Source organism: Sapajus apella, unplaced genomic scaffold (assembly GCF_009761245.1).
Source record: "Sapajus apella isolate SASKATOON/1434 unplaced genomic scaffold, GSC_monkey_1.0 scaffold113, whole genome shotgun sequence".
NCBI lineage: Eukaryota > Metazoa > Chordata > Mammalia > Primates > Cebidae > Sapajus > Sapajus apella.
The window spans coordinates 2,266,409-2,338,497 of NW_022437053.1; the positions used below are offsets into that span (position 1 = coordinate 2,266,409).

Genomic DNA, 72,089 nt, shown 5'->3' on the forward strand with positions numbered 1-72,089 from the left:
GGAAAATGAAAAAAAATCATGACTCAGAAATTTAAAAGAATTTTAAATTTGTATCCACATAATTACATAGCCTTAGAATATAAAAGAAAAAAATGACAAAACGGCCAGGTGTGGTAGCTCACACCTGTAATCCCAGAATTTTGGGAAGCCAAGACAGGTGGATCAACTGAGGTCAGGAGCTCAAGACCAGCCTGACCAACATAATGCAACATCTCTACTAAATATGAAAAATTAGCTGGGCATGGTGGCACATGCCTGTAATCCCAGCTACTTGGGAGGCTGAGGCAGGAGAATCACTTGAACCCTGGAGGTGGAGGTGGCAGTGAGCTGAGACTGTGTCATTGCACTTCTGCCTGGGCAACAAGAGCAAAACTCCTTCTCAAAAAAAAAAACAACTACAAAACAATTGGGGAAATCCATGAACTTACAAACTTAGCAGATATTTTTAACATATGCAGTTGTCACTTATTTTAAAATACTGTTATATTTGGAAGACACAATGAACACAGTGGACCTAATTGTCATGCTTAGACCGCTATACTCATTGACTGGAGAAAAGTCACTTCTCATGGTATGACAGCAGACAAAAAAAGGAAGATGACTTGGCCAAAAGCTCTAAATTCCAGATGACCTCTAAATTACTACACAGTAAATTCCAGTTTGCTGTGTAGTAGGCAATGTGCAGATGAGCTGATGAGGATAATCTAATTCTCATAACATCACTCAGAACAATATGCTAGTTAAGAAACTCTTAACTTTCCAATGCTCAAGGTCAAGCCCACATTGAGAAAGTTGTGGAGCCAGGATTTGAACTTGGGTTATCTAATTTCAGAATACTTAAGTTGACTTCTTCCTTCCTTCCTGCTACCCTTTTGATCTGGAGGGTGTTGTGGGGAAGATCTGCCTACAAAAAGCTGCTTGGAGGAAAGCACATTTTGTTCACTGTAGGTGGGCCAGACACAAGAAGAAGCCCTGAGTTGCTGGGAATAGAAGACTTCCAGATTCACCCAGTCTTATTTATTCATCTTATTTTCCTCTAAACAAGGGATGACTTGTTCTACTGCCAGCACTATGCCTAGTTCCTCAAATTCATACAACAGCATTCTCCTTGCTCTGCTTCCTTGTTGGGCTGGTGGTTCAGTCTCTTTAACTGTGGCTTTGCTTGTTTCTTTGAATATTGTCTCTTTCAACATATTGCCCAAATTCATAACTAGGGATAATAATTTGGGTATTCTGAGAAGCAGATACCAAGACAGGATTAAATGAACAAGGATTTTACTTGAGGGCATTCCCATGAGAGAAAATGGGGAGAGCACCAGAAAGGCTTTGATATACTTCAGATCACACTGTATGTCTGCTTCTGTGTGAAGAAGAGATAGAAGGAAGGCAGGATGGAAGCACTGCTATGTAGTCTAGTACAGGCTCAGCAAGGACATCCCTAAGCCATAGTCTGCCATCACTGGAGTATTATCTCTTTCAGAAATAGGCCTAGTCACATTTAGTTAGTAGCTGGCAACAGCCCATAGAAGTATGGCTTTGACATAAATGTGGTAATGGATTTCAAAGAATACTAACAGGGCCTGCTGGGTCAATTAAAACTGCCTGTAGCTGAATAATCCAGAAGGTATTAAATATTCCAGCTATGCTGCTAGGCATGGTGATTGTATTAGGATTCTCTAGATAACCAGAATCAGAACATATATTATCAGGATTCTTCAGAGAAACAGAACTGTTACCAAAATACTAGGGTTCAGTCTAGGTACTGCTGTTTACCACACAGAATGCCAATTGCTGAGACAAGAAGATTGCCAGGGAAGAAGGCTTTAATCAAGGGATGCACTCGAGGAGAATGGGAGACAAAGTCAAATGTGTCTCTCCAGCCAAGTAAAACTGAGGAGTTTATAGAATGAGAAAACTGGAAAAATAGGAATTTGAGAGGAGCAAGGAAACAATCATGGTGAATGAAGGGTCTGGTGTCTCACCGGATGTGGTGGTCTGATGAGTTTCAGTTTCTTGCAAGAGAGTTTCCTAAGGAAGGAAGTCAGTAAGACAAATGTAACTTTCAAATTTTAAGTCTAGAGAAAGTCAATTTCTATGTTTATTAAAAAAACCCATAAACATCAGTTCTATGGGATAACAGGGCTGGTTATAGTCCCCCCACCTTTCTATTTATCAGTCCCTCAACATGGGGAACCCCATTGTCAATCCCTCTCCCTGCCTCATGCTGAGAAAGGGCATCATGGGATAGTGATAAGGAACGAAAATGTAGTACCTGGATAGCATCCAGCTTGCTGGAGAACCATAATTAAACACACACACAACACACACAAACACATAACACACACATACACACACACATACACACGCACACACGGGAAATCCAAGAGAACAAACCTAAGCCTCCCAAAAAGTATTCCCAATTTACTACATCCACTTTTAAAAAGCTATCTTTTATTCTTTAGAGGAGAACAATAATGACCTGAAAAGTATGTGGTCCCTGACTGTTTCCTCTGAAGGGACCCCAGAGGGACTAGTTTTACTTAAGTATGGTGAATCCCTGGCTTAACGCTAGCTAACTTGAACTAGAACCTGTTGGAGGCAAACTCAGACTGGTTAATTTATTTCCAAAACATAAGGTTAATATTCCTGTCATTATAAAGCCAGTCCCAAGGACTTGCATATGAGGAGTATCAGCTGCTTCATCTGGGCTGCTCCACTTGGCTTTGATAGGTTGCCTCCTCTCAGGGTAAACAGATCTTGCAGTGGCTTTTATCCAGTCCACCAGGCTGGGTGTTCTCTCAGGAATAACCTCCTGTGTGTCTGGATTGTTTATACCCATCTGCAATTGTTCAATAGTGAGCCGTGGGTCCTGCATGAACCAATTCTGCAGCATTTAAAACCAAAGATATTGCTCCTAGATTAGTTACTTTCACAATCCTCTTTCGTAAAGGCTCTTCAGGAATCTGATGATACTAATCTATGAAATGGAACAATCCATTCACTTTTACCCTCTGGTTTCAAAAGTAAAATGGTTCTGCCCTTTCTCCACGTTGGAAACCATAGGTCTCAGAGATACTTCTTGAAAACCACAGGTCTTAGAGATACTTTTTGGTTGCCTGGCATAATTTTCTTTTTTTAGCTGGTAGCCTTGAAGCTGGTGATCTGAGCTCAGACAGATCCATGTTTGAGCTTGGTCTAGCTTTAAAGTCCAACTCAGCACTCTTTTACCTTTAGTTTAGCTATTATAGATAACAATAACCAAGGGATTGACTATTTCACTTTTTCCTATTAAGTTTGCACTTCATTATGCATCCAGTGAACCAACTCCCCAGGACTTGAATTCATCTCAAAACTCCAACGGTTAATTTTACCTTTAATAACTGAATGCAGCACAGTTATTAATTGGATTAACCTTTGACTCTCGGGTGGCAATGTGGTCACCGCAGCTCCACACCTTGGGTGACCACATTGCCACCCAAGAGTCAAAGGTTAATCCAATAACAGGTGTACTATAGTTTTTTTCTGAAACTTAATTTTTCTTTCCTTAGTCCCCATTTTTAACAATGACAAATCATAGTAGGACCAATTTATTTACAAAGTAAGTTTCAGTCTTATTAATTTGACCTGATTATTTGCACAAAGTGAAGTAAGAATTATTGTAGGCTCTTATAAATTGGCTTTACTGGAAATTTTCATAAGGTAGCTCTGATTTGAATTTTAAAGGGCTTTCAAGCACAGCCAAGAATTTATCTGTACCTGCAGATACCTATATGAATTGGGTGAATTCCTCTCTTCTTGAGGTCTCAAAATAACATGAAGTTTCTGATACTGTCAGAAAGTGGCATTCTTTGTTTTCCACAAGTCAGAAAGCCTATGAAGGAACTGTGTAGAAAAGGTATAAGGCCAGGCAGAAAATATGTTTCTGCTCACATCTGAAACATTTTTTCAGAAATGAGCAGAATGCTTTGAGAAACTGAAGTTGACTTACAGAGCCCATAAAAGCCTTGGTAAAACAATCAGTGTCTCCAATTGTGACCTGTTATAAAATAAAACAGATCCTTAACTTATGTAAATAACGATATTGCCATAAATTGAGGATATTAATAATTTCCAAAATCTAGAGAAATCAGCTAGAGAGAAAAAAATACTTCCAATTTTGTTTACAAGAGTGTACTCTGCTTGGTTGCTAAATGTTATAAATAGCTCAAAAGAAAAAATTTTCTTGATTCTAAAAACAAAAAGAACTGACAATCTTTCAAACAAAAAAGCCATAAAAATTATTCAATCCTCTATTAGTCAGTCCATGCAATTAACTCTTGTTCTGCTTCATACTGGGTTCGCAGTTTTTAAGTACACATCGCCTTTTAATTAGAGTCCTGCATGCTTTCTCTCTAGTCCAGTGGCACAATCTCCAAAGTAAACAGAAGCCTGTATTCAAGAGTCCTTTCCATGAACCGCTCTAAAGCGGTAAGTTTTGGACTGTAGCTGATTATAAGCTGCTTTTTGAGAAGAATCAGAGTAAAACACTAATTGTGGATGACAGATGTCTTAAGACAGTCATAGTTAAAGATAATTTGTCACTGGTGACTTAGTTTCTTTCCCTACTTTGTACCAGTTACAAAGAAAGAACACCCAGTTGGAAACAATGTGAAGTATGTTTTACTCCTGGACAGAGAAGGAGAAGGCAAACTCTTGCTCTGAATGCACCTTCTCCCTGAACAATAGAAGGTATGGGGATTTGAACGACTGCATACAGGGAGGGAGAGGAATGTTAGCATGTGTAGGGTGGGACTCCAGATCCACAGGCTCAATTTATAAACATATATCTTCACACAACCCATGTACATAAAATAGTGGAGATTTTGTGTGTGTGTTGGCAGGGGCAGATTTTGGCATTATAATATTTTAATGATCTGAAGGCAACTAGGATTGTCTGTTGCAGCTTGGGTAGTTTTGGGGGTCTTATCTACCTCTGCTATCTGGTCAGTGGTCATGAAGTTCTGGCATCATCCCAGATTCACTGGGTCCTTAAGCAACTGTGCCTATAAGTAAAAGACTAAAGAAACTCAGTAAGAAAAAGAACTTTCCCAGTTATTTCATCAGGGTTGTCCTACAAACAAAATCCCTCCTCTGCCTGTTTGCTCCTCATTCTTGAGGGCTGCTGAGGGGTGGGGTCCATCTTCTAGAACTACTTTCTGCTGTGTATGGACACTGCCATTTCATAAGTTAGAGAGGTGTCTAAGAGATAAGGATGGTATTAGGCGAAGGGTCACTAGTTTAAGGAAACACCATGGGGCTTTCAGGGAGTGCTTGAAAGAGTGTGGTTGAGGCACATGCAGTATTTTATCAAGATGCCAGAGGGATATCAGTCAGGACTAGTATGGTCAAGATGGTCCAAAACAAAAGGAAACAGAGCCCTAAGCCAGGGATCAGCTGTGAGGACTACAGTACAAGTCCTGATGAAATCAGAAGCAGACAGCACAAAAGGGACACCAAGCACTCTCCTGGAAGGTAGAGACATGTAAGTGTTATTGTAGTGACCTCTTTAGATGGGTCTGTGTATTCTTTACTTATCTTTAGGGAGTCCAGGTTGGGTTTTCAGAACAGTAATTTAAAATCTGAGATGGGTTCAGCCTGGTACTAGGGAGTTTCCTGCACTGGTGCATTCACCCGTTTCACTCAGGTGTGATGAATCTGTGGGGTGACTCCCTGAAGTTTTAAGGCAGAATGTGTGATCACAGTCACTAAGCATGGTCCCATCCATTTGGGACCTAATTGCTTCTCTGGGCTTTGGACCTTTGAGGTTTTCAGATTTACCCAATATCCACGGACATAAGGAGGCAGAACCAGGTTTGTCAGTGACAGAGGAGCCTGGTTTCTATAAGCTTCAAAAATATCAGCCACCTCCCTGATATGTAATGCATATTTTAGTTGTTCCTGTGGACTCAGCCCCTTCCCTGTGGTTGCCTCTGGGATTGGTCTTCCACACATCAGTTCAAATGCACTCAGTTTAAGCTCCCCTTTTGGGGCAGTCCTCATTCTACGAAGGGCCATGGGTAGGAGAGTGTGCCAGTTTTTCTGTTTCTTGGCACAGTCTACAGAGTTATCTTTAAGCTTAAGTTGGCTCTTTCCACTTCTCCTGAGGAGAGGATTACAGTCTCTATGCTATATGAAGTTTCCAGATGATTCCTAGGCCTTGAGCTACCTTGGGCCACAGATACCACTGCAGAGCTTCCCCAAATTTGGCAAGCCTAACTAAGGGGGCCCAGGGTATGCTTGCCAGTTCAGGTGGGAATGTGGGGTATCCCTGCCTCAGACCAGGTGGAGGCATGAGAGAAGCTGCAATGTGGAGGGGATAAGTTGTCCTTGAGGGTGATGAATCAGGAGGATAGGGAAGGAAGAAAAAACTTATTGCTTTTCAGACAGGGTGATGATAGGGCAAAGCAAGTGAAGAGAGGCGAATGGGCAGGGTGGAGAGCATGGCCACGGGCAGGGAAGGGAAGGCAGGCATGGCAAGAGTTGCAGCAGTGGGACACAGGTACCAGGAGGCAGAGGCTGCAGCAGCAGAGAGAGAAAAAGAAAAGAAAGACAATTTAAGCCATGCACAGAACTAATGCCATAAAGCTCAGACATGCCTGGCACTTTCCTGAGGACCAGACATCTCCAGTCTGACCCCAGTTTGTGTCAGATGGTCTCTCCTAGGTGCTTCAATTACACCATGGGTGTTTCAGTCCTCAGAATGTGATCTGTAAACCTCACAATGGAGTACCTTCCAATGCCCTAAAAGTGAGATTTGCCCTTTCCTGATGCCTTTTTCCCGTGTGATAAATACCCATGTTACCAGCTGTCACAGTCCTCTCAGGGTTGTGGCCACTGGCCTGATGAGGAGAGAGAGCTGAGAGAGTGATGGGCTTGGATACAGAGTAGCATGGTCCTGGGCTCAAGCCCCACCCACCGGTCCTCCCAGCAGACGCTCCAAGACATGACTTGGGTGTTGGCCTAAGATAAGCTGCTACTGCCCACTACTCCAGCTGCTGGGAGTCACTGGTTAGAAGATACCACTCATTCCCCAGCTGAGGGAGGCCATGGCCATCCTGGACAAGCATGTAGAAATTGTCACTGCTAACTTGAGTTCTTTCTCTACTTTGTACCAGTCACAAAGAAAGGGCAACAATTAGAAACAAAGGCAAGCGGGTTTCATTTCTGGTCAGGAAGGGAGGAGACTAACTCTCGCTCTACATGCCCCTTCTCCTGAATAATAGAAGACATGGGTTTTTTAAGCACTGGGTATAGAAAGGGAGAGAAATGTAGGCACGTTTGGGGTGGGACTCCAGACCCACAGGCTCCATTTGTAAACATATGTCTTCATACAACGTTTTTTTAGATGGAGTCTCACTCTGTTGCCCAGGCTGGAGTGCAGTGGCGCAATCTCAGCTTACTGCAACCTCCACCTCCTGGGTTCAAGCGATTCTCCTGCCTCAGCCTCCCAAGTAGCTGAGATTACAGGTGCCCACCGCCACACCCGACTAATTTTTGTTTTTAGTAGAGATGGGGTTTCACCATGTTGGCCAGGGTGATCTCGAACTCCTGACCTCAGGTGATCTGCCGGCCTTGCCCTCCCTAAGTGCTGGGATTACAGGTGTTAGCCACCATGCCTGGCCCATAAAACTTATATATACAATGGAGGTTTTTTTTGCAGGGGCAGGAACTTTAGCATTATAATATGTTAATGCTCTAAAAGCAAATAGAGGTTTTCTGTTCCAAACTGGGCAGGTTTGGGGTCTCATTTCTCTCTGGTATCTGGTCAACAGTCATGAAACTCTGGCACCATCTGATTTCTTGAAATAGCTGTGCCTATAAATCAGGCACTAAAGAAAAACAGTAAGAAAAAGAACTTTCCCAGCTACTTCATCAGGGTTGCACTGGTAACATGTCGACAAGGAAATGTGGTTATTTCTGCAGCATACAACAATTTATCATAATCATAATTATTACTGATAACATAAACTATGATGTATCAGAATTTTAGGAATCTCATACAATTTTGGAAAACATTTATATGAATATAACTCGAGGAAAGTTAAATACCATTTCCTACCTGACAATGCTTCCTATATAATTTTAATATACTGCATAAGCCTAATATATCACTCTTGGACTTGAGGTCAAAAAATCTAAAGTTAGAACTTGAAATTTTGCTTTTGAAAGGTTTGTCAAATATGAAAAGGTTTAAAACAGTCGATATCACAAAATAGGATCACAGGTCACTACCAAATAGTCATTAATTTAGACAAAATGACAAAATATTTAAAAACACACTTTTACTCTTGGACAGTTTCCTGAACAGTAAGTCCTAATAAAGACAGCATGAAGCCAACTCAGTCTCTCTTTTTTTCCCTGACATTTACTCAAATGTTAAACAAAAATCTTTTATTATCTCTTATTAATATTACATGAAAAATTTTTTCAAAAGAATAAAACTTTTTTGTTTTGTTTTCTATACATTTTTTGTATAGAATGTATAGAATTCTTTGTATTGTTAATGTTAAAGCTTAATTTTAATAAAAATTTATACATATATTTATCTAATTCTAATCAATTTGACTATAAGGTCAATTTGCCATAAACCGTTTATAACATTTTACAATTTTATATTAAATAGATCAGGTCAGCTGTGGTGGCTCATGCCTTTAATCCTGACATTCTGGGAGGCCAAGGCAGGAGGATTACTTGAGCCCAGGAGTTTGAGACCAGCTTGGACAAAATTAGCTGGGCCTGGTGGTGTATGCCTGTAATCCCAGCCACTCAAGAGGGCGAGGTGGGATGATCGCGTGAGCCTGGGATGTCAAGGCTGCAGTGAGCCATGATTGTGCCACAGCGCTCCAGCCTGGGCAGACAGAATGAGACTTATCTGAAATAAATAAATAAATAATACAAATCAATGCTCCAAGGAAACCCTGTTATTCCAATATAGGGGCCCAGATGCTGGCTTTGCATTATTGTGCTTTTGATATTAATGTTCTATTTATAGAAAAACTCTGAACTATCCCACAAAATTTGCCTTTAAAATCTCATGCACCCACATCTTCCATGACAGTCTCTGGACCTAGAGAGATTGAATAATATTAATTTCTGAATCTGTATCTCACAAAAGCAGTTCATTTATTGTTGCTTTCTCTCTGGTCTGAAGGCAAAGCTTTGAATTGTGTCAATGTTCAAGATTGAGCAGAAGTTGGTGCCTTTTCAGAACCAGGAATCAAAGCCCTGTAATTTAATTGCACAAAGATTATAAAACAATAAAGTCATATGGATGTAAAAACCTTCTTTTAAATCTCAGTTTTTGTGATTAAAAAAACTAATAACAATGACACAGTAATTATCTTGATAAAATGTAAAACCTGTTTCTTAGGCCAGTTATCAGAAGTTAAAGAAAGACCTTCTGCAGTATGATTGCTTCTCTTTATGGGAAGCCTACTTAGACAACCTGAAATTCAAACCTGTTGAACAAATTAAACATAAAGTAAAAGCCTTTTTCGATTCTTGAGTACAGAATCAAGTTACACTGGAGGAAAGCATTGCTTTTCTAGACCTTCAAGATAAAAATTTCAGCATCAGGCCACAACAGCACTTAGAACACAACAGAAAAAAATAATTATAGGAGCTGATGAAAAAGTTGAAGGAGATAATTATCATCTCAGTCCTTTTCAAGTGGAGAATAAAGGCTGAAAGCAGCAAGGCACAACACAATTGAACTTCTGAGATATGAATCTGAGAAGTTTTCAAAAGAAACATTATAGAATCAAAATCAAAACCTCTTGCACAAAACCGTTTCTTATACAAAATCATTCTCTTTTCCTTATAGCCTTTCAAGATAAACATTTCAGCATCAAGCCACAACAGCACTTACTGGTTCCTTTCTTCCTTGTTTCATAAATAACCTTCCCAAGTACATAACTTGAGTCAACCTTTAAACAACTTCTGAATTGTGCAAAATTATTTTTCTCAATGAGAACACACCTTCTTCAGCAAATTTTACATGCAGAATTATGTAATAACTAGAATTCTTGTTCTTAGTAACCTTAAATTTTAGTAAAAACCTAGGAAGCAAGAAATCCTGAACTGTCTATCAGATTTTCTCTGTTGCTCAGGCTAGGTACAGCAGCACAGTCGTGGCTCACTGCAGCCTTGAACTTCTGGGCTCAAGTGATCCTCCAATCTCAGTGTCCCAAGTAGCTAGGACTACAGGTGTGTGCCACCACGCCCAGCCAATTTTTATTTTTATTTTTTGTAGACACAAGTTCCCTCTGTGTTGCAGGCTGGTCTCAAACTCCTAGGGTCAAGCTATCCTTCTGCCTTGATCTCCCAAAGAGCTGGGATTACAGGTGTGAGCTACCATTTCTAGTTCATAATCCTTTTGAACGGAAAATAACACAGACATTCAACAAACATCTAAAATAATTTCCATATTTAAAATTACAGTTTATTCAGATTACTTATGAGAATATAGATATTAGAGCTAGTCGTTATTTCCTTGTTAACCATTTTTATAATATGTGAATATCACACGTTCACCTGAGAAAGAAACTTAAAGTGAAATACATGGATATTTTCACCAACAACTCAGAAGATTCAGCTGTTTTCATTAAATCAACAACATTAAATTTGTCTTACTTTAAAATCACACAGATTATTTTGTTCTTACCTGGGTTTAGTCTTATACATTTTTGTGCCATACTCTGACCCATTAAAATATCTAGCACAGACAAATATAAAATCTGGACATAAATGTGTGCTGACAGTTTCAAATACATTTGTATTTTTTTTTATCAATAATCTTAAAGCCAGCTTATTGATTAAAGATTTACTTAAGTCACATGAATTTGAAAATACCTGGACTCAATTTACTTAATTTATGAGCACTTTTTTACTTATAAGCCATTTTGGTACCCAGTTAAAACAACACATAACAAAATAAATGTTCATACACATAAACTCTTCTAGACATGCACACACTCATAAACAAAGATCCAATAGCTTTTACCTCAGAACACTAGCCATTAGATAAGAATACAAACTCACTAGTTTACATACATATTCATGTTGCAGAACATTCTCCTTAGTTGAGCTAAAATTGGGTTCTTGTCACACGACCAGGAAAGATTAGGCTCGCAGACACATAGAAGGGTTAGGAGCAGAATTTACTGGGTGAAAAGGAAAAAGAAAAAAAAAAACTCTGCATAGTGACATGGAATCCTGCTAAGAGGCTCTGCGCCTCACAGACTGAATCCTAGGTCCCCACACAGGTACTGAAGTGGCCAGGCTCGTCCTACTACAAACAGCACTAACTTCCTGAGGCTCCACCCCATCCTCCCAGTGCACAGGTGGGCATTATTTAGAGAGAATCAGTTGGAAAGGGTGAGCTTCATCTGGAGCCAGCAGTCTGGTGTTTCAGCCTTCAGGCTGTTTTAGCCTTGAAGGCAGGGTTTCACCAAGGACCCTTGGCTGCCCCCTGTCTCTATTATTCACACATGGATAAACTCTGCCCTGATAGGTACACTGATGAAAGCTGTAAAACAACATTTTGAGTAAGGCAGTGGTAGCTTAATTTTAAAGGCCAAGCCATCTCAGACTCCAGAGAACACTGGAACCAAACATACCAGAGAAGAGCATCACATACTAAGCAGGTCCAACTCTGCTTAGAACAGCAGTATAAAATCCAGGATACATGGGACTCTATCCCGCTTTTCTATTCGACAAAACAAAGACAGCATTACAATTCAGACTCTCTGAGATCAGACAAGGTAGCACATATTCAGAGTTAACCATATGTCCTTAGCTATCAGCCCACAACTACCTTCAGATCAACCCCAGTGAGTGCAACCAGAGGGGGATGCACCCTGGGATCGAACCTCAACCTCCCACAACTATGTCAACATCCACACAAACCAAGAAAATACAATCCGACTGCTGCAGCAGTGAACAAGCCCCAAGAGTGTCCAAACTGAAACACTTTTTCTCTCTCCATCAGAGGGACTTGTTCAACCTGCAAACAGAAATTATTTTGCAATTTTCCAAATTGAGAGGAGCCCATCCTGCTCTCTGGTACCCACAAAAGATACTTGCCCTGACACGCAAACAATTACTAACAAGCCCCTAAGGCTGTCCAAACTGAAACAATCAGGTGCTTCCTCTCTCCATCAGTTGGGCTTGTTAAACCTGCAAATGGAAATGCCTTTGGAATTTCCCAACTTGAGCAGGGCAGACCCCACTGTCTAGGTCCACAAAAGATACTCACCTGTCCAGATGCAGATGTCAAATTTCAAAGGCTGTCCTTCCTCGGCAATCAGGAATGTAGTTGAGGCTGGCAATGGTAGTGCCAGAGAGACAGACTGGCACCTATATTTCCAGCCATAAAATGGCATGCAGCTGCTTAGGAGGGCTTCTGAGACTCCAAGCCCTTGGCAGCAGCCAAGCCATGAGCAACAGCAGTGCATTCCACATTAGGGAACAAAAATCTGTTATCAAAATGCTAGAGATTTGGTCTAGGTTCTGCTGCTTGCCATCCAGAAAGCAAATCACTGAGACAAGAGCTGCCAGGGAAGAAGGCTTTAATCAGATAATACAGCCAAGGAGAACTGGAGATGAAGTCTCAAATCCAACTCCTTGACCAAATAAAATTGAGCTTATGTAGCGAGGAAGGTGGGAAAACAGGAATTAAGGAGGGGTGAGGAAACAATCATGATGGATGAGGGGTCTGCCACTGTTGCACTAGTGGGAACCAATCCAAACCCAGATAAGGTCAATTAGAATACCCAAGCGAGGCAGGCAGCTACCTTCAAATAGAATCAAAGAAAACCACAAATTTTCCCAGAGGCCACTGGCAAGGTCAAACATGAGGGTGAACAACAGGACCTAGAAACCAAGACCAGGCATTTTATCCAATTAGACATTCAAATTATTCTTAAAGGTTTTGTACAAAGAGATGGTGAGAATGTTATAGGTGGCAAGTATCCACCTCTCACAGCACCGAATACGTTACTGATGGAAGGTATCCAAGTCACCAGTGGCGAACCCCTACAGGTCTGCAGCAACCTCACTTCTTGCTTCCTCAGAAGAAAGAATTTGACTGAGGGGCATAAGGCTGAAAAAGAGACTGAGGCAAGTTTTAGAACAGGAGAGGAAGTTTATTTTAAAAGGCTTTAGAACAAGAAAGAAAGGAAAGTATGCCTGGAAGAAACCCAGGCGGGCATGCGAAAGAGCGCAGTGTTTAATCTTGATCCTACCACTTTGCAAGCTGGCCCCTTACCAGTGATTCTTCCCTTAGGGTGGGCTGCCCGCATGCGCAGTGCCGTCCTTACGCTTGGGAAGTGAGCATGCGCAGTGTGTTTAAGAAGTTGCGTGGGCCGGGCGCGGTGGCTCAAGCCTGTAATCCCAGCACTTTGGGAGGCCGAGGCGGGTGGATCACGAGGTCAAGAGATCGAGACCATCATGGTCAAAACGGTGAAACCCCGTCTCTACTAAAAAATACAAAAAATCAGCTGGGCATGGTGGCGCGTGCCTGTAATCCCAGCTACTCAGGAGGCTGAGACAGGAGAATTGCCTGAACCCAGGAGGCGGAGGTTGCGGTGAGCCGAGATCGCGCCATTGCACTCCAGCTTGGGTAACAAGAGCGAAACTCCGACTCAAAAAAAAAAAAAAAAAAAAAAAGAAGTTGCATGCATGCCCATCTGAGAATTTCTTGCCTCTTCCAGAGGAGTGCCCCCAGAAGGTCATACTCCTGCCATTCTGTCTCTTCGTGTGCATGCCCAATACCTGAGATTTTATTGGAAGCCTCTTTTGGCTCTCCCTGGCACCTGCATTCAATTAACACTTTAATGCAACAGGTGTGGACCATCAGGATATGGCCTTGCCTTGGTACCCGCTGTCAGCTTATCACTTTTAGAAAGGCAATGTGGTAATTGCCACACCATCACCTGAGGGGGAGAGCCCCATCCTGCCCCACTCATGCCCTTCTGCCTACTGTAACAAGAATGTCGTGCTATTCATATAATTTTATGTTGATTGCCTTAGCACCCATTTTGAATATCTTCAACTTTCTCATACCACTGATTGGGGCTCAGTCGACCTCAACACAGTTTCCAGTTGCCCACGTCTTACCCATTCCTCCTTAGTGTGGTCAATCCAGATATCTGCATTATACAGCCTCCCTACAGGACAGCTAGGTACAACCTATTTGATTGGTCCTGCTGACCTCCACACTCCATGTGGAATGCTTAGATGTGCCACAGTGACTAGCTGTCAGTCATTGCATGACTTCCTGGAACTCGAGCCTACTCGCTCTACACCTACCAATTAAAACGTCCCACAGGAAGCCTACCTGGGTGATCCCAATACGCACTTTGGTTTTCAGGCCCTTTGCTCATTCCCTCTTGCTTCTCACACAAGTGTGCATGTCTCAGATGCCCCACTCTTCCCTCAGACACATGCTGCCCTCTTCTCAATGAGACCTGTAAGGAATTCACTGCTTCTGGTATTTCATGTGTTTTGCTGTGCTGCGTCCCCTGTGTCTTACCTGACTCACACACCCAAACCTGACTCTCCTTCTGGTCAGGGATCTCCTATCTGGTAGGAATAGAGTGGACACAGTCAGATAGGAGCCTCCACAGCATCTGCCAGGACAAACAAGTTTCAAGTGAGAGGGACAGCTGGTCACTTGTCAGATTTTCAGGGATTCGGCCATCCACCAAGATGAAGAAGCATTCCATAAGGGGATATCGTCAACATCCACAACCACCTCCCCTGAAGCCCAATCAGGATATGGCTAAAGTTTATAGCCACTCTCTGGAGAGACAAAATTAGAGAAAAATCACAACACAAGAGGGAACAGATTTGTTTAATATAGGATCAGAGTTACTACTCAGGGACACTGGGGTGAGACAGTTAGGCATAACCAAAGATCTCAAAACCTGTCACTTATTAAAGAGCCCCATACATTATGGGCCAAACTCTGACATGATTATCAGGGTCCCGAGGCACCCCCCCTCCAACGGGTCAAACTAAATCTAGAGAAGCTGAACTCCCAAAATAGAAGGGAGGGTTATAGAATCCACAGATGATGAGTACTGACCTTCAACCCAAAGGGCAGAAGGGGAGGAACGAGCATGGCCCTTGCTCACTTGGGCTTTTACAGCCTGGAGGAGGCTCATCCCCTAATAGCAGACATTGCTGCTGACGCACAGTGGCAACGGGAAACCACCAACGACACTTGCTCCCTTTGATGTAAAATTGGCATGGTTCAGTGTGTAAGTCATTTCTCTGAACACTCCAGATACAAATGATCATGAATATGTTTCTAACTCAGAGGAGGCCTCTTTTGACCCTGAGTCAAGAGAATACATTTTTTCCCCCAAGGGGCATCCTCCAACTACCATGAACAGTCTCAGTTTCGTGAGGGCAGCTCACGCTATCTATGAGGCTTAGATGGAATTAATTTGCTGGCTGGCCATGAGGAAAGCATACATCCTAATTCTCAAATATTAGTACATTCTTAGCTGGATGTGGTGGCTCATACCTGTAATCCTAGCACTTTGGGAGGCCAAGACGGGTGAATCGCCTGAGGTCAGGAGTTCGAGACCAGCCTGGCCAACATGGCGAAGCCCTGTCTCTACTAAAAAAAATAATAATAATAACCGTGGTGGTACCATGTGCCTATAATCCCAGCTACTCAGGAGACTGAGGCAGGAGAATTACTTGAACCCGGGAGGTGGAGGTTGCAGTGAGCCGAGATCGCACGACTGCACTCTAGCCTGGGCAACAGAATGGGACTCCGTCTCAAAAATAAATTATTAATAATAATACATTATTAGTATATTCTCAAATAATAGTATGACAGCAAGGGAGACTTGCCTTTTATAGGGGGCCTGGGCAAACCACACCAGTGCCACTACCACAATTACCTCAACCACCCCACAGCCCATGAGCATTCCCCGAGCTCCTAATCACCCCTTACACTGGCAACTAAGGGAGACAGACTGCCAAGCTAAGTAATTTCAGGACATCTAGCATCCAAACTTCAACAAATAATGGATGCTCTATACAATTACAGCCACAATTTCAACCTAGTCCGTTTGAAAAAATCTGCACAAAAGACCTCTGCTGTACAAGACGATAGCCCCACTCATGCTGTGCCATTCCTGAGCTGCACACGGGTAGATCCCTCTCACCCTGGATCACAGGAGTCTGTCAGCTCTGCAGGTCTTGCCTCACCTCCGGGAGACAGCTGCCCTCTAGTGGTTCACTGGAATAGGAAAAACTCATAGGATTTTTCAGAACTGTGGATTGGGCACCTGTATCTAATTAACTGCTGAAAAATCCTAATAATTATGATTAAGGAACACCCTGTGACTTGCCGGGGATTGCCAGCAAAAGAATCTCTGGTAAACAGGTGACCTTTGATGTAAGCATTGGCTCTATTTTTATTAAACCATTCCCAGTGGCTGTGGTCCCACTGGCTGTCACTTTCTCCATTGTAGGAATGTATACATGTTAGAATGAAATCCTTGGTACTACCGGTGGGAAAGGTCAAATGGGAACCAGTGCACACCCCCATACCAATAGAGATGGCACTAACCCCAATATCAAATAAAACAGGCCACTGAGGGCTACGTGATTACTGTCATTGTTGACCTCCTCAAGGACGGTGACATTGTTCCTGCAAATTTTACCATTTACTTGCCCCATCTGGCCTGTACTCAAGGCCGCTATAAAAGCAGATGGAGATTACCCACAGACTGCCACAATTTAAACACTCGGGTCCCTCCAATAAAGGCTTTAACCTCAAACATTGCAATTGATAATACTGGTGCCTTTTTTCATAGCCAATGACTCGGTCAACATGTTTTACTCAATCCTATTGTAAAGAATCCTCAGCCAGGCATGGTGGCTCATGTCTATAATCCAAGCATTTTGGGAGGCCCAGGCAGGTGGAACCCCATCTCTACTAAAAATAAAAAAAAATTAGCTGGGCCTGGTGGCACAGGCCTGTAGACCCACTTAGTCAGGAGGCTGAGGCAGGAGAATCACTTGAATCTGGAAGCCAGAGGTTGCAGTGAGCCAAGATCGCTCCACTGCACTCCAGCCTAGGAGACAGAGCGAGACTCCATCTCACACACACACACACTAAACAAACAAACAAACAGACAAACAAACTTCTCAGAGCCAGATTGCTTTCAAGTTCAAAGATGCCCAACATACATAAGTTCACCTGGTTACCTCTGGGATACTTAAATAGTCTTGCCTTTGTGTGTAATCTATGCCAACAGGATTTACAGAGATACTTCTTTTCATCACCATTCCTGGCATGGCATAGATGTTATATTACTAATGGGCACCTCCCAGGAGACACTATAAACAGACTTACTACTCTCAGAAGATAGGGGGATGGGCCATCGCTATCCATAAAAGACAAGGGCTTTTCACCATTGCTAAATTCTTGGGGATCATGTGGTCTCCAATGATCAAGGCATTCTCATGACAGTGAAGCACCACATTCTCACATGCTGCATCCCCAGGGCACTCAAAAGAGTTACATCTCCTGGGGCTTTTACTGTCCTAAGGGACATGCCCTCACCTGTCACTTATACTTAAGCCTCCATCTTCTATTTAAGTTTCTTCTACTTAAGCCTATCTATGCCACTACATGAAAGTCCACTTCCTTCCACTGGTGGGGGGGTCCCCAACAAAGAGCTTTACAATGAGCACAATAGGCTTTATCATCTGTTCCCCAGGGTCAGCGTTCCAGATCCAGTCCTTGGGCACCGTAGAATATATATCATAGAGGCTCTACACTAAATATGATTGTAACTGGCTGCTCACGAACTTTTGAACCAAGAAGCTACCATCAGTCACTAACCACTGTACAGCCTTAGAACACCTGATTCTGTGGAGACTGAGGTGTTTTCACACTCACAGCGTGGGATGCTGCAAATGCAAATTCCCTTTCTGTCTTGGGTGCAAATGCTTCCCACCTGTGGCTCAGCACAACCATTGACACCTCCTTGTTAAAAGGAAAATGGTACCTGCAAGAAAGGACAAAACCTGATAATAAAGGAATTTCCAAATTACAGGAGAATGTAGCTTCCCCCACACTCAGGCCTGCATCTACTACAGTTGGGGAATGGGGGACAGCACCTCCCCTGCTTCCTCCTTTTGCCAAGTGGGGTTCCCCTTGGGACCAGTGGTCTGACATGGAAAGGGAGTCAGGGTATGATCATGCACTGCATGACATTTAGGCTAAAAACAGACTGTATATACAAAGGGGGTCCCATAAGACTAATGGATCATATGTAGAAAACTGATACATGACACTTATTATTGGCATTGCAGATCAAGTAAGGGAAATGACTGATATAAATGGTGCTGGGACATTTGGTTTTCCATATAAAAATATGTGTAAATAAAAATAAATATACCATCCAGTTTCTGTCAGCACACTCTAACTTGTTCAAGTAATGATGAAATCACCTAACAACACATTTCTCAGAACATATCCCAGTGGTTAAGTGACATATGCCTGCATGTCAATGGCACTGCCACCATTGTACACAACGCAGCCTGTTAATGGGCAACAGCAAACCACCCACCCGTAAACACCCACTACCAGAGGATGGCACTGGCATCCTTAGGTCCACCCAATTAAAAGAACTTGTTGCAGTTCCTTTGGCTCCAAGAGATGCCCAAAAGTGGGGCCTAGCAGAGTTTTACATTTTTACTGACTCACAAACTGTGGCCAGCTTTCCACCAATGTATGGTATGTATGTATATGTAAATCACACCAGAAAAGTGGGCTAAATTATAAGTCTTATTTTTGGTGGCATCAGAGAGTTTTGGAAGCAACAAAAGCTGTAAGAGTTAAAATTCTGAAAATGAAAAGAATTTGCAAATATGTATTAATGATCTACTGTTGCTCTTTTTTCAGAGGTATTTGTTGAGTGATGTTTCAGGCTGGAAGCGGTGAACCACTGCCAGGGATCAGAGAATTCGCCACAGAATTTGACAGTCACATGCATGGATTTAGAAAGACAAAGTTGGAAATGCATTGTTGCAGATAATTTCTCCCTCAAGACATTGTCTAGATTCTGAAGCTAGATCTGGTGGCAGAGGAAACTAAGGAACTCAGTATTTTCATATAGTAACAACAAACAATCTAAAAAGAAACAAGATAACAATTTTATTTACATAGCTTCAAAAAATAAAATATTTAGAAATAAATTTAACCAAGAAGGTGAAAGACCTGTGCACTGAAAAATGTTAATAATAGAAATTATAGAAGACACAAATAAACTGGAAGATATCCTGTGTTTATGGACTGGAATAATAATATAGTTAAAATGTTCATACTACCCAAAATGACTCATAGACTCAATGCAATTTTTATCAAAATTGTAATATAATTATTCATAGTAACAGAAAAAATATAAAATTAATGTGGAACCACAACAAACACTGAATAGCCAAAGGAATCATGAACAAGAAGATCAAAGCTGGAGGCACCATATGCATGATTTAAAATTATACTACAAAGTAATAGTAATTAAAACAGTGTGACACTGGCATGGAAATAGACTCAACAATCAATAGAACAGAAAATAAAACCTAGAAAAGAATACATGCATGCGTAGTCAATAAATTTTTAACAAAGGAGTGAAGTATACATGTTGGAAAAGGGACAGTTTCCTCAATAAATGGTGATGGGAAAAGTGTATAATCACATGCAGAAGAATGAAATTGGATCCTTATCTCACACCATGTACAAAAATAAACTCAAATTGGAAAAAGTATTTAAGCATAAGACCTGAAACTCTAAAACTACTAAGAGAAAACATGAAGGGAAAACTAGACAGCATTAGTCTGGGCAATGTTTTTTTGGATTTGACCCCAAAATCACAGGCAACAAAAGCAAAAATAGAGAAATGGCATTATATTAAAATAAAAAGATTTTGCACCACAAAGAAAACAATTAATAGAGTGAAAAGACAACCTACTGATTGGGACAAGATACTTGAAGCCATACATCTGATAAGGGATTAATATCCAAAAATATATAAGGAACTCAACTCTACAGAGAAACAAATAATTATATTAAAAAAAGAGAAATTACTTACAGTGACATTTCTCAAGAGAAGACATAAAAATGTTCAACAGATATATGAAAAAGTGTTTTTGACATCACTAATCATCAGAGAAGTTCCAATAAAATCTACAATGAAATATCAGCTCACACCTGTTAAAACCATTACTGTCAAAAAAAAATGAACAATTTGTGTTGGGGAGGGTGTTGAGGAAAGGGAACTTGTATGCACTGCTGGTGGGAATGCAAGTTAGTACAGCCATTATGGAAAAATGTATGGAGGTTCCTCAACCAACTAAAAATAGAATTACCATATAATCCAGCAATCTCACTTCTGGATATTTACCCCTGAAATTTAAAATCAGTATGTTAAAGAGGTATGTGCACTTCCAATTGCAGCACTATTTCCCGAAGCCAAGTTATGAAATCAACCTAAGGGTCCATCACCAGATGAATGAATAAAGAAAACATGGTATATATACCCAATACAACACTATTAAACCTTAAGAAAGAAATTCTGCCATTTGTGACAACATAGACGGAATTGGAGAACATTATGCTAAATGAAATAAGCCAAGAAAAAAGACAAATACTGTGTGACCTCACTTATATGTGGACTATAAAACAATCAAACTCAAAGAAGTAGAGAGTAGAATGGTGGTTACCAGAGGATGAGGAAATAGAGTTAGTGGAGAGATAGTGGTCAGAGGGTATCAAGCCTCATTTAGACAATAGAAATAAGTTGTATTTTCTTTGGAATGTACTGCACGGCATGGTGAATACAGCAAATGAAAATATATTGTACATTTCAAAATCATTGAGAGTAAATTTCAAAAGCTGTCACCACAAAAATGAGTATGTGAGGTGATATACATGTTATTAAGTTTGATTTAATTATTCTACATTGTATTTAAGCATCATAACATTGCTTTGTATTCCATAAATATATACATAATTTGTCAATTTACAGTTGAACAATAAAAGTAAATCTTTACAACAAAAACAATAAAAAGTGAACACAGGGTGACTTATTTTCACCAGATAAGGAAAGCTTCCCTGAGCAGATCATTTCAGATCTCAAGGATATGAAGGCATTTGCCGGGATAAGAGCAGCACATGAAAAGTGTCTGTGACTGAAGGATGCATGGTTGTGGGGGAACCATGATAAGGTGAGAGAGCTGGTGCACTGAGAGAGGGTGGAAGATGATCATGGGGGAAATGATACCATCACAATCTCGAGCGAGGATGATTCTTATAACTGACATCTCATAATGGAATGGAACCTCTGCAGGAAACAGACAGAGGCTGAAAGTAAATGTATGTACATACACACAAATAGACCAAGCAAGAGAACTGCTATGGTTAGAATCTTTGTGCTTTCCCAAAATTGACATGTTGAAATCTAACCCCAAGGCAATGGTACTAGAAGGTGGGGGGCTCTGTGGTGGTGATTAGGTCATGAGGGTGGAGCCTCATGAATGGGATTAGTGCCCTCATAAAAGGAACCTTGGAGAGCCCTTTCACCCTTTCCTCCATGTGAGGACACAGCATAAAAACAGCCATCAGTGAACCAGGAAGCAGGCCCTCAACAGACACCAAGTCCGCCAGCACCTCGACCCTGGATTTCGCAGCCTACAGATCCATGAGAAATAAATGTCTGTTGCTTATAAGCTACCCAGACTATGGTATTCTGTTATAGCAGCCCGAATGGACTAAGACAGGAGCTAAAGGAGACCCCATAGAGCAAAATAAATAACTTTCAGGAACTTTATAAAGTATTAGTTATACCTAAATATCAGCAGATTGATTAGAGGGAAGGGTTCACAAACTTCAGTGTTACCCACACCACAGGTTAAGGACACAGATACACTGTAAAAATTTTTATTTAATGCCATTCCCTGCACTGGTCTATTAGTTGCCAACCCTTCTTGCATATCCAGTGGTATCATTTAGTAATTCTCCCCTCTTTCTAATATTATTAATGTATCACACTTAATTAAAATATTCTCATAAAAATAAAACTGTGCTGGTATTTCTTTTTTTTTTTAATTAATTTTACTTTAAGTTCTGGGATACATATGCAGGATGTGCAGTTCATTACACAGTTATACATGTGCCGTGTGGTTTGCTGCACCTATCAACCCATCATCTAGGTTTTAAGCCCCACATGCATTAGGTATTTGTCCTAATAATGCTCTCCCTTCCTTTGGCCCCCACCCCCCGATAGGCCCTGGTGTGTGATGTCCCCCTCCCTGTGTCCATGTTTTCTCATTGTTCAACTCCCATTTATGAGAACACATGGTGTTTGGTTTTCTGTTCCTGTGTTAGTTTGCTGTGAATGATGGTTTCCAGCTTCATCCATGTCCCTGAAAAGGACATGAACTCATTATGGTTACATAGTATTCAATGGTATATATGTGCCACATTTTCTTTATCCAGTCTATCACTGATGGGCATTTAGGTTGATTCCAAGTCTTTGCTATTGTAAATAGTCCTTGTGCTGGTATTTCCCATCTCAACAGAAAGAACTCCTTAACCCTAGTTCTATTATCAACCATTGCCCCATATATTTGATTGTCTTTGAAGTGAAACTCTCCAAAACATTGTATATACTCACTATCTCCAATTCAGCCCACTGTTCTGTTCTCTCTTAAAGACACACCACTCTGGCTTTCACCACCCACCTCCATTACAGCTGCCCTTACTAAGTTCATGGATGACTTCCATGTTGCTAAATCAAATGGTCCATTCTCAGTCTTCCTCTTGCTTTATTACCCACAGTATATGACACATCTGATGGTGGTCCTCTTAAACGACAAACCTGTTCCTTTGGCTTCTGGAAAACCCCTCATCTCTTGGTGCTTCTCTTACCTCTGGTTCCTCCTTCCTCCTTTTTTGCAGGTATCTCCTCTGTAACTTAACTTCTTAATGAAAAGTGCATCCATGGTTCCATCCCTGTTCCTCTGCTCTACCAACACTCACTCCCTTGATGACCTCATCAAGTTACGTGGCTTTAAATAACATCTATATCTGAATGACACCAAAATTTATATCTCTAGTACAAACTTTCCTCCTTTCACTTACATGCCCAACTGTTCATTCAGCATCTCTATTACATGTCTAATGAATGTCTGATACCTTTAAAAGTCCAAAGAAGAACACTTGGTGCCCCAAGTGTCCCTCAAAAACTGTTCCATCAGCAATAACTTTCCCCATCTCAATTGGTGGCAACTCCAGCCTTCCAATTGCTCAGATCTTTGTATTTGTCATAGGTCATTTATTTTTGTGTGCATAATCTATGGAACCTGATTTTAAAAAGTCCTGTAGGCTCTACATTATGTATACACATATATTTAAACACACACATATAATCTATAGATCCACTTTCTCAAAACCTTCATTCCTATCATTTTGGTAAAAAGCCACCATCATTTCTAGCCTACGTTATTGCAATAGCTTTTTAAGAAATTTCCCTACTTCCACCATTATGCTCTTATACTCTATCATCAGTGGGGCAAGCAGAGCGATTATTTCAAAACTCAAATCGTATGATTCCTCTGGTCAAACCCTCCAACAGCTCTTACTCTCAGAAGAAAAGCTAAAATCCTTGCAGTGCTTTGTACCCACATCCGGACCTCATCTCCTACCACCTCTTCCTCTTTGAAAGCACTTCAGCCATGATGGCCTTCTGCTGTTCTTTGAACACTGGGCATTCTTCAGCCTTAGAGCATGTACACTGGCTTTCTCTCTGCACTGTGAATATTGTTAGTGACATCACCATCTTGGGGTCATTGTTGAAATGATTTGGTCTCATTCAAGCCTTCTCTGGCCATTCCACATAAAATTGCATCTCTTCCTGGAGCCTTTGATCTGCTTTGCCTTGATCTAGCTTTTTGTTTTTCTATAGCATATTATTACTTTCTAAAATATTACATAATTTGTATGTTTATCTGTATTGCTAAATTTTTGGCTTTTCTAATAGAATGTAAGCTCCATGCTTACATGTGTGTTTTTTGTATGTCTATTGTAAAGGGGATTGTGATGTTGTTGATTGTGTTGTTGATTTGGCTCTCAGCTTGGATGTTACTGATATATAAAAATACTAGCGATTTTTGTACATTGATTTTGTTCCCAAAACTTTATTGAAGTTGTTTATGAGATCTAGGAAGCTTTGGACAGATAATATGGAGTTTCATTAGGTATAGAATCATATAATCTGTGAAGAGAGAGAGTTGGATTTCTTCTCTCCCTATTTGGAACCTTTTATTGCTTTCTCTTTCCTAATTGCTCTGGCTGGGACTTCCAGTACTATGTTGAATAGGAGTGGTGAGAGTGGGCATCCTTGTTTTCTTCCAGCTCTCAAGGGGAATGCTTCCAGCTTTTTCCCATTCAGTGTGATGTTGGCTGTGGGTTTGTCACAGATCGCTCTTATTATTTTGAGGTATGTTCCTTCAATGCTTAGTTTATTGAGGGCTTCTAACATAAAGGGATGTTGAATTTTACTGAGAGTCTTTTTTGCATCTATTGAAATAATCATGTGGCTTTTGTTTTCAGTTGTTTATGTGATTAATCATATTTTTTAAAATTTGCCTCTGTTGAACTAACTTGGCATCCCAAGAATAAAGCCTACTTGATTGTGGTGGATTAGCTTTTTGATGTGCTGCTGGATTCATTTTGCTCATATTTTGTTGAGGATTTTTACATCTGTGTTTATCAGGGATATTGGCCTGAAGCGTTCTTTTTTCATTGTGTCTCTACCAGGTTTTGGTATCAGAATAATGCTGGCATCACAGAATGAGTTAGGTAGGAGTCCCTCCTCCTCCATTTTTTGGAATAGTTTCAGTAGTATTAGTACCAATGCCTCTTTATATGTCTGACAGAATTTGGCTGTGAATCTCTCTGGTCTAGGACTTTCTGATGTTGGTATTTTTTTTTTTTTTTTTTTTTTTTTTTTTTTACTGATCCAATTTTGAAACGTATTACTGGTGTGCTCAGGCTTTAAATTTCTTCCTGATTCAATTCCAGGAATTCAACCATTTCCTCTATGTTTTCTAGCTTGTGTACACAGAGGTGCTCGTAATAGTCTGAGAATTTTTTGTATTTCTTTGGGATTAGTAGTAAAGTCCCTTTTGTCATTTTCTGACTGTTCTTATTTAGATCTTTTTACTTTCTTTGTCTAGCTAGCAGTCCACTAATCTTATTTATTATTTCAAAGAACAAATTTTTGATTTCTTTGATATTTTGTATGATTTTTCTCATCTACATTTCATTCATGTCAGCTCTTCTCCACTGTCTGCCTAGTCCTGTGTGATCTGATCTCCACAGTCTTCTTAATTGTGATGGAACCTTATTGGAAAAGTTTAAGCTGAGAAAATCTACGATCTTACTATGATATACATGTTATTAAAAGATTAATTGAGTTACTCTTTGGAGAATGAATTTTAAGGATCCAGAGAGGATGACAAGGACAAGTTAAGAGATAATAATCTTCCAGGCAAGACATGTTAGTGACTTAAACAAGATTATTATAATGGAAAGAGGAAAATGGATATATCCAACTGAATCATTCAATTAATCAAGTCTAAAAAATAATATGGATTATAGATTTATGTAATAATTAAATATAGTACAATCATTACATTAGCAAAATATATGTGTCAAGAATCATGTTATATTCAGCATACTTATAGACAGTCTGCAGGAAGGCCTAGTTTTAGCTTTCACAGATTTAGTATAAATTTAGTGACGCCTATAGTTCTTCACAGTAACAGAAAATACCAAAAGCTGTTGGTTTTTCTAGTGACCACTAGATGGCCTGATAAACTCTACTTCATAGACCTTGGAGCTAGAGACTGAAGAGACTAGTTTGTTGCTGAAGGCTATATAATATAAAAAACCTTTGTTGTTGTTATTGTGAATGGAAAATAATTATCAACATTCTACAGATTAAACAGGTTCATATTGAAGAGGATCTGCTATAGGGTCCTACAAAATGGAATTAAATAACATTTCTCTGATATAGAAAAGCACTCATTTTAGAATGAAAAATAGTAATACGCATGTATGCAAAATGTGTAATCTTACTCTTAGGCTTCAGTTACATGTTCATATAGATCACCGCCCTCTTTTTCATGAGAAAAGACAGCTTCTAGACACTCATATTTGGGAACTGTATAAATGGTGAATAATATAATGAAGAAAAAAGTCCAAAACCAGGGCTTGTCTACACACTATCTACAAATGTCTTGAACATGTTTTATAAGGTATTATTTTGCTGATTTATGAATTGTGTTATTTGTTTTAATTTGTTGAACTGTAAGAGTTCTTTGTGTATTTTGCATACAAGTCCTTTATCAGATATGTGATGTGCAAATATATCCTCCAAGGCTGAAGCTTGTCTCTTCATTCCCTCAAGAGTGGCTTTCACAGAGGGAAAAAATAATTTTAATAAAGTCAAATTTAACCATTTTTTATTGGTTGTATTTTTTATTGTATCTAAAAACTCATCAACCAACTCAAAGCCATGCAAATTTCTCCCATGTTTTTCTCTAAGAGTTTTAGACTTTTGCATTTTATATTTAGTCGTATAATCCACTTTGAGTTACTTTTTGTGTAAGATGTGAGATCTGTTTCAAAGTTCACTTTTTGAATACAGACATCTGATTTTTCCACCATTATTTGGTAAATAAAGTTTTTTCACCATTTAATTGCCTTTGCACCTTTGGCACAAATCCATTAACAATATTTGTGGTCATTCATTTGTGAGTTTTCTATTCTGCTCCATTGATCTATGTAGCTACTTTTTCACCAATGTCAGCTGTCTTGATTTTAGAGGGAAAGAATTCTTTCTCTAATCATTTAGAATAAAGTTAGCGGTAAATTTTTCATATAAACCCTTTATTAGGTTAAGGAAGATTCCTGCTATTTCTAGTTTTCAAGACTGTATATCATGAATGGGTGTTGAATTTTGTTGAGTATCTTCTACATCTATTGACATCACCATATTCTTTCTTATTTATACTGTTAATAGGATGAATTATGTATATCAACATTTATAAATATTGAATCAGTCTTGTCTTCCTGAAATGAACCCCATTTGGTCACTTTATATTGTTCCTGTTATGTATTGCTGGATTTGATTTGTTAAAATATGTTAAGCAGATTTGTGTCTAAATTCATCAGAGGTATTGCTCCATAATCCCTTTTATTAGTAATGTCTTTATCTGGTTTTAGTTAATGCTAGCTTCATAAATGAATCAGGTAGTGTTCACATGAATATGCTAGCTTCATAAAATGAATTAAGTAGTATTCCAGTCTTATACTTTCCAGAAAAAAAATGTGTTAGTGTCACCATTTCTTTGTAAAAGTTTGGTAGAATTCACAAGGGAAAGCACCTGGGGCTGGTGTTTTAGGTAGACATTTCTCCTTGAGTGACTTTTGGTAGTTGGTATCTGTCAAAGAATTGCCTCATTTCATCTAGGTCATCAAGTTTATGACACAAGAAGGCTGGAGTGAGGCTGGACTGGGTGCACTTCCCTCCCCCACGAGGGGATGAGATTTCAGTATTCATGTCTAAAGGGAGCTCTTAGGGCTTCCTCTAGCCTAAGGTGTACAGTGGTTTCTGCTCCATATCTTACATCCTGTATCTCCTCTCCCTGGATTTCAGGATGGCAGTCTGCCCTCTAACCCTAGTTCCCTGAGGGATTCCAAAAAACTCATTAAATTTCTATTCGGCCATATTTTTCTTCACTTGAAGACAGAAATGATACTTTCATGCCCCTTATATGCCAGACTAAATAAGAAGTTGATTTTTTAATTAACTGGGGATGCATAAAACCAGAAATGAAAATGTAAGATATTGCGAAGAAGTCATTCACAAGACCTTGGTTTCAGACAGGATATTTTACCTCACCATCTTCTGAAAAGATCAGGAGTTATCAGCATTGTTATGTGACGCTCTCCCTGAATGCAACTCTTCCCTTTCGTTCCTGCAGACTGTGAGTTTCCTTATAGCGTTTCTTTGTACTCTCTGGTTATCAGAAGTCTCATAATCAAAATTTACAGACTTTAATATGGCAGTGGAGTCACAGAAGTGTTATCTCAGGATTCAAAGTTAGCAGTGACGACAGACTGTGTCTCTGACAAGCTTTATCTTTCTAGGCCTCAGTACACCCCCCTAGGAAGGGCACCCTGTGATCTGATGGCTCCTACTCGCCTAGAGCCCAGGAGTTTATTTCAATCAGCAGTATACTCCCTACACACCTTCCAGGCTTTAGGAATGCAACTAGCACTAGCTACCTTTTCATAAAACATCACATAAAACTTTCAGGAAATTCTGTAATCCAGATCTGATTCTTTTTGGCACCTAAGCTTCATAGAACCAATCCATACAAACCCTGTAAAGACAGGTGGCTCAGTTGCTTTTTCAGAATTATTTAAGAACATCCAAAGATTTGCCCCCATACACTAGAATAGAGAGCTACCATCAAACAAGATCAGGTGCTTTTAAGGTGGGATGGCCATAAACTAAGCAATTTTTACAAAAGCAAAAATTGACAACTGGGACGTAATTAAACTAAAGAGCTTCTGCATAGGAAAAGAAACTATCAACAGAATAAACTGACAAACTACAACCTCCAGAATGGGAGAAAATATTCACAAACTATGCATCTGACAAAAGTCTAGTATTCAGAATCTATACAAACCTTGATGTCAGACAGCATATTTCAGACAGTTTAAGTTCAGTTGCTTGTTGAATTGAACTTTAATAACTCAAAAAGCAACAAACAACGCCATTACAAAGTAGGCAAAGGTCATAAACAGACACTTCTCAAAGGAAGACATGCATGTGACCAACAAACGTACAAAAAATGCTCAACATGATTAATCAGAAAAATACAACTCAAAACCACTATGAGATTCCATCTCAAATCAGTCAAAATGGCTACTATTAGGTTGGTGCAAAAGTAATTGTGGTTTTTGCCATTACTTTCAATGGCAAAAACCGTATTAAAAAGTCAAAAAATAACAGATGCTGGAGAGGTTGTAGACAATAGGGAACACTTATACACTGCTAGTGGGAATGGAAATTAGTTCAGCCTCTATGGAAAGCAGTTTGGTGATTTCTCAAAGAACTTAAAACAGAGTTACCATTCCATCCAGAAATCTCTTTACTGCCTGTATACCCAAAGGAAAATATTTCATTCACCAAAACGACACATGCACTTGTCTGTTCATCGCAGCACTATTTACAATAGCAGAGATGTGGAGTCAACCTAGATGCCTATTAATGGTAGATTGAATAAAGAAAATAAAGTACATATGCACCATGGAGTACTATGAAACCTTAAAAAGAACGAAATCATGCCCTTTACAACAACATGGACGGAGCTGGAAACCATTATTCTAAACGAACTAATGCAGGAATCACCGACCAAACACCTTCTAAGTGGGAGCTGAACACTGGGTGTGTGTGGACATAAAGATGGGAATAATGGACACTGGTGACAACTAGATGGGGAGGGAGGGAGCAAAGGTTGATACATTACCTTTTGGGTGCTGTGCTGACAACATTCTGGCAGGATCATCCATACCCCAAACCTTGGCATTATGCACTTTACCCATGTAACAAACATGCACATGTACCACCTAAGCATAAAATAAAAAGTGAAACAAAATAAGATGAAATAAAACAAAACGACTACCAATTTTGTATAATGGTGTTTCTTAATGATTTCAGTGAAATACCACCCTTAGCTATATCTTCTTTTACGAGGTCCAAAAACTTCCAAGTATTCTGCATCATCCTAGAAATGGGGTGATGGTCACTTCCTTCTCTCCCAAGGTATGGAAAAAGCGGTCATTGCGGTGCTAAGGGCAGCTGGCTCCAGAAACACTGACCAGCTGCATCAACGTGGTAATCTCATTGCTCAGCCTTCTCATCACCACCTGCTGAGCTTCCTGAGGGATCCTTTCTGGAATCCATAAGCAAACATTATGTACTAACCCGTAATCAGCTAAAAGGCAACGAAGCAAATTCTCTAACTCCTTGCTCATTACTCTCCTCATTTATCTCAAATTAATCTCCCGGCCGGGCGCGGTGGCTCACGCCTGTAATCCCAGCACTTTGGGAGGCCGAGGCGGGTGGATCACGAGGTCAAGAGCTCGAGACCATCCTGGTCAACATGGTGAAACCCCGCCTCTACTAAAAATACAAAAAATTAGCTGGGCATGGTGGCGCGTGCCTGTAATCCCAGCTACTCAGGAGGCTGAGGCAGGAGAATTGCCTAAACCCAGGAGGCGGAGGTTGCGGTGAGCCGAGATCGCGCCATTGCACTCCAGCCTGGGTAACAAGAGCGAAACTCCGTCTCAAAAAATTAATCCCCCAAAATAACCTACCCAATTATCCCCACCTTTGACAAGACTGGTTTTCCAAATCAAAGTCCAGTCACCCCAGAAGCCTAAACAGCGAGTGGTATATCCAAGGGGAGAGAGCCACAGAAAAGCAGTCGCAAGAGGCAATGCCAGCTGGGCCCACTCTCAGAGAAATTATAGCCACGCTGGAGCAGAGGGCCGGAAGACAGACGAGAAGCAGAGAACACTAGCACCGGTGTTCTCAACACTGACTCCAAAGTGGTTCCAGCTGGCTTTAGATTCCAGCATTGCCAGTTAAGTGAACTTCAGAAATGCACTCAGCTCACAAGCTTCAGCATCATTTATAAAATAGGAACAAATAGTTTACCTACCTTTCAGGTTTCTGAGAAGATTGAATGTGCTATTCCATGAAAAATGCCTACCATATATTGTCATGCAATATGAGTATGATAAACATAAGCAGAGAAAATGAGTCTGAGACTCATATGTTTGGAAGATTTGTAAACTGTTTTACATTTACAGTGGCTGCAATTCTTTTCCTTCATTCTCTACCATTTTCAGATTGTCAGAGCTACTGCTTTCAGGCAGTGGGACTCTTCCAAATTCTTGGCCTGATGTGGGAACCCACTCTCACACCTTGCACTAGGCACATTGGAAATATACACCCTAAGGTGGGGATTGAACTCAATAACTCAGTGCCAGAACTCTGAACAAGCCATTGCAGAGCATGATAGAAAGAGCCTGAGGACACAGAGAGGGAAACATTGCACATGGGGACCTGGGGCGGTAGGGGGGAATAGCAGGGGGTGGGGGATTGGGGAGGGATACCATTAGGAGAAATATCTAATGTAAATGGTGGGGCGATGGATGCAGCAAACCACCACCATGGCACATATATACCTATGTAACAAACCTGCATGATCAGCACATGTACTCAGAATTTAAAGTATAATAAATAAACTTTAAAAAATAAATTAAAAAGGCCGGGCACAGTGGCTCACTCCTGCAATCCCAGCACTTTGGGAGGCTGAGGTGGGTGGATCATGATGTCAAGAGATAGAGATCATCCTGACCAACATGGTGAAACCCTGTCTCTACTAAAAATACAAAAAAATTAGCCAGGCATGGTGGTGCATGCCTGTAGTCCCAGCTACTTGGGAGGCTGAGGCAGGATAATTGCTTGAAACTGGAAAACAGAAGTTGCAGCAAGCCAGGATCCCATCACTGCACTCCAGCCTGGCGATAGAGTGAGACTGTCTCAAAAATAAATAAAGGGAAGAGCCTGAGTTTGGGCCAGGCGTGGTGGTTCACGCCTGTAATCCCAGCACTTTAGGAGGCCAAGGCAGGCAGATCACGAGGTCAGGAGTTCAAGACCAGCCTGGCCGACATGGTGAAACCTGCCTCTACTAAAAATACAAAAAAAGTAGCCAGATGCGGTGTTGCATGCCTGTAATATCAGCTACTTGGGAGGCTGAGGCAGGAGAATTGCTTGAACCCAGGAGGTAGAGGCTGCAGTGAGCCGATATCATGCCACTGCACTCCATCTTGGGCGACAGAGCAAGACTCCATCTCGGGGAAATAAAAAAAGAAAGAGCCTGAGCACAACTGCATGGTGGGAGTAAAGAGAATGTTCCTCATCCATGGAGAAGTGCAATGCATGTCACTATTCCCCAGTATAAAATACTGTCACACATAACGAGGATATACAGTTTCACAAAGGAGCATGGCTGGCTCCCCCTCGGGTGAGGTGCCACACCAGGGGTAAATGGAAGGAACCCTGTGTGCATGCTTACACCTGCTATGATCATTAAGCTTCTGAGTCCCAAATACTACGTAAAAAAACAAGGGCTGAAAGTAAATAGTGATTCAGAAGTGAATTAAGTTTCATTGTAATTTATGGTTGTTGGTTATGGTAATAATGTTTCTGCATGGTATTTCACATTGGAAAAAACTCCATTTGAGTAAAATTGACTAGGGAGATGAGTTATTCCATCTCATGTTTGTCTTGAGGTTACTTGGAGCCTCCCCAGCACCCACCTGACCTTGGGACTCTACCAAAAGATCAAAGAAGCGGTGCTAATGCATGAAACCAGAAATCTATGGCTACCTGGCTACCTGGAGGAGAAACACAGAACTTGTTGCCCAAATCAGACTGTGGAATACTTGGAATCAATTCAGATGCTTGTAGCTATAAGTAACATAAAACCCAACTGAAATTACTTTTAAAATGTCCTGCAGGTAGGGCATTCCAGGATTTCTTGATACAGTAGCTTAACCAGATCACTAAAGCCACGGAAGCTTTCTGCCTTTGTTCTTTAGTTCTTTGGCAATGTTTCTTTCGTGACTGTGTGATTACTAGGGCAGTTCCAGGAATCCCGTGCAGATCTTAGAGTGTTCAGTGCTGAAGACAACTATTTTTATTTATTTCTTTATTTATTATTTATTTTGGTGGAGTCTCGCTCTGTCACCCAGGCTGGAGTGCAGTGGCTGGCATGATTTCAGTTCACTGCAACCTCCACCTTCCAGGTTCAAGAGATTTTCCCACCTCAGCTTCCCAAGTATGTGGGATTACAGGCACCCACCACCACACTCAGCTAATTTTTTGTATTTTTAGTAGAGACAAGATTTCACCATGTTGGCCAGGCTGGTCTCGAACTCCTGACCTCCAATAAATTGGAGTGTAAACTTCCTTACAAAATCAAGTCTCTATCAGCAAAGAAGGAGATTGGATCAAGTGGAAAGAGTGGAAATGGGAAGCAATAAAGAATGCCACACACACTTTGTTAATGCTTTTTTTTCTTGAGACAGAGTCTTGCTCTATTGCCCAGACTGGAGTACAATGGTGTGTGCACCATCTCAATTCACTGCAACCTCTGCCTCCTGGGCTTGAACTATTCTTCTGCCTCAGTCTCTTGAGTAGTCGGGACTACAGGTGCTTGCCACCATACCCAGCTAATTTTTGTATTTTTAGTAGAGATGGGGTTTTGCCATGTTGACCAGGCTGGTCTCGAACTCCTGACCTCAAGTGATCCACTCGCCTTGGCCTCCCAAAGTGCTGGGATTACAGGCATGAGCCACCGAGCCTGGACAATGCGTTTCTCATTAATGGGGTATGGGGAAGGATGGAATTGGATTCTGACTAAGTGATAAGAAAGTTTGCTCTCCTAACATAAAATTGATGAGCATGGGTGTCTGAGTACCAAGAAAATAAATTTAAAAATTGGTTATGCAATGTCTGCATGGAATATTTTCCCCCAATACACCCTCTACAGATGATCACACTGTTTCCAATTCAGTTGTGAATTGGAAAATAGGAGGTTGGATAAAGCAGCTACCAAAAAGAGAAAAGCCTAAGTGATGACAATAGTTGTCATTGCCTACTTTATGGAATGCATGGGAACACAGGCTAGGCTCAGTAGAAAAGGTAGGTAGACTGGACTGATTAAGGCAATTTTGTAGGCTGGTGTGGCTTTCTGGATTTTTATACCTGCTGTCTTATCCTAGCCTATTCAACTCTGTTATTTACTCTGTTCCAGGCACACTTAAAATTGTCATTTTCTCAATCCATGAAGATCCTCTCTTTATGAAACCACACAGAAAAAGCCCCTGAATAACCTGCAATCACTGGTCAAAAGACCACGAAAGGAGAAACCTAGCAAGACAGAAAATGTTTAGAGGCTAGATTCCCTACTGGAGACAAACACCCATAGGAAAACTTGTGGCGTCACCCTAGATCCACTCAGCAGGACAGAGGGGAGAGCCTAGACGTCTACCCCGGCCTGGTGATGCTGAGGAAGCTCTCCCCTCCTGGGGTGGCGTCAGAGTGAGAATCTGGGACTTTCACCTTCACCAGGCAGTAACAAGCCCCCACAGTGTGGTGCCAATGGAGACAAACTGGGGAGCTTGAACTTTGACCTTCCTGCACCCTCCCTGCTGGGGTGCTGTCAAGAGATGCCAAGTGAGAAGTCTTCCCATGCTAATGAGGCCTCACTCCCCATTTTCTGTTCCTGGAGTTCATGGGGGAGCAATGAAAATGGGCCTCTTCCATTCTGAGTAGGGTGGTGTCAGCAAAGGCAGAGTGCAGAGACTGAACTTCTACCCCAGCTCTGTGCTAGAGAGCACACCCTCCCACTCACTGGGTGTCCACGGAGACCACATGGGGGTCCTGAACTTGTGCCCCTACCAGGCAATACTGAGGTGGGGTCCTTATTTCCTACCCATACATCTCCTTAAAAGGAAAGTCTGTTGAAAGAGAAGATTTTAATTAGATGCAGAGTCTCATAACACAACACCCAAAATATTTAGGATAGTAAAATATCACTCTTCATACCAAGAACCAGACAAATCCCAACTTGAATGAGAAAAGAAAGTCATCAGAAACAAATGCTGAGATGATGTAAATATGCTTCGTTGAGAAGTTACACACACACTTTCTGAAGAAAATAAATCTCCATGCCCAGATGGCTTCACTAGAGAATTCCACCAAATGTTTAAAAAGGAATTAGCACCAACTTTACACAATCTCTTCCAGAAAACAGAAAAGGAGGGAACAATATATTTTATAAAATTAGTAGTACTCAGATACCAAAATCAGACAGAAACAATGCCAGAAAAGGAAAACTACAGTCAAACATTCTCCATGAATGTGGAGGTAAAAATCCTCACAAAGTATTAGCAAAGAGAATTAAGCAATTACATACATATAAAATGATCAAAGCGTGTTTATTCTACAAATAAAATGCTGATTCAATATTAAAAGATAAATGAAGGTAATCCACCATATTGACAGGCTAAAGAGAAAAATATCACATCATCATAGCAATCAATGCAGAAAGTACATTTGACGAAACTTAATACCGATTCATGACAAAAAGAAAAATAAAATCTAAGAAAAATAGAAATAGAAGGGAACTTGCTCAACTTGAGATAGGAGACCTACACAAAACCTACAGCTAACATTATACTTCGTAGCAAAAAAACTGAATGTTTCATCCCTAACATCAGTAGCAAGGAATTCAAATCTGCTCTTACCACTCCTATTCAACATATCACTGGAAGTCCAGAATAATAAGGAACTTTTTACTTTAAAAAGTACACAAATAGGAAAGGAAGAAATAAAACTGTCTCTATTTGCAGATGACACAGTGGTCTGCAAAGAAAATCCCAAGGGATATATGAAAACTCCTAGAACTAATATATGAGTTCAGCAACGTGCACACTACATGATCAACATACAAAATTCAACCATTTTGAGTTCTGGGTTGAATAGGTGGAAACTAAAATTTAAAATATAATACACAGCCGGGCACGGTGGCTCACCCCTGGAATCCCAGCACTTTGGGAGCCCAAGGTTAGTGGATCACCTGAAGACAGAAGTTCGAAACCAGTCTGGCCAATGTGGTGAAACCCTGTCTCTGCTAAAAATAAAAATATTAGCTGGGTGTGGTGGCTGGCACCTGTAATCCCAGCTACTCAGAAGGCTGAGGCTGGAGAAACGCTAGAATCCAGGAGGCGGAGGTTGCAGTGAGCAGAAATCATGCCACTGCATTCCAGCCTGGGCGACAAAAGCAGAACTCCATCTCAAATAAAAATGTAATATAATGTAATTTACAATTGCTCAAAAAGAATGAAGTACTTATAAACCTAAGAAGCATGTATAGGACATGTATGCTGGAAAATACAAAATGCTGATGAAAGAAACCAAAGAAGATCCAAATAAATGGAGCGATATAGTGTGTTTATGGATTGGAAGACTCAGTGTAGTAAATGTCAGCTCTTTCCCACTTGACATACAAGTTTAACTCAATTCCTATCAAAAGTCCACCAAGACATTTTGTAGATGTATGCAAGCTTTTTAAAAAATTTATGTGAAAAATCAAAAGATCTAGAATAGCTAAACAATTTTGTAAAAAGAATATGAGAAGAATCCCTATACTCAATTTTAAGACTTCTTATGTAACTACAATAGCCACAACAGTATGGAATCGGTGGGGGGTATATCTATGTATATAATACACACGTCTATATGTACCTTTTAAATATCTGTGTTATCTTGCAATGGGACAAAATATAGAATTCAGAACCCAGAAATAGCCCACATAATAGGGCTAACTGAATTTTTACAAATGTGCAAAAGCAAATATTCAATGTTGAAAAGATAGTACTTTTAAGAAATGTTAAAATGTTAATAAAACTACTGGACATCCAAAGGCAAAAACAAAACACAAACGCACACACACACAGCAAAGAAAGAACCTCAGCTAAACTTTACACCTTATTCAAAATTAGCCCAAAATCGATCACAGATTTAAATATAAAACATAAAACTCTTAAATTTTTATAAGAAAAAGTAACAGAACATCTTTGACACCTGGGATCTGATGAAAAGTACTTAGATGTATATGACACCATGAGCATGACCCATAAAAGAAAAACCAAATCAATCTATCAGACTTCATTGAAATTTAAAACTTTTGCTGTGTGAAAGGCCCAGTTATGAAGACAAAAGCCACATTTGAGACAGGAAAATACTTGCAAAATGCACTCATATCTGAATATAGAAATTACTCTCAAAGGACTCAGTGCAATCTCGGCTCAAATCTGGAATACAGAAATTACTCTCAAAGCCCAATACATTTTTTTAAAAAATTCACTTAGAGGCTAGGCATTGTGGCTCATGCCTATAATGACAGCACTTTGGGAGGCCAAGGCAGGTGAATCACTTGAGGTCAGGAGTTTGAGATCAGCTTGGCCAACATGTTGAAACCCCATCTCTACTAAAAATATAAAAAATTAGCTGGGCTTGGTGATGTGCGCCTGTAATCCCAGCTACTTGGGTGGCTGAGGCATGAGAATCACTTGAACCCTGAAGGTGAGGTGGAGGTTGCAGTGAGCCAAGATGGCACCACTGCACTCCATCCTGGGTGACAGAGCAAGACTTCATCTAAAAAAAATAAATTGCTTAGAAAAACTGAACAGTCATTTTGTCAATGAGGATATACAAATGAGAAACAAGCTGACAGAAAGATGTTCAACAACTCTAGACTTAAGAGGAATGTAAATTAAGACCACAATGCCATATCACTACACATTGATTAGGACAGCTGAATTAACAACAACAACAACAAAAACTATACCAATTGCTTGTGAGGATGCAGATAAATTTTTCTCCTACATTGCTGGTGGAAATGTAAAATATTACAGCCCTTCTGGAAAATAGTTTGAAAGGCTCTTTAAATAAGTAATCATAGACCTATCAGATGATATAGCAATTACGGCCACAGGCATTTGCCACAGACAAATGAAAGTGTATCCTTAGAAAAACTTGTGCACACATGTTCCTAACAACTTTGCAGCAGCTAAAAAATGGAAACAGCCGATTCCATAAAACAGTAAATATTTTATTAGCATCAAAAAAGTGAATGATTGATACCCACAACAGGGCATGATGCTCAGTGAAAAGATGCCAGTTTCAAAGGTGTTATTGCTTTTAGGGCCCATGCTTGAAATTACAGTTATAGAGATGGAGAACAGAGTAGTGACTGCCAGAGGTTAAGAATGGAGGGAAAAGAGATGGACACAGCTATAAAGGGGTAGCATGAGAGACATCTTTGTGGTGGTGGAAGAGCGCTGTATCTTGATCACAGTGCTGGTTACACTATCTGCACATGTGATAAGATGGCATTGAGCTGAATGTACAGATGGCTGCATGTCCATGTCCTTGATATTGCACTCCAGCTATACAGGATATAAACACTGGGGGAAGCTACATTAAGGGGACACGAGACTGACCTGCACAATTTTTGCAATTTCCTGTGAATCTATGATTATTTCAGGATAGAATGTTTTCGAGGCTGTCTCACGGAAGCTAACAAAACCAACATTTCGATTCCACAGCTTTGTGACCCCATCCCGTTGGCTGTTTCAGGGGAAGATTCTGAGCCATTACAGAGCAGCTCCAGGAAGTCTCCTGGGTCTAGAAAATGCTCTGTGGTGATTGCTGATGGACTGGATATCATCAGTCCTTCTGTTAACAGCAACTCACAAGCTGAGTTCACTCAGAAAAACGGACAGTGCAGAAAGCAAGTCTCATTTAGAGGTGAATGGGCAGCTTGTAGAGCCAGACCATTTGCACAGAGAAGGACATGTCCCTGACACAGCCAGGATGATTTATTTAATGTCATTAATAAGAATAGGAGCAAGCTGATAATGAAGAAGGCTCCTCATAAGTGTCATCTCTTAGAAAGAGGTAGATATAACTTTCAGAATCTCAACAGATTAGAGGATTGTACTACTGTGCTAGTACTGTTGTATATATCCCTTGGTAGAATTCACAATGAAACCCTTTAAGAGATTTGAAAGAACAAAATTGCTTGCACACAGGAAAATGTCGCTTGGGTCCTAAACATCAGGGACTTTTTCTCTTTAGTACCCTCCTGGTGGCCGGCTCATGTTTTCAATTCAGAATTCGTGAAATTCTTGGAACTGTCCAGCAGAGGGACACCTGGCCTCTTTTGTAGATTTCTCTGTAGGTAAACCTGCTCTAACCAGATGCTCCTTGACCCTCACGTGTGGAAGGTGAGCTGAGAGGTGCTGCACCTTACTCTGAGGAACACCGAGGGCCCTGAGATGCTTTACTCCGCATTGATTTCCTGGGCAGCCAAGGCGGAGGTTTGATTACGTGGTAGTACTGAAGGCAAAGACCATGAAAAAGGAAACTGCCAAGTTCAAGCAGGAAACAGTGACCACGGGGATGGAGAGGAGAAAAAACACTGAGTATACAAAGTGGCAAAACTGGCAAGACCTGGCAACAGATCAAATCGGGGAGAAAAAGATTCCCATGTTTCCAACCCCAGCAGCTAGGGGCAGGAGTGCAGGAATGCTCTTGTATCGTTTCAAGTATCATGACTGTTGGTGCGAATTGCTGAGTTCTGGGAATGCCTATAACTCTGAGGGCAAATTAATAACGTGGGCTACAAACCCAGATTACAGCAGCCACAGGGCCCTGGCACCTGAATCTAGAAAGTGCTCCATCAGTCAATAGCCACCCTTAACTCTAGTTTGCTGACAAGGTTGATTCACCGGTGGCTTTGACAGACAACTGTTCCTTTTCTCTGTTGCTCTCAGGAGTAATGTCTTTGAGTAAAATTATTCCAAAAGTCAGATCGTCTTCTTAAGACAAATGTCCTAAAATATTAACTCACTTATGGTTGAACACCCTATATAGGAGTACACTGAATTTTGTCACTTTGAGAACTATTTTGCAATTTCTCTTCACTAGAAATCATATGGCTTCATGTGAAGTGGATTTTGCTGAGATCATTCATGGCTTTGAGGGGAGTGTGCTGGCACCGAGGTTTGAATTCTTCAGGCACAGATCGCAATGACTCTTCTCTACAGCCCATAATAGTGGATGCTGAGTCTTTGATTTTCTGTGTGTTGAAACAAACTGTAAGTTGTTTTCTGAGGAAGGCTGTGGTTTTTTCAGCAGAAACTCACTGTACTCGCTTGACATTGTATGTTCATGTCGGGAAGAGGGTCATGCGCACACCCTGATAAATCTCCTACATGTTCATAAACAGCTTTCTCTATGAAGTCTTTGCCCCTTCTCTGCAGATTATTCTCATTCGACATATTCCCAAATGAAAAATTTCTAGGTAAAATAGTATTAATGTGTTAAAGCCTCTTGAAGACAGAGTTGGCCGCATTGATTTCTGGGCAAATTGTAATAATTTATAGTGTCACTGGTTGTGTATAACAGTTCCAGTTTCAAAATAATATCATCAACATTGGATGTTGAATGGGGTTTTAGTTTATTCTATGCCAATTTAATAAATGAAAACTAGAATACTGATTTAATATTTCTATCTTTAAATATTAGTGAGGTGTAGCGGATTCAACAGTTATTTGCAATTTTTTTTTCATGTGATACCTTTGCCTATTACAGGTTTGGGTTTTTTTTTTCTCAATTTTGTTGTAAAAAAGATTTGTACTATGCTATCTACATTTTAGCACTTTCAAAGAAGTGGGATTTGAATTTGTTTCCACTGTTTTTTAACTTGTAGTTTCCTATATTCCCAGTCTTTGTCTGCTTTTCATTTTGGTGTTAGCTGTTCTTCCTTAAACTTTCAGTTGAATATCTAACTAATTTAGTTTACTCATTGGTAATGAATAAATTTTTCATTATTGCAATTTATATCTCATTACAATATAAACAAATTCAGGTTTTCAGGCCTTGGCATTTTTAATGAAGGCCATTAGATGTATGTCATGTGTGAGAGTTAGGTTTGTAGCTGGGAAGTAAGCCTGTCTACCATGGAGCAGACCCAGGCCCCACCTTAAGCATGGCACCAAAGTCTGTGATGCTACTTTCCAAATTTTATTCCACAAAGAGCATCTTGCCCAAGCATTCTATGAGTTAATGGTCTGGAGAAAACTTTATAAGCAATCATAAATAAACACAAACAAGAAATAATAGATCAATATGCCAATTTATTGGCCTAGCTAAACGTCCTTTGGGGACCGTTCTCAGCTGGGACATTGCTGCGTCCTTCAATGGACATTTGCTTTCTTGTAAAAATAACTAAACATTGCTTGTGGACAAATGTGAAGGACTCTCTGACCCAAGGAGTTTATAGAAAACTGTCTCCCAGTTTCTGACCACTTAGACAACTTGGGGAAGATCTGCAGTCTGGCAGGTTCCTGGGACAGGAATCAACGTCCTGGAAAGCTCAGCTCTGCAGTTGCTAGGAATAGAGTCTGCATCTGGTGGGTTCCTCTCCTAGTCAGCTTCCTAAGTGGCAGCGCTGCAGGACCAAGGGCAGAAATTGTTGCTTGAAGCACGGATCGGCCTTGAAAACAGATGCCACCTTGGCCTATAAGAGAAAATAAGGAATGTCTGGGCACAGATATAGATAAAATTATGGGCAAAAGTGGTGAAGCAAGGAGTAGTCACAATCCAAGTATACGCATGGTGTGTAGTTAGGAACCGTGGAGGGGGGTGCTGCTGCTGCTGAGGCAGCTGCGGTGGCACCGCTAGGTGGCAGGAGAATTCCACCATTGCCACTAACCTCATCTGGGACTTTGGCTTCCTAGAAGCGGGATATGGAGTTGAATTTCTTCCTTCTGATGAGACAGTAGAGGGTAACAAGCAGGGCTGATACTCCTCTGTCCACATGAAGAGAGCATGACCTCAGGAATGTCCTTTTGTGTACACCAGCCTTGTGTGTGCTTGAATATCCTTCCTTAAAACACTCAGGCCAGTTCATTCCCTTGTCCCTTTCCTGCCTAGACCAGGCTCATATCCAAGGGCTGACCATGGTTGTTTAGCAACTTCAGGCATTGCTGGCTGACTTTCCCTATATGTTAGAATTGACCCTTCCTCCCAGGACCTTCCCCTAGAACTCCACTTTGCTAGGAACCCCCCCACCACCGCCACCACCCTCCCCTAACCCATCCACTACTGCCTGCAATCAGCAACGTTTCCAGTTCAATGAAACCTGTTTTATTCCTTTTCCCTGTTATAAGCCTGAGTATCTTGCAGGGAGCACATTTCCATCCTGTTAATGAAACCCAAATTTGAACTACTGGACACCCCCCAGGGGCCATATGATTGACAAATGCCCTGTTGGCCAATTTCTCCATGCAGCAAGACCACCTGGTTATTTGTGGTCCCACAGGCAGCTGGCCCTCCTTCCCCACATACCTTAAGGACATTTCTGCTTCTAATAACAACGTTACCGGCTGGGCACTAATGTGTGTGCTTTAAATAATCTCCTGGAGCCTTATCTCTTCGCCTACAAAGTAGGGACAATAACGCTTCCTTTGAAAGAGTATTGTGAGGTTGGAATATGACCTCTTTCCTAATTCAGTATCACTGACTTGTGAAGCTTTATTTTGGTTTAATAGAAAGCTTATGTTTTACCACCCACTTAAATCACTGCATCTTTATAAAGATGAATGGAGCACTCCCCTTGGAAAACAATTTCAACACCGTGGTTTTTACTATGACTGAGAGTAGTATTGGTATTCATGTCTATTCAGAGAATACGGCAAAACTTGGCTGGTACCATCTAGTGTAAAAATTAGAATAAAGACAAACACTTCTGTTATGCTGAAAGTATATTTATATATATAGATATAGATATTTACTTCTCTGTAGACAGTTTTTACTGATGAGTCATTTGAACATTCAAGTAACAACCGATTACAATGCAACATGAACTATACCAGAATGAGATGGATAGCTTCTCAATTCATTTCACAAAGCCAGCACAACACTGATACCAAAACATAACAATCAAAATACAAAACAAAGAATCACAGATCTCACTTAAAGTTACAGATGCCAAAATACAGAGTAGAACAGTAGCCGATTGAAATCAACACCACATGAAAAATGTACAAAGCTTTGGCAGATATGAAACCAGGTTGAAAATCCAAACTTACACACATGGAACTGGAACATAAACACCAGAAACACAAATGTCCCCCCACCCTCTCAGGGGCCTCTGGCCAGGAAAACACAGGAACGAGATCTCTGCTACACTTATTAGCGGGGAGGGGGTCTGCTGGCAGGGTCATGGTCACTGTCACCAGTGTCAGGTTCATCCTCATCTGTGTCTTCCCACTCACACTCTGCTAGCGCTTCAAGGTAATGGAATGGCCAGGACTGTGGATCTTTCTTATGGAGCTTGGCCAAAAACCTCAGGACAAGCATCTTGCTGGTTTCCAGGAATGCTCGAGGGCCCCAGAGGAATTCATACTCTGCAGGCTCAGTGTAGGGGATTCGCCTGTACTCTAGGTACTTCTCCCTGACAAACACTTCAGTGATGAGCTTCTTCATATTTCCAAAGAGACCATTTGTCTCCCGGACATCAAACCCTAACTTAAACAGAAAATGAAAGATCAGATCCTCCCTGACACAATTGCCTTTCATAAAGATGAGGCTCAAGACCACCATCAGGAGGCCGAATTTGGGCCTGTCTAAATAGGATGCCACCAAATCCCCTGTAGGGTAGCTCAGCTTGTTGATGACAATGTAAGCGTGGCTTTTGGTATCAATTTCTTTCAACCGATAACCAAAGGCACGCTCCAGCTTACTGTTGGCACGGTTGATGATATCCAAGCACTCGTCTTTATACTCTCGGATGATGACTTTCACCATCTCTGAGCGCTGGACAGGCACCTTGGCTTGGTCCTTGACTAAGAGGAACTGCACCAGTGCATTTGCCCTCTCATCCAAGGGAGACAAGGGCCGTGCCTCCACCTTGGAATCATGCTGGGTGGCACTGGATCCCGGAGAGACACTTGGGACCTCAGACACAATCAAGGGCAGAGGGCTCCCTGGGCCTTCAGAGAAACCCAGGGCCCTGGAGGTGCTCGGGCCCTCCCAGGCACTCAGGGCCCAGGATGTGCTGGGCCCTTCCCAGCCACTCAGGATCCTGGAGGTGCTAGAGCCCTCCCAGCCACTCAGGCCACGGGGGGTGTTTGGGCGCTCCCAGTCACCCAAGACCTGGACAGGACTTTGGACCTCCCAGTCACTCAGATTCTCCCAAGGCCTTGGGCCCTGCCAGTCATGAAAGGGCAGCATGTGTCCACGGCTGTTCTCTTCGGCTTCCAGATGCTTCTTCTTTCGGGTGGCCTTGCGGGAGCGGGGTGGCGGCTCAATGGAGGTCTTGGAGGCCTCTTGAGTGGTGGCAGCTGCCTGGGGGGCAGCTGCTGTGGCCATCAGGAGAGTGGGCACTGCCTGGGATGCCTTTGAGGCATTCATGTTGGGCTGTGGGACCCATGGAACTGCAGGCAGGGCCTCTACACAGGCAAAGGGATCCTGCAGCGCATATGGCAGTGACTTTGGGGTCTCGGAGGCAGCAGAGGGGCCTTTAAAGGAATTCAGAGAAGCAGGCTGAAACTGGGAGGTAGCTGGGAAGACCCTTGAAGAGGCAGCAAAGGTCTCCGGGGCGGCAGGAAGGCTTTTCCAGGAGCCTGGCGGGTGTGCTCGGGCAGCTGACACTGCCTTGGGAGCACAGAAGGTGGCAGCAAAGATCATGCGGTCCTTTGAAGGGGCCCTGCGCTCCTTCGAGGAGGTCCTGCGCTCTTTAGAGGAGCCCCTTCGGTCTATAGAAGAGGCCCTGCATTCTCCTGATGGAGTCATCAATGATTTAGCGCAGCCCGGGGGAAAATTTGACGCCGCTACTGGGGCTCCTGGCTGGGCCTGCAAGACCGCAGGCGGGGCCTGCCAGGGGGGCTGGATGGGCAGTGTGGGCAGCTCGGCTTGCGGACCCGAGGCCTGCGCCTGCTGCGGGGGTAGCTGGATTTGCACAGCCTTTTGGGAGGGGGGGCCTCCCTGAAAGGGCTGCTCCAGCTGGACCATGGGGGGGGGGCTGCCTCTGGGCCTCCTGGGCAGGCAGGGGCTGCCAAAAGTGAGTGGGAGCCTTCGGGGCCTGCCAGGCCAGTGCCTGGGTCTGCTGCACCTCCTGGTACTCCATCGACGTCGGCATCTCGTGCGGCACCGGGGGCTGACCCTTGGGGGCCTGCCAGATAATGGATGGGCAGGGCACAGCCTGCGGAGCAGACAGCGGGACAGACAGCGGGGCAGGCAGCGGGGCAGACAGCGGGGCAGACAGCGGGGCCGGCAGCACAGGCTGGGGCACCTGCGGGCCAGCGGGCGGCGCCGCGGGTACCTGCGTAGCAGGTGGGGCCGTAGGCACCTGCGGCGCCGCCTGCACCTGCGGGGCCGGCAGCCTAGCCTGCGGGGCCTGCCGCAGTGGAGGTGGGGGTGGCAGAGGCTGCCAGAGAAGTGGTTGGGTGGCCATGACCTGTGGGGCGGGTCGGATGGGCGGCGGCGCCTGGCGAATCAGCGGTGGGGCCTGGCGGATCACCGGTGGAGCCTGGCGGATCACCGGTGGGGCCTGGCGGATCACCGGTGGAGCCTGGCGGATCACCGGTGGGGCCTGGCGTATCACCGGTGGGGCCTGGCGGATCACCGGTGGGGCCTGGCGGATCACAGGTGGGGCCTGGCGGATCACCGGTGGGGCCTGACGGATCACCGGTGGGGCCTGGCGCACCGGTAGTGGGCCAGGGCGGATGGGTGGTGGGCTGGGGCGGATGGGCGGGGGCCCCTGGCGCATGGGCGGCGGCGCCTGCCAGGCAATCGCTGGTGCCTGCCAGGTGACCTGCGTGGTCTGCCAGGTCAGGGGGGTGGCCTGCCAGCCTTGCGGCGTGGCCTGCCATCCTGGCGAAGTGGCCTGCCAGCCCGGGGGTGTGGCCAGCTGCGCCGGGGGTGCCTGTGGGACCTGGGGAACCTGGGGAACCTGCGGAGGAGCCCTTATGACTTGAGACTGGATTTGCAGGATCAGAGGCTGACCCTGCGGGGCCCAAGAAGCCATCGGCTGTGCAGGTGGGGCTGCTGGCTGCACCATCGGTGCTCCTGAAGCTGGAGGCTGGGTCATCGGAGCTCTCACACCTGGAGGATGAATCATCAGGACTCCTGGACCTGGAGGCTTGGGCATCGGTGCTCCTGAAGGCGGAGGCTGGGTCATCACGGCTGCTGGAGGCGGCTGAGCCATCGGGGCTCCCGGAGGAGCAGGCTGGACCATCAGGACTCCCGGAGTCAGAGGCTGGGCCATCAGGACTCCCGGAGCTGGTGGCTGGGCCATCGGTGTCCCCGGAGGGGGAGGATGAGCCATCGGTGTCCCCGGAGGGGGAGGATGAGCCATCGGTGTCCCCGGAGGGGGAGGATGAGCCATTGGTGTCCCCGGAGGGGGAGGATGCACCATCGGGGTCCCCGGAGGAGGAGGATGGGGCATCGGGGTCCCCGGAGGAGGAGGATGGGACATTGGGGTCCCCGGAGGAGGAGGGTGGGCAATGGGGGCTCCAGGAGCTGAAGGATGCACCATCAGGACTCCCGGGGTCGGAGGCTGGGCCATCGGGGCTCCCGGAGGCGGAGGATGCACCATCAGGACCCCGGGAGTTGGAGGCTTCCCCATCGGGCCCCCCAGCGGGGGAGCCGGGACTATCGGGCCCCCTAGGGCAGGAGGCTGGACCATCGGAGCCACTGGGGCAGGCAGCTGGCCCGGTGGGGCCTCCCAGGCAGGCTGAGGTGCCTGCCAAGCGGCCAGTGAAGCCTGCAAGTCAATTGGAGGTGGATCCCAGGGGACCGGCGGAGCCCGGGAGGAAGCGGGAGGGGCCCGCATCAGAACCGTAGGGCGGCTATAGACAGGCGGCTTCGGGGCCTCCGCCGGAGGACTCGAGTCACCCAGATTCTTACTTAGCTGCGACATGTCCCTTTGCTGACAGCTGGTGGGTCTTTTCCTCGGACAGCTGCTGGGCCTTTTCCTCCAGAGAGAAGAGAATGCCTACGTGGCCGTTCAGAGGCTCCCTCCCGGCTGAATGCTGAATAGGAAGTGAGTGCCGCTCGCTCCGCAGCTTTCCGCAGTAAGAAGGAGGGGGGAAGGGGGCTCAATCCCGCCCCTTCCCCGCCCCCGACCACCACAAGTGGATATTGCACAGGGGCGTCTACCGGAGTCCTGACTGACACAGGATCCCTGCTCGCTCTGTCCAGCCCCCAGATGCAGACCAGTCAGACTCCACATGGATGAGTTTTCACAGGGGAGTGACAGGAACCGGTCCATGTTTTAGAAAAATCACTGTACTGCAGTGTGGAGTGGGAAGAGACCACTGGAAACATGGAAGGTATCCAAGACGGGGGAGATGGTGTGGTCTGAGCTCAGAAGTGAGGCGCAGAATTAAAAAAAGTGCATTTGCATAAGAGAGTTTTAGGAGCGATAGCAGACAGATACCTGTATTATAATTGAATAAAGGAGTCAAGGAAATGGAGAAGGCACGCAAGTCGTTGTCCCGGGAAAGTGGGAAGTTGCAGGGACTGTTACTCTCTTAGGGTCCCGCGGGAGGCATATGAGAAGAGAGGCTGATGAGTATTGGCAGACACAGGGCATCTGCGGTGCTGTGGGACTGCCAAGGAAGGATGCCCTGTAGGAACTCCTGTATGATGTCTTGGGAGTCCTGCTCGGCGGCTATTCCTCATAAAAATAGACATGTGAAAGGGAAGGTGCTTGCGCTATGTCTTGAAGAAGATAGGCATGTTAGACACACATGGAGAAAAGAGATAGCAGCAAGTAGAGAAAGAAGTCACGGAAACTGAGACGTGCCAGAAATCAGTGGAAGACAGCATTTTTAGCGTGGGGAAAACTGCCTGTGGAATGGCTCAGATGCGGGAACAGAGCAGGTTTCTCAGCGTTTTTCAGTTTCAGAGCAGGAAAGAAATTTTAAAAATGAAAACCAAATAATGCACCTGAAGATAACAAAATGGGTATATAAATAGATCCAAAATTGATAAATTTGGATATATAGGAAAAATAGGCAAAGCATAACCAAATTTCTGGGGAAAATACTCGTGATAAAAAATCAGTTTATATATGAGACAATCAAGTATTCACGGATAAAGCAGATGACAATAACATTATTGGGCAATGCTATACAATTTTATGGTGAAAGGAACTGATAATCTCAGTAGTTGAAAAGTTTTCTGGAAACACACAAAGTACTAAATACCAAGGATATTTCGTTTAAAGAGGCTGTTTGCAGCCTAGGGCAGTAGTCCAGAGTAACAAAACATGCCACTAGGGGGCAGATGAGGACGACGAAGGGTACACCCCACTCCTCCCTGGGTACCCATAGCCAGGGGTCCTCAAATTTGGTAATTTATGGATCCAAGGGAAGGTATGTTATTATTGCCTTAAACAATAACAGAAGAATTAGGGGGTGAGGTTTCAGTGATTTTCTGGGCATTTAAGTGATGTTGTTATTCCCAGGAAATTCTTTTCAAAGCAATCGGAATTTTAAGGGTGCTTTATGATACAGTAGCCTCTCACGCTATCTGCAGGGGATACATTCCAAACCCCTTCGTGGACCCTGAACCTGAAGGCTGCACCAAACCCTGTATATACCATGTATCCCTTTCATTCTCCTTCTTCACAATTTCACAGATAGGTTTGTTTTTGCCGTGTATCTTAGCAATCTCAGCATGCAATTTTTTCCTTCCTTATTAATGGACAACTGTCACATTTTTCCTTCAAGGCAGCACTTAACAGCTTCTGTTTGGCACACCTAACTTGCCAAGATCACTACTCTTGTGTTTTGGGACCATTATTAAGTAAAACAAGAGTTCCTTGAACGCAAACACTGGGAAACCGACAGTGGAACTGATATTGAGGCAGCTACTAAGTGGTTAATGAGCAGGTAGCGAACACAGTAGCACTCTGGCGCCTGCAGTTTCACATTCTGTGGTTTCAGTTACCTGCAATTAACTGCGGTCCGAAAAGATTAAGTGGACATTTCCAGAAATAAACAATTTATAAGCTTTCAATTACATGCCATTCTGAGTAGTAGTATGAAATCCTTCTGTTTCATCCTGCCTGGGGCATGAGTTACCCCTTTGTCTAGTGTATTCATGCTGTATACGCTACCCGCCTGTTATTCACTTAGTAGCTGTCTCGGCCGTCACATGAAAACATCATACTACATATAGGATTCAATAGTGTCTCCACTTTCAGGCCTCCACAGGGGGCTCAGAATATATTCCCCAAGGATAAGGGTGGACTACTGGACGTCACCCCTGTGTATACCCGGAGAAGGCCATCTACACACAAAAAAGCTTCTGCAGAATGTCTACCACCATGTTTCATGGTTTTCATTTCTCAGCCTTGAGTTAATGGCTCAGATCCATATAGGATTTCTCAGTTTCGTGAGGGTTTGGATACACTGTAGAGGGGTCAACTCGACATGCCTTACCCTCACGATCAGCTATCATCAACTCTGCTACATGGGTGTTACTGGCTGTGAATGGCTTTGGAAAAGCCAGTTCATTTTTTAGCCTATGGCATTTCTATCCTCACTAAAGCATCCTTTTTTCAACTCTAATTCAAATGTCTAAACTATGCAGAGACTAAGTTATCCCACTAATTGTTTATTTTCCGGAATTTTGACAGGTTTGGCCTGCAGTCCACCATGCTGTTGGTCATCCCACACGATGAATGGTTCCCATTAGGGCCTCGCTGTTCTCACTGATGTTGGAGGTCCGTGTATAGCACTGACACACAGTGTCAACTCTCACCAAATCTATGAAAAGAGCTCCGGTTTATGCCAACAGGCAACAGCAAAGCCAGAAAGAAAAGATTAGGAATTATGCAAAGGAAAAATTTATGTAGGAGTAATTAGAAATGGAAGATTAAAAACGTCTATGCTGCCACTCTTGCCACTCTTTGGAAATATTCTTTGCCTGGCAGGGAAAAATTAAAGATTATGTATCCACTGATTCTATTGGAGCAAGTAAAGAGGGTAAACCAAGTTTATTCTCCCTGGAAGAGACATCTGCTTATTTCAGACAATCAGTGCTCTCAGACCCAGGCTGTCCTGGGACTCTCCCTGGCTATTTACAAATTACTTGTGGGCAAAATCGAATGCACATGAGGAAACAAGGGACACACGGGTCCTCTGTGAAAACTGAACACCTTTATAACAGCAAAACATAGCATCGCCTTGAGTCTAGTGGGGTATTAGACCACAAGTCTTAGATCGATCTCCCCAAATCACTCCTGTGAAATCTTCCAGCTTCCTGAAGCCCTCTTTCCCTTTCTGTGCGTATGTTCTTCCTCCTCAACACATTTGAAGCAAGTGGTGTCAAAATTTCCTTTCCTTGTTTTTTATCAAACAGCTTGAAAATTCAAGGTGAGTGGAAAACAAAAGGGAAAAATACAAACTATCCATGAAATGTGGGTCTCTATTCTCTAACTAGAAAGGACTTTTAATGGATTACATCAGTATATAACAGCAGAGTACAAAATAATTTTTAAAAATAGGAAAGGGAGAACTAACGATATTGTGATGGGAGTAGGAACACTGTGGAACTAGGAGCAGATTGGAGACTGTTTGCCTCACCTTGGTATCCCCAGCTCACACTGAGTGGTCACTGAGGAGCTATGAAATGAAATGGTAAGATTAGCACCAGAACTGCCTATCTTTCCATCTCCTGCAGCTGCGAGACTGTGTAAATATTCGTAAGTGACAAAATCATTTATGATTTTCATAAACTCTAAAATTACTTGTTTGTGAAATAACCTTTTATTAAGCATTCACTACATGCCCAGCACTGTGCTATATATAAGACTCCAGAGAAAAATCTGATGCAAGTCATATCTGCATCTGTTGTTAGTCATATAGGGACATTAATCTAATATATTGCTAGTCACATAGGGACATTAATCTATCATTAGTCACATAGGAACATTAAACTAATCTATTGTTAGTCACATAGGGATATTAATATGGTTTTTTAGTACATATAAGGTGTTGTTGTTGCATTGTTTAAGCCTCATATTGGTAATAGAGGTTGAAAATAATCAAGTACTCGCTTCTGCTTGGAACATGGGGTGAGGGCAGCTGTGATGCTGATTGCAGCATTGAAAAGAAAGAAAACAAACCTGAAGCTGCGAAAGATTCATGTGATCCAGATAGACAGTCTAAGCAGAAAAATTATTTAAAAAACAGGATATATCATAAGTACACAGTTTGAAAAAAAAGAATTGCAAGGATTAAAATAGTGTAGCTACTATTTATTGAAGATTTATTATTTGATAAAATACCGTCTTCAGAGTATAATAGACTCTACTCATTGATTACTTACAAAATCCATAAGTGTTTGGCTTGATTTTACATGTCGAGAATTTGAGGCTTAGAAGATCCAGCACTATAGAGCAGAATTCAGATTCAAATCGTAATCTATTTGTTGTGAAAGCTGGCATTCTTTTTTTCTTTTTGCCACCCCCCACCAGGCAGGATCTTGCTTTCTCCCTCAGACTGGAGTGCAGTAGTATGATTATAGTTCACTGCAGCCTGAAACTCCTGGGCTCAAACAATTCTCCCGCATCAGCCTTCTGAGTTGCCAAGACTGGAAACAGGCCACACCACAACCAGCTGATTTCTGCTTATTTTTCATTGCGACAGGGTCTCACTATTTTGCTCAGGCTGGCCTCAAACTCCTGGGTTTAAGTGATTCTCCCACCTTGGCCTCCCAAAGTGCTGGGACTGTAGGCATCAACCACCATGCCCAGCCCATCCATCTTACCATTACACCAGTGCTGCCAAACTCTTTAAAATATGTTAGATAGAATTAACATGTAATTAAATGCACAGATCTAAGGTATTCAATTTAATGGGCTTTGCCACTGAGTAACCAACACTCAAAGCAATATGAATATTTTTATTATCAAAGAAAATTTCTATGCACTCTTTTCTAGTCAATTATTCTACCACCAAAAGCATACGCTTCTTTATTTCTTTAAAAAATGGAATCAGCATAGGAGGCAGTGAGATGATAGATAGATAGATATGCTGATAGATAGATATGACCTCCTATGCTGATAGATAGATAGATAGAGGTCAATATTCCTTTGTTCAACTTTTTTAAATGTAAATATGTTGCATGTATTGTAAGTTTGCTATTTTTTATGCTGAAAAGCATTCCATTGTATTTATAACTCCATAATTTATCTCTTACAGGTTGGCATGTGAGACTGTTAAAATCTGATGCTATTATGAAAAAAAAGGTTGCTTTACAAATTATTTTACAAGTCTTTTTGTAAATATATGCTTCCATTTATCTTGGGTAAATGCCTGGGGATTGAATGTCTGGGTCATAGGATAGATGACTGTTTATAAGAAACTGCAACAGTTCTCCATAGTTGGGTTAGACCATTTTACACTCTACCAGAATGCATAAGAATTCCAGGTACTCGACAACCTTGCAAAATTTTATAGTGTCAGTCTTTTTTTGATTTTGGTTACTCTAATGGAGGTGACGTGGTGACTGCAGTTTTACACTCCAATTAGCAATTATGAGGGTTCCAATTGCTCCACATCATTGCCAAAATTGATACAGTCACTCAGCCATTTTTATTTTAGGCTTTTCAGTGAATGAGAAATGATGTGTCATTTATTGTGAGTTTTGTTTGTGTCTTTTGTTTTTAACTAATAAATTATTTTTTTAAAGCAATTGTAGGTTTGCAGAAAAAAATGAGAGGAAGGTACAGAGACTTCCCATGCATGCCCTCCCCTCTCCCATCATCCCTGTCCTCCTGTCCCCTGGAACTTCCCCTATTTTAATGTCTTGCGTTAGAGTGGTATATTTGTTTCAGCTGATGAGCCGATATCATTAACCGAAGTCCCTAGTTTACATTAGTATTCACTCTTTATGTATATATTTTATGAGTTTTGACAATTTGACAAATGAAGACAGTACAAAGATTTTAACAGAAATCACACTATTCAGATTCTTTATTTCAATTATACACGTGTATAATTTACTTCAAAATTTGATTTACTTTTTCAATTTACTTCAAAATTATACACGTGTAATAACACATGCCTGTGTCCACCGTTACATTATTATATAAAATTGTTTTACTGCCCTAAAAAACCTGTGCTCCTCCCACCAAATCTCCGCAAATTTTTATCTTTATAGCTTCTCCATAGTGTGCCTTTTCCAGAATATTATTTATAGCAGGAATCAAAATGCGTAGCCTTCCAGATTGGCTTCTTTCACTTAGCAAAACACATTTGATACTCCTCATTTTGTGGCCTGATAACTCACCTTTTTCTTTTTATCTAATAGACCTTATTTTGTAGAGCAGTTTTCGGTCCACTGCAGAATTAAGCTGAAAGTACAGCGAGTTTCCATATAAACTTTGGTTCCCCCAGCACACATATAGTCTCATCCAATATCAATATCCCCCACCAAAACTGTATGTTTCTCACAGCTGATGGACATAAACTGACATGTCATTACCACCCAAAGTTCGTAGTAGTTCACATTAAGTTTCCTCTTGGTATTGTACATTCTGAATTTTGACAAATGTCTAATGTAATACATCCACCATTGTACTATCACACAGAATAGTTTCCCAGCCCCCAAATCTTCCGTGCTCTACCTATTCATCCCCTCCCCTTCAAAAACCTGGCAACCACTGATCTTTGTACTGTCTCCATAGTTTTGTCTTTTCTCGAATGTAACATAGTTGGACACATACAGTAGGTATCTTTTTCAACCTGGCTTCTTTCACTTAATATGCATTTTAGTTAATTCCATATATTTTTATAGCTTAATAGCTCATTTCTTTTCAATGCTGAATAATATTTTATTGTTTGGATATACCAAAGTTTATGTACCCATTCACCTAGTGATGGACACCCTGGTTGCTGCCAGGATTTGTCCATTATGAATAAAACTGCTATAAACAGTCATGTGCAGGTTACTAATTTCTTTTTGTCACTGAATAATCTTTTATTGTATATATGTGCTATAGTCTGTTCATCCATTTACCTCTTGGAGAACATTTCGATTGCTTCAAAGTTTTAGCAACTATAAAGAAAAAATGTATAAAACATGTACAAATTCCTGTGTGGATGTAAGTTTTCAACCTACTTGGGTAATACTAAGCAGCACAATTGCTTGCCTATATTTTAAAATATATATTTCATTTTCAAGAAGCAACAAAACTATCTTCAGAAGTGACTGTACTGCCTTGCATTCTCACCTGCCACCCGCAATGAATGAGAGTTCCTTTTGCTCCACATTCTTGTCAGCATTTGGTGTTGTCAGTGTTTTGAATTTTAACCATTCTCATTGGTGCATAGTGAGTGGTATCTTGTTGCTTTAATTTGCAATTCCATGATGACACATGATATTGAGCGCGTGAGTGTGTATGTATACACACATAGACACATGATGTTGATATCAGTATCATACATATCAATATATATCTTCTTTGGTGAGGTGTTTGTTCAGGTATTTACCTCATTTTATAATTGAGTTGTTATTTTATTGTTGATTTTTAAGAGAATTTTTATATATTTTGGATACTGGTCTTTTATCAGATACATATTATCATTGTGGTTTTTATATTTATCTTATAATGGCTAATTATGAGAACTTCCTAATGTACTTAGAGGCCACTTGTACACCTTTTTTGAATATTTTATTCTGTTGCCCACTTTTTAATTGAGTTGTCTTTTTCTTATTGATTTTAACGAAAATCTCATTAGTTAGTTTCTTTATTTCCTTAGTGGATAGTTTGGATAAATTCTGCTTTTAAGAACTCTTTTTCCCAATTTCATCAAAGCTATCAACTTTATTAACTAAAAAGTTATCGGTTTTCCTTTATTAATGGTTTAAGATCTAATTGTTAACAATTTCCCTTTATTAAAAGGGGGATAGCACAATCTTCCTTTAATATCTATGAAATATGTGATATGAGTGATTTTTTTCTCCCTCTCATGTTTTCTTAACTTTTTAAAACTAGTAATACTAGGAGTTACCATGTTTTTTACTCTTTTCAAAGAATCAACTGTTAACTTGTGCAATTTTCTCTGTTTTCTATTTCAGATATTTATTTCTATTCTGTACATTTTTCCACTTTCTTTTTGTTATATTCTGGTTTTTTTTGTATTCTCTAAATATAAGCTTATGTCATTGATTTTAAATATATTCTCTTTTGTAGTACAGATATTTAAAGCTATAAATGTATCCCTCAGTCCTATTATAGCAGCATCTTATACATTTTGGTTTATTTTTTATCATTTATTTCAAAATACATTACAATTTTTATTGTAATTTCTTCTTTGACTCATGGGTTGTTTTGTTTATTTTGTGGTTTAATTTCCAAACATTAGGATGTTTTACACAAACTTTAATAGTATAATGCATTGTGATAAAGGAATATGCGTAGTTTGGCTTGAGTCATTGTTATATTAGAACTTGGTTTGATGTCCAGCATTGAGTCTGTTTAAAATATTCTGTGTACACTTGAAAAGAAAATGCATTCTGCTGTTGTTAAATATATCTATAAATGCTGCTTAGCTCTAACTGGTTGAACATATTGTTCACATCTTCAGCATGTTTATTGATGTTTTTAAATCTAGTCATTGTATCAATCACTCAAAGAAGTACGTTAACATTTCCAAATATGGTTGTAGACTTGTCCATTTCCCCCGCTTAGTTTGGCAATGTAATTTAATATAGTGCTATCTGGTTTTTTTTTTTTTTTTTTTTTTTTTTTTGAGACGGAGTTTCGCTCTTGTTACCCAGGCTGAAGTGCAATGGCGCGATCTCGGCTCACCACAACCTCCGCCTCCTGGGTTCAGGCAATTCTCCTGCCTCAGCCTTCTGAGTAGCTGGGATTACAGGCACGCACCACCATGCCCAGCTAATTTTTTGTATTTTAGTAGAGATGGGGTTTCACCATGTTGACCAGGATGGTCTCAATCTTTTGACCTCGTGATCCACCCTCCTGGGCCTTCCAAAGTGCTGGGATTACAGGCATGAGCCACCGCTCCCAGCCCAGTGCTATCTCTTTTATTAGGTCATGCACATTACATGTATGATTATATTTTTTAATGAATTGATTCTTCATTCTTACAAAATATCTCCTTTAGCTCTGTTCATACTCCTTGTTTTGAAGTGTACTGTGTCTAATACTAGCAGAGCCACACCAGCTTCCTGAAGCTTCATGATTATGTACTCTGTTTATTTGCATCCCTTTAACTATCAACCTGCCCAAGTCTATATATATATATATACAGGAAGAAAAGGAGAGAAAGAAATTATAAGGAATTGGCTCCTATGGTTATGGAGGCTGGCAAGTTCTAAAATCTATGCCATGTGAGTCAGCAAGCTGGAGATTTAGGACAGCCCCTGGTTTAGCTCTAGTATGTGCCCAAACACTTAAGAACTTGGAACGCTGAAGGTATAGTTCTAGTCCAAAGGCTGGCGGGCTCATAACCATATAAAAGTCAATGTTTCCGTTCAAATCCAAAGACAGGAAAAAAACCCAATGTCCCAGTTGAAAGGACATTAGGCAGAAAGAATTCTCTCTTACTTGAGGAAGGATCAGCCTTTTTGTTTTATTCAGGCCTTCAACTGGTTAGGTGAGGCCCATCTACATTATTAAGGGTAATCTGTTTTACTCAGTCCACCAACTCAAATGTTAATTGCATCTGAAATATCCTCATAAAAACACACAAAATAATACTTGACCAAATATCTGGGCACTACATTGCCCAGTTAAATTCACACATAAATTTAATCATCACACTGAAGTTATAAACTTTAAATCTGTTTTAATAATGTCTGCCTTTTTTCATGGAACATTTAATGTAATTGCTGGTAGCGTATAAGTTGACTATATTGGTACTTCTTTCATCTGTATGCTATCATTTGTTTCACATTTATGACTAATTAAGTATTTTAGTATTCTATTTTATCTTCTGCATTGGGTTTTGGTTTATATCTTCTTTGTTTTTTCAATGGTTAGTCTACACATCAAATAATATGCATCTTTAACTTAGCACTGTCTAGCTCAAAAATACTATCTACTTCATTAATAAGAGTTTTGCAATGTATAATCTCTGTTAAACTTCTCACAACTGTTGTGTTCTCATTCTCATTCATTTTACATCTATATTTGCTTTAAAACCCCACAATATGTCGCTATTCCTTTTAAATAGCCAGTTATCATTCAAAAGATTACATATATACATATGAAGATATCTATATATGTATGTATCTATCATCTACCTATCTTGTATATAAAGCCCTTCTTTAAACAAAACAACATAAATGGATATTTACCCACATAGGAAAAATGTAGCTTACTTTGCACAATTCTGTGGTAGCCGAGATCTTCTGCAAAGCAAAACACTGTTTTGATATGCATGAGTTGCAGTCAACACACTAGTGTGCAAAATGAGGACTACCTGTATTATATATACGTGTGTGTTTGTGTGAGTGTGTGTGCATGTATGTGTTTAATTTTAATTATATACGTATTTGTATGTAATGTATGTACAGCATATTAAATCAAATATATTAAACTAATATAAACATAATTGTGTGTACATTGTATACACTGTCATTAATTCAACAAAATGTATTGAACACTTACTATATAACAAATAGTCCTCTAGGTTCTGAAAATACAGCACTGAAGCATACCAGCAAAAATCTCAGCCCTTCTAGAGCTCCAATTCTAGTACGGGGAGAGAGACAATAAATATAATCAGCACATTGTAGTACATGCTAAAAGGTAATAAAAGCTACGGAGATAAAGAAACAGGAAGTCATCACAGAGAACATGATATTTTGGAAAGTCTTGAAGGAAAAGCAGGCTAGATGCAACACTAAGATTCTGAAGGGATATATTTTAGCATATAGTGAAAACTGGGTTGCCATATGAGGAATTCTGATTAAAGGCATTGGTGACTAGGAACCCATTTCAGCTATCTTCAGGAAAAGCCTAGAGAACTAGGAATTCCCTGGGCAACGACTAGCACCTGACCACTTGATGAAAAGGAAACGCAAGTGGCAACATCCAAAGCAGAAGTGAAGTACGCAAAGTGGCCGTCTTCATTACAGTAACAGGTTGTAGAAATGACGTCTTGGGTCCCAACACTCTGTTCACCTGGATGATCTTGTACAGTGGGTGCAGGGCAGTTGAGGACTATCTCTAAATCACTACTCACCAGCATCCTATGAGAAGTTTTGCATAATAGACAAGTAGAAAGAAAGGCATATGGGGTTTCTATACTCATATCTGGGTACTCAGTGTTTTTTTTTTTTTTTCTTTTTTTTGAGACAGAGTCTGGCTCTGTCACCACGTGCCAGGCTGGAGTGCAGCGGCATGATCTCAGCTCACTGCAACCTTCGCCTCCCGGGTTCAAGCAATTCTCCTGCCTCAGCCTCTTGAGTAGCTGGGACTACACACATGCACAACCATGCCCAGCTAATTTTTGTATTTTTTAGTAGAGACAGGGTTTCACCATGTTGGCCAGGATGGTCTCCATCTCTTGACCTTGTGATCCACCCACCTCGGCCTCCCAAAGTGTTGGCATTACAGGCATGAGCCACTGTGCCCTGCCTCAGTCTTCTTTTTGACAGTTCCTTGTTCATTCTTTAAGTTTAGATGGGTATCATGAAGAAAAGATTCTTAGCATTTCTCGTAGTGTAGATCTTCACAAAACAAATTCCTTCAAACTTTGTCTGTCTGATGATTACTTTATTTCGCCTTCATTTTGTAAAGAAATTTTGTTGGATATAGAGTTATAAACAGACAATTTGATTTTTCCTTAAACCAGACACATAGACCAATGGAACAGAATTGATAACACACAAATTGACTCATTAATTTACAGTCAACTGATATTCAATAAAAGTGCCAAAATATACAATGAACAGTCTCTTCAATAAATGTTGTTGGAAGAACTGGATTTCCTTGTGCAAAAAAGGGAAATTAGACCCTAATCATTCACCAAATGCAAAAATTGACTCAATATGGATGAAATAATTAAATGTAAGACCTAAAACTATAAAACTACTAGAAGAATTCATAGGGGAAAAGCTCTATGACATTGGTTTGGGCACTGTTTTTTGTTTTGTTTTGTTTTTTTTAGATAAGCCTCAAAAGCACAAGCAACAAAAGCAAAAATAGATGATACATGAGATTATATCAAACTAATAAGCTTCTGCACAGCAAAGGAAAGAATCCACAGAGTGAAGAGACAACATACAGAATAGGAGAAAAATCTGCAAATTATATATCTGACAAGTGGTTAATATCCAGAATCATAAAAACCTCAAACAGGCCAGTACAGAAGTTCATGCTTGTCATCCCAGCAATTTGGGACGCCAAGGTGGGCAGATCACTTGAGGCCAGGAGTTCAAGACCAGCCTGCCAATATAGTGAAATCCCATCTCTATTAAAAACTACAAAAATTATCTGGGCATGGTGGCGTGCACCTGTAATGTCACCTACTTGGGAAGCCGAGGCAAGAGAATCACTTGAACCCGGGAGATGAAGGTTGCAGTGAGTTGAGATCATGCCACTGCGCTCCAGCCTCAGCAACAGAGCAAGATTTCATCTAAAAAAAAATAAGAAAAAGAACCTCAAACAGTTGAATAGCAAAAATCCCAATAATCCAGCTTTAAAATGGGCAAAATTCATATATAGACATTTCTCAAAGAAGACACACAAATAGCCAACAAGCATATGAAAATGTACTTGACATCACTAACCATCAGGGAAATGCAAATAAAAATTACACTGAGATAATATCTCACTCCAGTTAGAATGGCTGTTATCAAAAAGATCACCCACCCCCAGAAAAACAAACAAACAAACAAAAAACAACAAATGTTGGCAAGAATATAGAGAAAAGTAAACTATTATACACTGTTGGTGGGAATGTAAATTATTATAGCCATAATGAAAATAGTATGAAGGTTTCTCAAAAAGTAAAATATTGAACGTCATAGCTAGTAATCCCACTACTGAGCATATGTTTAAAAATCTAATCAAGATGTCAAGGAACTATCTGCACTCCCATGTTTATTGCAGTGTTACTCACAATAGCCAAGATACAGAATCAACCTAAGTGTCCAGAAACAGATACATGAATAAATAAAATGTGTTTATACACATAACTGAATACAATACGAATTCAACCATAGAAAGAAGGAAGTCCTGTGGTTTGCAACAATATGGATGACTCTGGAGGAGATTGTGTTAAATGGGATAAGGTAGACACAGAAAGACAAATATCGTATGATTTCACTCATATGTGGAGTTTTAAAAAGTTGATCACATAGAAGTAGAGAGTAGAATGGTGATTATCAGAGGCTATGGAGGCTAGAAGAAAGGGAGGATTGGGGATATGTTGGTCAAAGGATATGTATTTACAGTTAGACATGACAAATAAGTTCAAGAGCTCTATTATACAAAAGAGTGACTACAGTTAATGGTGATGTATTGATTTCTTGAAAAAATGGTTAACAGTGGATATTAATTGTTCTCATCACAAAACTCATAACTATGTGAGATAATGCATTTCCTTATCAGCTAGATTTAACTACTCCACAATGTCATCTATTTATTTAGACATATACTGTAAAACAGTATGTTGTGTATGGTAAATATATACAATTTTATCTGTCAATTTAAAAAGTAAAATAAATTTTAAAATGAACAAAGATGTTTTGTCATTGTCTCCTCACAATAACTTCTTTGTTTCACTATACTGTAATATTCTCTCCCACTCAGCTACTTTTAAGAGTTTATATTTGGTTTTCAGCAGTTTGACAATAATAAGCAAAGGTGTGAGTTTCTATGTATTTATCCTGACTGGGATTCACTGAGCATATTGGCTAGGTAGGGTAATACATTTCACCATTTTTACAAAAGGCATGGCCGTTATGCCTGCAAATAATTCTCTCTTATTTTCTCTCCTATTGTCCTGTACTTCCAATTACAAATGTGGTATGTACATATTTTTAAATTGTCTCATGGCTCTTCAATGCTATTTCTCTCTTTCTTTCCCTCTTCCTTTGTGTTTCAATTTGGATGCTTTTCACTCTACTTTCTTACTCACTGATTGGTTCTCCTGCTGCTGTATTCACACATCTAGATTACCTCTAAGGCTTCTTTCACAGGTTGTTTCCTTGCTTTTACGTGCATCACATTTTTCTGCCCCTTCCCATGTTTTTAAATATTTTTTATCAGAAGATAAGGTATATGAACAAATAGAGACTAAAGAAAGTGATATTTACTCCCAGAAAAAGTGCAATATTTCTTCTGTCAGACCAATAATACATGGGACTGAAACAATCTAGTATGTAGTTTAGATAGATATGACATTTTTTTTGCAACTAAGACCTAGATTCAGCTCCACACTGATAATTTTACATATTTTGAGGGTGAGAGGAAGACATTGCTTTAAGCAGAGCTTCAAATTTAAGACCAGGGAGACTTTAGATATCTCTGTATACAGTAGCCCCAGCTGCTTGTTTTATGTATGTAGAGAATCTCTCTTTCTGTCTTTTGCTGTCCTCTCCTCTCTTCCACTTGGATTTTTTTTTTTGTCTAAACCCACTTGTCAGTTTTGTTGTTGTTGTTGTTGTTCAATAGGGAGTTTACTCTCCAGCTCTATTCCTGGTTTTTCCTGTAGCCTCAGGAGATTACTCTTCTTCCTAATTCTCTGCCTCTAGTCTTTGTCGGCCCATTGAAGTGCACTCAAGGAAGCTTTTGTGTACCTCGGGAGGTTGCTTCAGTTCTCTTTTTCTTCACACAATCCCTACAGGCTGCCGCCTTGCACTTGAGTAGCATCCGTGCACCTCAGAGGGTCTTTCTCAGCTTCCTGTAACATGCCAGCCTTCTCCTAGCCAATATCTTGAATTGAAGAAAGAGTCCATGACTCCTCATCTTTCCAGCCCTGCTCTCAGCCATTGGTGTGCTCCTCTAATGCAGTTAGTGAAAGCCCTGAAGGAATGATTTGGCAGGTGTATTTTGACTTTTCTCAGACTCCTTGTAATTCCAATCTGTCACGCTAAATAACACACAGTCAATACAAATCAGTTAATAGTTTGGCCATTTTTTCAATGTAGCCATCCATGGGGAGCAGATTCCTATTTCTGAATTACACCCGGAGGGGATTAAAGTAGCAATGAGGCTCTTTGCTCCTAGGAAGAGCTTATTGTTTCCGGAATTTAATTCATTTGTGTTTCTCTGTGTCTTCAGCTGTCTGATAATTTTATACTTTATCCATATTTCTCTTGTGATTAGTGTAGAACATTCAGCTTCCAACCCAGAAATTCTTTCCAAACTTTTTAGCCAAAGAATCCCCAAAGGCATAAAGGATTCATCATTGTAAAATAGAACTGGAGGTACCACTGTAATGACCCCGCTTGACCTTGAAATTTCCTTGACATCTGATGATTTTTATTCCTCAAGGATCTAGAAATAGAAATTCCATTTGACCTAGCAATCCCATTACTGGGTATATATCCAAAGGATTATAAATCATTCTATTATAAAGACACATGCACATGTATGTTCATTTCGGCACTGTTTACAATAGCAAAGACCTGGAACCAACTCAAATGCCCATCAGTGATAGAATGGACAAGAAAAATGTGGCACATAAACACCATGGAATACTATGCAGCCATAAAAAACGATGAGTTCATTTCCTTTGTAGGGACATGGATGAATCTGGAATCCATCATTCTCAGCAAACTGACACAAGAACAGAAAATCAAACACTGCATATTCTCACTCATAGGAAGGTGTTGAACAATGAGAACACATGGACACAGGGAGGGGAGCATCACACACTGGGGTCTGTTGTGGAGGGTTAGGGGAGGGACAGTGGGGGGTGGGGAGAGATAACATGGGGAGAAATGCCAGATATAGGTGACAGGAGTTAGAGGCAGCAAACCACTTTGCCATGTATGTACCTATGCAACAATCCTGCATGATCTGCACATGTACCCCAGAACCTAAAGTACAATTGAAAAAAAAAAAGAAAGAAAAAAAGGTTTACCCAAAGTGGACATTCTACTTCAAAATATGACAGGTTCAATGAAGAAAGGTGTCAGTGCCCTAACCAAGAGTCATTAGGGCTCCATCTTCATTTTCGTTTTAAGAACTCTTGAATTAATTTTAGCACACTCTAGCATCAGGCTGGGAAATACTTATCTGTCCCCCAAATTATGAAATGCTTAGCACAGCACAGACTGGGAAATGTGTGACAAACAGCACTATTGTTACTGCCAATACAGAGGCATTAGTCTACAAAGGAGAGAGGGAGCAATTGGAAAGACACTTGGATGAGCTGAAGGAAAGTTGCTGTCTTCAAGAAAATGTGATGTGGTAGTGAAAGAGCTGTATTTTTACTTAATAAAATGCAAAAATGCAGAGAGGCTACATCTAGGAACTAACTAGGAACAGTACAAGAACAAAGCGTTGAAGTGGTTTCTAACATTGTCTAGATTTCCTCATGAATTAAGACAGGGTGAGCTTGAGGGCAGTGAGGGTGGGTTGTAGTGTGCTGTTGGAAAGAAGATGAAGATTTGACTAGGGTCTGGCAGATGCATTTTCCAATGAGTTAGGAGACCACAAATGTGCAGAAGTTTTGGTCCCCAGTCAGCAGATGCAGGAAGGAGATGTTGGATTCATTGGAGCTTGGGATTTGTCATATGCAAGGCACAGGCAATCGAGTGGAGCTACAAGGAGGAAGGGTGCATAGGAGACACCATTTAACCCCTTAGTTCTTAGGTATGATTTAACCCCTTAGCTCTTAACTTTCCATGCCCAATCTTGGTTTTTATTTCCACCCTGCTTCTCAGACACTCATGAAATATACACTATCCTGAGGCCTACTTCTCACTATCTGCCCTCCATTGTGTTGTTAAGTACACCCTTGGGCTTAGCTATGTGTTGAAAAGTTCTTTGTGGCTTCTCATTCCCCACATTCTTTGGTTCTGTCATGAGTTTCTCCTGAAAAGTAAATTCCTATTCCAAGAGTTTCTGGAGAACCATGCATCTGATGGGAAGGGAGAAATGGAATCAGTCACAAGGTGGCAGAAGAGTTCAGACACACCCTTCACTAACGCCTGGAGAGTCCTCAATTTCTTCTTGACCCAGGAACGGTTTTGGGGTTGAGGCTCCTCTTGTTCTGCTGGGACTACTGAGAACGGGGAATCAGGATTGACACCAGCCCTTCTGAGCTCCCTCAATGCTGATCTGGGATGAGGTTCCAGCTGGGGTGCCCATAAGAATGCATATTCAAAATACACCCAAGGAAATTTGCTGGGTAAAGGTAAAGGTGAAGTGGACAGAGCAGTGTCACCAGCACATTGGGTTCTGCCTTAATAAGGGACTCTTGAATTCCTTAATAAACAAACAAATAATAAAATAAACATGGAATGGAAGCTGGTGGATATGTAAAGAGTTTCTGAATGAGCCATATCAGCTGGGCAGAAGGACGTCACCCTGGGCAGCTCTCTGTTACATTCCATCTCCCTCACCCAATTCCATCCACATGGGCCTCCTTGCAGACCTTGGAACCAGTCCCAGCACCTGGACAATTGCAGAGGCAATGCCCTCTGTCCCAGATGCTTTACTCCTTCAACAAGAAATTCCCACAGCTCACTCCCTCGTGTCTTTCAGGCCTCTGCCCAAGGGTCATCTCCTCAGAGAGGTCTTCCCTGATAACCCTGTTAATCTTAATCCCTTATTCTACTCTAAGACTTGTGACTTGAAATTTTCTTGTGCTTTTTAGATTTGCACTGCCTATCTTCTCCCACTAGCCTATTGTCCATGCCAGCAGGGACTTTGTATCCTTCATTCAGTGCTGTAGCCCATGTTTCTAGGAAAAATACTGGCACACATATATGTTCAGTCACTATTTATTAATCAATGAATGCACGAAATCACACACACACAAAGAAAACCTACAAACATGCTGAGAGTGGCTATTTTCTTCTACTGCCTTTCAGTGGGTTCTCTTTACCTTTCAGAATTTTATTTTACAGATTTTTCTAAATTCTATACTGATTCTAGGGCCAGACCACCTTGGATGAAAAATCTCAGTGAGGTAATTAACAAGCTATGTGATCAAGAGAATATGAATTAATATCTATGTTTTTCACTTTTCTTCTCTATAAAATGCTGGTAATAATAACACATACTCTTGCTTATTGAAGGGATCACATATTAAGTGTTTTGTAAGCATGAGCCATTGTGGTTCATATCATTATTACTATGCTATCATATCAAGAGGACAGCTATGATTTTACAGACTTAGAGAAGTATATCCTTTCTCTTTTTATCATTTAGTGTTTATAATCTGCTTATTGTAAAATGTTGAATTTTAGTTTTCTCACATTATCAGGCACACTGTATATTCAAAAGGATGAATGCCACACTTTTTCTTTAAAAATAATTATTTAAAAATACAGTCCTATCTCTGGCATTACTATTAACATTTATTTATTTCAAATTTTCATTTTGAAATAATTTTTTACTAACATAGAAGTTGCAAAAATAGTATGGAGAGCTCCTATGTGCCTTTATCCAGCTTTCTCCAGTAATGCTACCTTACAAAACCATCGTAAAAATAATCAAAACTATGAAATTAACACTGGTATAATACTACTAAATAAACTACAGACCTTATTCAGATTTTGCCAGTTTTGAAATGTACTCATTTTTGAGGGAGTATATAGTTCTATGAAATATTACATGGATAGATTTGTGTAATCATCAACATAGGATATAGAACTGTTTCATCCTCACAAGGAAATTCTGTAACCCCTTTTCAGTCACAGCTGCCCAATAACCTTGGCAACCACTTATCTGTTATATTCAATGCTATAATTTTGTCATTTCTAGAATGTTATAAAATTGGTATTGTACAGTATGCAACCCTTTGAGATTTCCTTTGCCCTGAATACATGTAAGGCCTTTCCAATCGATTCAAGTTGCCATGTGTAACAATATTCAGTTCCTTTCTATTTTTGAGTAATATTCTATTGAACATATGACCACAGTTTGTCCATTTGTATGTTAAGAATATATGGTTTGTTTCTAATTGTAGGACATAGCAATGTAGTTTTGGTGTGAACATATGCCTTTCTTTCTGTAGAGTAAATATCCAAGAATAGAATAATTGAGTTGCATGTAAGGATATGTATAATTTTGTAAGAAACTGCCAACCCATTTTGCAGAGTGGTGTATGTATGATTGCATATTCTGCTGGCACTATGTGAGACTTCTAGTTACTCCAGATCCTCTCTTGGATATTGGCAGTATATTTTCTTTTATTATAATTCATATTTTATAATATTTTACATTTCTGTGTATAGTGATATATTATTGTAACATTAAATTGCATTTTCCTAATGGCTAACAGTGTTGACCATCTTTTTTTGTTTATGTGTTTATTTACTATCCATCAGTTACATCTTTGACTATTTTCTAACAGGATTTTTTTTTCTTAATCTTGAGTTTAGAGAGTTGTTTATACATTCTTGATATAAATACTTTTATGGACTTGTAGTTTGCAAATACATTCTCCAAGTCTGTGTCTTTCTAGTCTCTTAACAGTGTCTTTGAGAGCGCAATAGCTTTTAATCTTCTTGAGGTCAAATTGATCAATTCTTTCTTCAGTGGGTCATGCTTTCGGTGTCCTAAGATCTCTTCATCTAACACCATTTTATGACAATTTTCCCCCCTGTGTTTTCCTTTAAAAGTTTTAGAGTTTTACATTTTCCCATTAGAGCTGTAATCCATTTTGAGTTGATTTTTGTATAAGGTGTAAGGTTTATGTTGAAGTTTTGGGGATTTGTTGGTGAATGCTGATGTCTAATTGCTCCAACATCATTTGTGGAAAGACTAACCTTCCACTGAATTACTTTTGCACCTTTGTCAAAAATCAGTTGGCTGTACTTGCATGGTTCTAATTCTGAGTTATCTATTCTGCTCCAGTGATCTATGTGTCTATCCCTCCACCAAATACCACTGTCTTGGTTGCTGAATTGTGCAGTAAGCCTTAAAACTGGTAGAGCAAAACTTTAACTTAATTCACCTTTTACAAGCATTTTTTTCTTTAGCTTTCTAGTTCCTTTGCTTTTCAATATAAATTTTAGAATCAGTTTGTCTATATCTAAGGTGGCCAACTTTTTAGAGACAACCCAGATAGAATAAGTCATGATAATGTAACACATAATAATTATACACATGTTGTAATACATCATATAAAAGAGAGGTTTCTTTGAAAGTATTATCCTATATCATTTATTTTTATATTACACAAACTACATTTATTTATTTATTTAGGGTCTCACTCTGTCACCAGGTTGGAGTACAGCAGCTCAGTCATGGGTCACTGCAGTCTCAACCTCCCAGGATCACACGATCCTCCAGCTTCAGCCTTCAGAGTAGCTGGTACTACAAAGATGTGCCACCACACTTAGCTAATTTTTAAAATTTTTTGTAGAGATGGGGGTCTGACTATGTTGCCTGGGCTGGGCTCAATCCCTGGCCTCAAGTAGTCCTCCTGCCTCAGCCTCCTGACTTTTTTTTTAATACAAACAAAATTAAGACTAATTCACAGTGTGAATTTGTAGTAACTAATGATGGGACTAATAAGTAATATAAATGAAAAATATAGCAAGATTTTATATTTCTTGTTACAGCAATTTATTTTAACACCTGATTGCATATTTACATGTTATAAGTTATATTCGGTTATTCTCAGAATATGTAAGCATATGACTTTTAGGAGAAGAATGTAAATTAAAAATGATAATATTTAATTTAAAAATCAGAATGATATCATTATTTCTCTCCAGTGATACAGTGGGATATATACTTTTTTTCCTTCTGTTTTCTTTTTCAATAATATTTCTCTATACTGCTTGCAGCCTTCATGATATCTTTATTTATTTTATGTGGTGATAAAATTGAGTACAGTCAAACATATAATTCACTTTAACTTGCAGCTCTATTATCATCAAGTCTGCATTACACTGATTTCAGTGGCAAGTCTGATGTAAAAACATAGCTAAATATGTTCAGGAAAAGAGAATTTGAACATAAGATATTCCAAATTTTACTTACCAGCAGCAACAGAGTTCAGGATTTGACAGAATTTATGTCCAGCTTTCAAAAAAATCCCACCCACTTTGTATTAGAGATTTGTTTTTGTAGACTAGCTCTTTGTTAATGAGATTATTTGCATGTATAGATCCATCATTAGGCTGCTGACATGTAAAAAAAAGTCCATGAGTTATGAACATTCTTAAGTGCATTGGATGCCATCATAAGTTAACCCTCTTTCCCATGAAAATGGTTTCAAAGCACAGAGGTAATTTGAAGTTGTGAAATCAAATTTGCATTCTAAATAATTTACAATTTCTAAAGATAAATTGAGAAAGTTCTGTTTAAAACAGGCTGGGTGCAGTGTCTCAAACCTGCAATCCTAGCACTTTGGGAGGCTGAGGCAGGCGGATTGCTTGAGGTCAGGAGTTCAAGACCAGATTGGCCAACATGGTGAAACCCCATCTCTACTAAAAATACAAAAATTAGTCGGGTGTAGTGGTGCACACCTGTAGTCCTATTTACTCAGAAGGCTGAGGCAGGAGGATGGGCTTGAACCCAGAAGGCAGAGGTTGCAGTGAGCCAAGATCTCACCACTGCACTCCAGTCTGGGTGACAGAGCAAGACTCTGTCTCAAAGAAAGTTCTGTTTAATTTATCTGATCATTTCTGAAGACTTTTTTTTTGAGTTCTGAAATACTAATATTTCCCTAAACATGAGGATTTTTTGTTCATCTTGTTTTTGCTATATTAGTTTTTGTTGCAACCAGAACACAACATCAAGTTACTCAAATGCAGCCAGTTTATTATTTTCTAGGCTCCATATGACCTCTTCAAAGATCACTAACAGTTTTAGGAGAAAAGCATATACACTTCTGTTGCATTGTTCTTCCCTTTTCCTTATTCTTATCCTTAATATGTTTTCAGATTAGAGGACATTCATCTTTTTTCATACTCTGAAAACATGATTTTATGGCAGGCTAACATTTTGGCATCTTTTCTATGGCTGGCCGCAATGCAAGCCGTTTTGGGGCACAGGTGTTAAGGATGCTATCTCCTTCCATTTCCATAAAGCCGCCGTTATGATTCTTGTTTCTGCATGTTTTTAGACAACTGAAAAGTGATGAAAAACTTTAATTACAAAAGCCTAAAAATCACAAGTAAGCATACTAAATCCTTTTTTAGCAGTTCTATATTAAATGTGTGTGAGGCATTTAGCAGGTAATATCTTTTCATTTCCTTTGATGAGTAGTTCATAAACTGAATGGAGTTTGGCAAATTTACATTTGCACTGTTTGCCAGCTATGCATATAGATGAGCAAATTCTTGTTCGGATATGGAGAAGATATTAATAATCTTTTGTTTCATGTTTTCTGTGGTTTAATGAAAAGTTTCATAAAAACCAAGAAGATAATTTAAACCTCCATTTTTCAAATAAAAATGTCTAAGACGTGGGGTGTATTTTTTTGCTTATCATGATTTGATGCATCACTTGATATACTGTAGGGAACATGATTGACAGAGTCAGCTCTGCCCTGTAAAGAACCAATGTGTCTATTATCAAAATTTCCCATTTCATTTGTTGAAAGGACATTTTTGATGGAACTTATAAGTTAACATAAATCAGTAAAATGATATAATGACGTGTGCTGGTTTGTGTGGTATACAAAAACTAATTCAATTTTTTAGTTTCCCAGAATACCTGCTTCTAGTTACTCTGTACTTTCTGGATAAATGGGTTGCTCCAGAGCAGGATTCTCTGTCTTGAGCTAGGCATCTAATAAAGATTAGTAAAATTAATAAAATTTTAATAATTAAAATTAATAAAATTGTGAACCTCATACCTCTTTTAGGATATGTCACTGAATTTTCGAATAATTTCAAAGGGAATGTAAGTTTAGTCATTTTCAAAGAGAAATCAATAAAATGATATAATGATGTGTGTTGGTTTGTGTGGTATACCAAAGCTAATTCAGTGGCTGCTATTTTCAGCTGAGCATCGGTGTCTTTTTAGGAAACCAAAAATCAAAAAAATAAAAGAAACAAGGAGAAGAAAAGAAAAAGAGAAAAGAAACTTTGTTCCCTTTAGAATTACATGCTCATATCATGCCTAAATGGTAAAATTCGGTCTCCGCGCAGAGGGATGATAACGAAAAGACACAAAAAGAAGACAGCCATCTACACCATCCACAAGCCAAGGAGAGAGATCACATTTTCTCACTGCCCTCAGACGGAACCAACCCACTGACACCTTGATCTGGGACTTCTAACCTCCATAACTGTGAGGAAATAGATTTTTGTTGCTTAAGCCGTCCAATCTGTGGTACTTTGTTATGGCAGCCCTGGCAATGTCACACAGATCACATAGCCTCCTCTACCATACCCAATCCCACATGATTTTTCAGCATATTGCGCAATATACTCTGTTTGGTTTACTTGCCTTTGTAATCCAGTTGTATGTGTCCTTCATGTACCATTAAAATAATACAATTATTGGCCAGGCACAGTGGCTCATGCCTATAATCCCAGCACTTTGGGAGGCCAAGGCAGGCGGATCACAAGGTCAGGAGTTCAAGACCAGACTGGCCAACATGGTGAAACCCTGTCTCTACTAAAAAATACAAAAATTATCTGGGCATGGTGGCTCGTGACTGTAATCTCAGCTACTTGGGAGGCTGAGGTAGGCTTGAACTGGAACCAGGGAGGCAGAGGTTGCAGGGAGCTGAGATGGCACCATTGCACTCCAGCCTGGGCTACAGAGTGAGACTCTATCTCAAAATAGTAATAATAATGACACAATGATTTAGCCTTCTGGGCCATGCTGCATTGGTGTTGTAATTGCTCGTGTTTTCTCTATCTGAATTATTAGAAAATATGGTCACAAGGTTTGTGAGATAGCAGCAAATTGATTCAAAGTACAGCAGTTAATCCACAGCTAAAGTCAAATACAGACAAACACTCATGATTACAACATGCTTCAATTACATATTTAAGTCACAAGAGTTAAAGTGATTCGTGGTTTGCAGCTCACAGTAATTAGCTGATTACTGTGAACTGCAAATCATGGTTATCCACATCAGTGGTCAGGAAAAAAACAGTGACAGCAATTTAAAAAAAAGATAACATCGGCTGTCTCCATTTGGCAGTAAAATGCGTACAGCCCTTGTTTGGATGATGCCATATGGGTTTCCTAGTTTTTTTCTCCAATCATCTTTATTCATAACCAGAAATTTGTGTTTTTTTTCACATCCTACAGAGGGGCTTCCTAGAAAGTGAAAATTCCAGTGTCAAAATAAAGACAATTCCAGATAAGCTGCTGGGATTTGATTAAAAATTGCCTGAATCCTACAGATCTGTTTGATCTATTTACTATGAGTCTTCTGATCTATGAACATAATATTTCTCTCCATTTATTTAGGTGTTCTTTGATTTTTTAACGACTGTTTTATAAGCTTTGCAAAATAAAAGTCCTGTACGTTTTGGTGCATGTATTCATAAGTATTTTTCAGCTATTATTAATGGTGCTGAGTTTTAAATTTTTAAATTTCAGTTTCCAAGAGTTATTGCTGGTATATAGAAACATAGTTGATTTTGTGTGTTGATCCCATATCTTGCGACCTTACTAGAGTTTCTTAGTAACTCAGGTATGGTTTTTTGGACATTATTTGAGATTCTCCACATAGTTATGCCATCTGGAAATAGAGGTAGCTTTATTTCTTCATTTTCAAATTGTAAGCATTTTACTTTCTTTGCCTGTCTTATGAACTGGGTAAAACTTTCATCACCAAGTGGAAAAGGAGTGGTAAGAGTGGACATCATACTCTACCCTTCCCTCCAATATTAGAGGGAAGCATTTGGTTATTAAACACACTAAGCAATGTTAACTGTAGTAGTTGTTGTTTATTTTATAACGTGCTTTACCAAGTTGGTGATGCCCTTTTCTGTGCCTAGTTTGCTAAGAGTTTTTATTATGCGTCGAAGTTGAATTCTGTCAAATGCCTTTTTTGAATGCATTGATATGATCATGTGTTTTTTCTTCTTAAGATTACAGATATGGTGGATAAATTGAGACAGTCTTGCATTTGT

General features: G+C 40.6%; 1 protein-coding gene across 1 annotated transcript; it reads right to left on the minus strand.

Annotated features, from left to right (window-relative positions):
- Positions 1-42,609: 42,609 nt before the first annotated feature.
- MAGEL2 (MAGE family member L2) lies at positions 42,610-46,922 on the minus strand. The gene is given in 2 exon segments (XM_032259960.1): positions 42,610-44,882; positions 44,884-46,922. Coding segments are annotated over 2 exon segments (3,729 nt in total). The 5' UTR covers positions 46,783-46,922; the 3' UTR covers positions 42,610-43,052.
- Between the last annotated feature and the right edge of the window lie 25,167 nt (positions 46,923-72,089).